This window comes from Ceratotherium simum, chromosome 11 (assembly GCF_057802395.1).
Source record: "Ceratotherium simum simum isolate JZ-2026a chromosome 11, ASM5780239v1, whole genome shotgun sequence".
NCBI classification, from domain to species: Eukaryota; Metazoa; Chordata; class Mammalia; order Perissodactyla; family Rhinocerotidae; genus Ceratotherium; species Ceratotherium simum.
Genome location: NC_141910.1, coordinates 21,321,699 through 21,393,787, shown reverse-complemented (window position 1 = coordinate 21,393,787; position 72,089 = coordinate 21,321,699). Strand labels below are relative to the sequence as shown.

The 72,089-nt window shown below is 37.5% G+C and overlaps 1 protein-coding gene across 2 annotated transcripts; it reads right to left on the bottom strand.

Annotated features, from left to right (window-relative positions):
• Window positions 1–14,983: 14,983 nt before the first annotated feature.
• PELI1 (pellino E3 ubiquitin protein ligase 1) lies at window positions 14,984–70,396 on the bottom strand. 2 transcript variants are annotated; one of them, XM_087436661.1, is made up of 8 exons: window positions 70,072–70,396; window positions 66,533–66,623; window positions 28,628–28,767; window positions 25,750–25,879; window positions 22,644–22,745; window positions 18,259–18,456; window positions 17,975–18,163; window positions 14,984–17,403 (listed from the first exon to the last, which is right to left on the bottom strand). In XM_087436661.1, the coding sequence occupies exons 3-8, from the start codon at window positions 28,696–28,698 to the stop codon at window positions 16,837–16,839; spliced, it is 1,257 nt and encodes a 418-aa protein (XP_087292787.1). In that variant the 5' UTR covers window positions 28,699–28,767; window positions 66,533–66,623; window positions 70,072–70,396; the 3' UTR covers window positions 14,984–16,836. The 2 variants fall into 2 exon arrangements, with proteins under 2 accessions (XP_087292787.1, XP_004435682.1); XM_004435625.3 differs by lacking the exon at window positions 66,533–66,623.
• Window positions 70,397–72,089: the final 1,693 nt, after the last annotated feature.

Genomic DNA, 72,089 nt, shown 5'->3' with positions numbered 1-72,089 from the left:
GGTCCTGAAGAGCAGACAGATTAAATGTGGGGTGTGAAGAAAAGAGAGGAATCCATAATGACTTTGGTTTGCACCTGACTAATTGGGTGTATAGTGGTAGAATCAATAGTTCAGTTTTAAATATGTTCACTTTGAGGACCATGAAGTTTTCACATGAAGTGGGTATACCCATGTCACAAGGTGAAAACGTAGTAACATTTACCACACTGACATTGGCTTCCCCTCATCCTGCACTGAAAACCTTATATTGATGTAACGGAGATAACATTTGTGAGATATTCAACCAACATATTTGCCTTCATAGTAAACCGTCATCCCCCTGGTTCCACCACCCATTGAGTCAATGGCATGCTTTGGGTCACAGGGAGGAAAAACCCCAGCCAAGAATGGGTAAGTCATAATTTAACTTTGAATTTCAAAATAGAATTTAAAAAAATTCATAGCAAGACAATAGTTTGAAATCAAGTGCTTTTGATTAGCAAAAGCCAGACTTTGTTGAAAGAAAAAAATATATGTGTATACACCCATAAGACAGAGCTTGGAGGACTGCTCCTGAACAGATCATAGATAGTGCCAGGAACAACAGAGGATATGATGTCAGAGCTATTTTCTCATGACTATAAAGGAAGATAAAAGTTTAAGTGGCAGGCAGGAAGTTAGGAGATTCAGAGGGTATAAGAACAGAGTTGTCCCAGATGAGTGGTAGAGGAGTCCTCAAGCAGAGGAAGTGTGTACTCTGCTTTCCATTTGGAACTAGGCCAACTGCAGAGCAGTGGAAATACTATGGTTAGGGAATGAGAGGCCTTGAGACAGTGCTTCCGTTCCCAGGGGCCTGTGCGTGGTCTGTAGGAGATCCAGTGGGAGAATGACGAAGGCTGACAGGATGAAAGGGCTGGAAGAGGCCTGGCCTTGGGCCAAGAAGGTACAAGGCATGTGGCCTTTACCACTGAGGGCCATGGCAGGGACTGTGGCTGTCAACAGCTTGTATCAATGTAGGCCCCAAAGCCAGAGAGAACAATTTCCTCACCAAGGGAGGCTGGGAATGCCTGGAGGTTGGCAGACTTTCCCTGTACCTCCCCTGTGGCTTCCCCTCCACTTGGGTGACATTTTGGGAAAAGGAAAGGGGAAGGGAGAACCCCGGGATGAAGGAGAAATCCTGAAAGACTGAGTGATTTCCCAAGGGAGACTGTTTTAAACCTAAAGAGACTGAGATATCTTTAACCAGCAAGATCAAGTGTTTTCCACCTACATCAGGAATGGGGCTTCTTTTAGCAAGAAGTCATTATAGACAATAGAGTTTATATATATATATTTGTGTATGTGTGTGTGTGAGGAAGATCAGCCCTGAGCTAACATCCATGCCAATCCTCCTCTTTTTGCTGAGGAAGACTAGCCCTGGGCTAATATCCGTGCCCATCTTCCTCCACTTTATATGGGACGCGGCTACAGCATGGCCTAACTAGCGGTGCATCGGTGTGTGCCTGGAATCCGAACCCGGGCCACCAGCAGCAGAGCACGCGCACTTAACTGCTATGCCACGGGGCAGGCCCCGATTTTGTATATATGATTTTTTGGTGCGTACGTCAAGGCTGCTACATTAGGAAGGTCTGTATCGTTACTGAATGAAGAGAGCTCAGCTTGACGCACCTAAGCCTATAATGGAGAGAGGAGGCGGGAGGAGAGGGGAGCACAGGGATTCATTCTGTCAACATTGGTTGCCTCCAGAGAGTATAACTGGAGGACAGAGGAGAGAGAAAGACATATATTTTTTTTCATTTTATTTATTTATTTTTTTTCCCCCAAAGCCCCAGTAGATAGTTGTATGTCATAGCTGCAGTCCTTCTAGTTGCTATATGTGGGACGCGGCCTCTGCATGGCCGGAGAAGCAGTGCATTGGTGTGTGCCGGGGATCCGAACCTGGGCCGCCAGCAGCGGAGCGCGCTCACTTAACCGCTAAGCCATGGGTCCGGCCAAGAAAGACATATTTTTCACTGTATACCTTTGGTACCTTTTGCATTTATACCACGTGTAAGCATTAACTATTCAAAAAACAAATTAAAATTGGAAAAATAAAAGTTTTTGTAATGAAAAAGAATGCAGATGCACAGAATCTGATATTCAATGCTTGGCAATTAACATTAAACACTTTTCATCTCACCAGGAATCTTTGAACCACCTCTCCTCCTCAGTGCACTCTGTGTTTATTCCTTTCATTTGTGGTGATGTTGGGTTTTGTAAGCTGTCTTGCTTCTCCAGCTAGCCCATGACCACGACCATCTATGCTTTGTACCACACATCTTATAGGTCTTATACGTAGGCCATCCCTTCTATAGGGGAAAACAATCCTATGGACCCAGTCAGTCTTGCCTGCTGCCCTGGATTGAGGCGTGGAAAGGATTGATGAGGGGTATTTGTCCCCACTCTGGTTATGTCCACCCCTATGGCATGAAGTAGCAATTGGGAAGTAGTGGAAAGAACTTGGGCAATGGAGTCAGACTCACTAGGACTTACCTCTGCCAGCTACTAGCTTTGGGTCCTTGGGTGAGTCTTGAGTTTCTTCTTCTACACATTGGAGTTAATACAAACCTCATTGGGTTATCCTAGCACAACACTAGAACTGTTCTGATCGCCCCTAACCCTCAATCCAAGAAAACAGAGACTAATTTTTGTAAAATCTTGCATCCAGCCAAACTCAGCACATCTTTTCTCCCTGTTTTCCTTGGCTTCTACCCAAGACATAAGCCCCTCCATTCATCTATCACATCCTTCACTCTCATTTATATACTTCCTTATACTTTCACTCTCTTGACCCAACCTTCCTTTGCTTTCCTCTTTTATTAATGTGTTCATTTGCAAGTAACAGGCAGCTCAAGTCTAACTGGTTTAAACATTAAGGGCATTTATTGACTCAAGTAACTGAAAATTCAGCAGTGGCAAGGGCCTTGGGGTTGGTTGGAGTTCAGAGGTACCAAGGACTCTGTTTCTTTCTGTCTCTCCACTCTGCCACCCTCAATGTCAGCTTCATTCTGGAACTGGCACCCCTAGTGGTTCTAGGCTGTATGTCAGCAGCAATTGGGCCCATGTGCTTCCTCCTTATGTCCAGAGGGACTGAGAGAGAGTGAGTCTATAACCATCAAACAAAAATCTTGACTTCCATTAATTGGAACAGCACGAACCAATCATGGTGACTAGGAGATTGTTGTGTGCTAATTCACTCAGCTCTCAATTGTCCACCCTTGAGCCAATCACAGTGCAAAGGGAGATGGGACTACCATGATTAATTTAGACCAGTGGTTCTCAACTGTGAGAAGTAATGCCTCCTTAGGAGTATTTAGAAATGTTGTTATGACTAGAGGTGCCACTGGCATTTAGTGAGTGGGAGCTAGGAGCTTCTAATGTCTTGGAATGCACAGGACAGTTCTGTACAGTGAAGAATTGGTCTGCCTCAAATGTCAATAGTGCCCCTGCTAAGAAATACTTGCTTGGACCATCAGGGCACACACACCCCTGAAGCTGGGGGTTCACTTTCCCCTGAAGTACACAAGCCAGATAGATACCTGAACAAAAATGACTAGATCACTTAGCTCCTTCCTAATCTTTATTGGCTCGCTTCTGTCTTTACTTAAGTCCCACTTGAGAATAACATTTACTTCCTAGCCCCATTCTATTGTACCTACCCAGATAAACCTTATTGTGGCAGTGACTCTTAGTACCTCCCAAGGTCTGGGCGCAAAATTTTAATCTAGACTGTAACTAAACACATGGTCATCTATAATAAAGATTATATTTGTCAGCCTCCCTTGCAGCTAGATGTGCCATGGGACTAAGCTATGGTCAATGGATTTAAGCAATGGCATATGCCCTTCTCCTGGTTCTTCCTTCTTCCTGCTGACTAGAATACAAACAAAGTGGATGGAGCTGGTGAAACTGTACTGGACCATGACATGGAAGCCAAATTCTAAGGATAGCAAAGCAGGGAGATACAAAGAACCTTGATTCCTGGCACCTTGGTGCTCTATTCTGGCCTTATTAGTCTGCCTGGATTTTTATGTAAGAGAGCAATCAACTTCTTTCATGTTTAAGCAACTGTTATTTGGGCTCTTCAGTCACTTGCAACCAAATATAACTATATAACAATATTGGATAAATTTAACTGCTTCCCCACACCAATACTGGGGATTCTAAATGCTGATGTTCAAATTATGTGACTAAGCAGATCAATGCCAATATCTAGTACCTTCTCCAACCTTGTCTGGGCCCTCAGTGCTGCCCAGCAGTGTCTCCAATTCTCTCCAGTAGCCACTTCAAACCTCCTTCATGCCTCTCAAACTTTTCACTCTTTCTTCTCTCATTTTTCTCTCAGCAATTGACCTCTGCTTATTTCAGAGGGAAAATATAAGAAACCATTAGATAAGAACTTCTGCCCTAGGGCCGGCCCGGTGGCTTAGCGGTTAAGTGTGCGCGCTCCACTACTGGTGGCCCGGGTTCAGATCCCGGGTGTGCACCAACGCACCGCTTCTCTGACCATGCTGAGGCTGTGTCTCACATACAGCAACTAGAAGGATGTGCAACTGTGACATACAACTATCTACTGGGGCTTTGGGGAAGAAAAAAAGGAGCAGGATTGGCAATAGATGTTAGCTCAGAGCCGGTCTTCCTCAGCAAAAAGAGGAGGATTAGCATGGATGTTAGCTCTGGGCTGATCTCCCTCACAAAAAAAAAAAAAAAAAAGGAACTTCTGCCCTCAATTGCCCACCTCCAAAATTACTCAAATCCATGCCCACTGTTTTTTTTTTCCCTCCAGTTACACTAAATTTAGCTTGTCTAAGGCTACTTCCTCCCTTGTGCTATAGATCCAATCTCCTCCATCCTACTAGACACTACCCTCTATCCATTATCTTCCTCCCCTACTCCACTGGCTCCTTCCTTTCAGCTTTCAAACATCCTCAAGTAGCTCTAATCTGCAAAATAAACACACACAAAAACTTTCCTTCAACCTTGCATCCCTGTCCAGTTTTCGTCCTTCCCTTCCCTTTCCCTTCCCTCCCCTCCCCTCCTCTCCTCTTCCCTCTCTACTCACTTCCCTCCCTTCTCTCTGTTTCTTCTCCCTCTCCATCTCCTCCCTTCCATAGCCAAACTACTTGACTTTTCTGGGTCTCTACTTCTTCATCCCTCAGGATCTCAAACCTCCAGAGTATGGCTTCTGCTCCTATCACAGCACAACAATGCTGTTGTCCAGGTCACCAACACTTTCCTTATAGCTAAATCCAATGGATATTTCTCAGTCCTCAACTTAACTTTGCCCTTCAGTAATGTGACACTGTAGATCACCTCTCCTTAATGCATTGTCTTCCCTTGGCTTCCATGTCATTGATCTCTTCTGGTTTTCTTTTCTCCTCTGACAGTTCTTTCTCAATCTTTGTTATGGGTTTTTTTTCTTCCACTCAACTTCTTAAATATTAATGTTCCTATCTGTCTTCGTCACAGCTTCCTGGGAGATCTCATTCATTTGTAGGACCTCAGGCTGATGATCCCCAAATCCATATCTCCAAGGTGGATCTCATCTTGGGGCTTCAGACTCATACATTCAAGTGCCAACAGAACAGCATCATGGATGACTTATAGTGATCTCAAACTACATCCTTTCTCTGCTGCTAGTCTTGCACACCATTCTCCACAGTCCAGCCAGAGTGATCTTTCAAAAGTGCAGATCTGATCTCGTCATTCCCTGATTCCCTATGGCCATTAGCATAAAGTTCAACACCTTGGCTTTTCTTACAAAAGTCCTGTCTGATGAGTCTCCTGCCTGTGCCTTTGGCCTCTTCTCTTGGCACTCCCCTCCTTTTACTCTCCATTCAGCCACATTCAATTTCAGTTCCTCAAATATGTGCTACTCTCTATTGGCTCTGAGCCTCTGCACAAACTAAGCTGCTCCCTCTGCTGGGAGTCCTTTTCCCACTGACTCCACCTGCCACCCTCCCCCAACCTTGGCTATCTCCCTCTTCCTTCAGGTCCCTGATTGATATTACTTCTTCCATCTAAAGAGCCTTCTCTGACCTCCAAGTCTGGTTCAACGCCCCTATGTGCTCTCAAAGGATCTTTATTTCTGTCATACCACTTAAACATCAAATTGTAATTGCTTATTTACCTGCTTCCTTCTAGATTTTCATCATTGTGAGGGTAGGGACTATTTCTATTTTATTCATCTTTATATCTCCAGTGCCTCTCACTTAATAGATGCTCAATATATTTTTATTGAATAAATGAACCCAAAGTAGGTATTTGGTATTCAATACATGCTTCTCTTTCCCATTCTATAAACATGTCTGACTAGTCAGGCAATTAAGAGATATTCAGTGGAACAACCATTCTCATGGTGAGTGAAAAGAAAGACTCCCTCTCTCCAGACATCTTTATTTAATATTTTTTTAAAAAATCACTAAGTTTAACAGAGCACTGTAAATTGTGATGCTTTCGTAGAGAAAAAGATCAAATTAAAATCAGCTCGCACTTTCCAATTTAAGTTGTCAACAGGCTTTCTTCTTTGAGGTTTCCCCAGGAGTCCCACAGGGCAGGGAGAGAGAGAAAGGTGTATCACAACTGTCAGCCAAGACTCTCATGACTTTCCTACTCCACTCAAAAGTGGAGTTCCTCTCCCCTATCTTGTGATCTCAAGGTTCCTAGAAAATTAAAAATAGCTCTTCATCCTTCATGAAGGATCTAGTTCTGCTCAAATATTCAATGAATATTTAACTGAAGGCTGACTATATACGACATCCTCTTATTTTTTACAATCTCATCAGGTTTTATGAAGGATCAAACCTTTGTCTCCTGCAAGTATTCTGTTCTCTCGCATAGACCTCCCTTACTCTATTGCGAAAGGCCCCTTAGTCTTTAAGAAGCAGAATGAAATCAGACAGGAAATAGTTTCAGTTCCAGCTATACAGGTCAGATCACATTGCTGACTTAAGATACCAAAAAAAATTTTGCTCTGAGCTGTTTTTCTGATCATATTAATCATGATGCATTGCACTATACTTTTATCCAGTCATTCCAGTGTATATCAGCCTCTGGTACATGTTTGCTGGTCATAGAATGGTTTTTCTCCATGAGAAAATGATTGGTCCAGAGAGGGGATCAAATTTTAGATTTATTAACAAGCCAATTCTACTATCTCCAACCTCACATAGAGAACTGATCTCCTGGAATTCCACAAAAACATGGCATTACCTTGTTAGCAACCATGTAAGTTTAGTTTGCTTAGACAAAACACCAGGAAACAAAAAGCAAGTGCTGGCATTTCAGAAATGCTATGTTAGCTGGAAATGAACCATGTAAACAGAAGCAAATGAAAGAGGGCCTTAAAAGTCAATGTGTTCTTGCCAGCCAGGAAAACGACAGTCACTGCATTAGATTCCATTTTGCTGAATTATACCAAGTTTTCCAAATAAATAAAGACTTCTATCACCTTTTCACATAAAGACAAACTTTAAAGAAACAAAGTCACAAAATAGATTTTCTGGAAATGTTCTCACTTAATGAGATGTGAGCTTCTTGTTCGCATGTAAATCTTCTCTAGCGAAGCTGGGTCCTGTGGTTACAGGTGTACTTATAAATCAGACCAACGGTATTTGGGAATCCAGAAGGTTAATTGGTCACTCAAAGTGTCAGCCACAATGAGCACCAATAATGACAAAACTCAAATTAATGTAATATTCTCAGAGTAAAAATTTAAACTACTACGTGTTATATCAGTTCTTTCACGTCTTTTCCATTTTGTAGTATATTTCATGGGTAAGCAGGCTTCATTCATCATAATGAAGGAAAGTATGAAAAAGTTAAGATCAACCTTCTATTTGAATTCCTAATAAAACCAAGCATTTTGCAGATCAAAAAGATGTTCAAACTGATGTCACAGGTCAACATATAATTAAATTCCAAAAGAGGCTAATAGAGACAGTTCCTTGGAATTTGTTTTGAGGGAATTTGATATGTTGGGTCATTGCTCTGAACTCTGTCCCCCAAAGTATACCCTTTCAGATGTGTTTCGACTATGAATAATTTGGAATATCCTTTCCATTAGCCAATGAATTATTAAAAATGTCCTTAGACTGAAGATAACCTTATAATTCATTTAAGATTCTCAGACTTTGTTGTATTTCAAAGAGGCTACTGAGCTCCCCAACTGAAGAGGCCATAAATTTAATAGTCTGGGGCCATCTGCTCTTACAAGCCCAGTCCCACACATAGCACCAAAGTCCTAAGGAACTATGATGAGGTAGAATGAGTATTAACTCACTGATGCCAAAGGGTTGGATTATGTTGTTCCCATAAGATATCAAGTAATGAGATTCATGATCATGGATAGAGCCAAGGAGTTAAACATAAAAGTATGTTACAAAATTACAGGAAATGCTGGTTTCGGTATAACTGGACCCTCTCCGAAGGGGCAATGCTTATCTTGATATTTTCTAACTCCCCTCACTCACTCAGTTTCTAGTTTATTTACAGTGAATAACTCCCCATTGCTACCTACTCTGACAAAGGAACATCTAAGGCCTAGTATCTGAGGCCAGACTGAATTAAGGCTTGGACTCTCCTTGTCTGAAGAATTCCTTGTGTTTGTGAAATTCCACCCAGACATTTTCAATGGTCCTTTTGTATTTAAACAGGAATTAAAACACTTTGGTAAATAAATATGGCCATATTTGAAGTCAGTAGCAATAACGAAACCATAAAAGCACCTTCAAACAAACTCTTTTTTTTTTTTTTTTTATAATTTTTATTTATTTATTTTTTTTCCCCCAAAGCCCCAGTAGATAGTTGTATGTCATAGTTGCACATCCTTCTAGTTGCTGTATGTGGGACGCGGCCTCAGCATGGCCGGAGAAGCGGTGCGTCGGTGCGCGCCCGGGATCTGAACCCGGGCCACCAGCAGCCAAGCGCACGCACTTAACCACTAAGCCACCGGGCCGGCCCCAAAACAAACTCTTGATTGTTAACTTTCAAACTTTAAAAATCCTATGCATAAACCAAAGCAATAAATGTTCTTTTAGTGCTTCTCTGCAAAAGGCCACATCCCAAGAGCAGTATCTTTGATTTTCATTTCATCACATCACAAGTATCACTTCACAGTTATATTATGTTACCTCTGCAACTAGATACCAACTTCGCATAGTATACCTGATACAGGGATTCTTGCCACAGTTAAGTTCCTTATAATATATAATAATAATATATATATAATATATATAAGTTCCTTGATAAAATCAAACAAAATATAATTAACATTTGCATTCATGCAGTGTGACTAAGATAGAAATTACACTAACAAACTTTTTAGAATTTACACACTCAAGTGAACACTGTTTCCTTCAAAAAGTCATCTTGAGAAGCTATACTTATTCTGAAATTGGGAGCAGCTGTTTGGGTGGGGGGGTTGGTGGTGAGAGAGAGAGAGAGAGACATAGAGGAAACAGAGTGACAGAGAGCGTGCTCCAAGAAACTGCCTGCCTCTTAATGTTATGATTTGTTCCTATAATTTCCACACCAGAACATTTGGATAATTACTATGGTGTCTCTGATGGGGGCCACAATAAATTCTCTAACACCCCACTTCCACCCCCAATCCTATTGCAAACTCAACTTTGGAAGTAATTACTTTAGGTATCCTAACATGTTACCAAGACCCACAGTGGGGAACTCCTCACATTACCCCTCCTCAGCTGCCACCTGAGCCCATCCCTGCTTTGGGGGCTCCTACCTTCTACAGATCTCTGACAGCTATTCTGTGGGAAATTCCTTCTCTTGTCCCTAAACACCCAGCCCAATTCAATTCCTGTCTCCACCTAGGGATCTGCCCCTCACAATGCAAGATTGAGACAACTTTATGGGCACTTTGGGTTCCAGTAACTATTATTAAATTATATTGTGGATTAAGAAAGATTTAGAGTTGCTTGGCAATATAGTAATTTTAACATTTTAATGAGACCTTACAATCACCATTTCAAAAAACTCATTTTCCAAAGGTCTTTTGACAAAGAAACCAAGTGAAAGTGAAGAGTATCTCAATGTGTTGCATTCCTGCAGAGGCGTGGTATGCAAACAACTGTGCTAACTTCACAATAAATAGAAAAGTAAAATAAGAGCCTTGTCTTGATTCTCTCTTCCTACTCCTGTCTTTCATTTCCAAACAAGGCAGCCTTTTTTTTTTTTTAAATAATTTTATTTATTTATTTTTTCCCCCCAAAGCCCCAGTAGATAGTTGTATGTCATAGTTGCACATCCTTCTAGTTGCTATACGTGGGACGTGGCCTCAGCATGGCCGGAGAAGCAGTGTGTCAGTGCGCGCCTGGAATCCGAACCCGGGCCGCCAGCAGCGGAGCGCTCGCACTTAACCGCTAAGCCACGGGGCAGGTCCCGAGGCAGCCTTTTAGTTAAAAGAATTCTGAAGCAGACCATCCCCTACATTTGGTAACCATTGTTTATATGACAATGAGAGTTGACGTTTTGACTCTGCTGACACTTTTAATTTAAAAATAAAAACTATGGGGGCTGGCCTGGTGGCATAGCGGTTAAGTTCAGCGCGCTCCGCTTCGGCAGCCTGAGGTTTGCAGGTTCGGATCCCTGGTGCGGACCTACGCACCACTTATCAGGCCATGCTGTGGCAGCGTCCCACATATAGAGTAGAGGAAAATGGGCCCGGACGTTAGCCCAGGGCCAGTCTTCCTCAGCGAAAAGAGGAAGATTGGCAACAGATGTTAGCTCAGGGCTAATCTTCCTCACCAAACAAAACAAAACAAAACAAAACAAAAAAACTATTAAAGTGCAATGTACTTATCTCTGCTTCAACAAAAAAAACATGGGACTATAACTGAATCTTGGTGACTCAAGTTCATGATAATCAAGAATATTAGGATAGACATAGGTGACCGAGGTTCTAGTACCAGATTTATCAATCAGTAGCCACTTTACCTGACTAGGCCTTGGTTTCTCATCTATAACTTGATTGCCAAGATCCCTTCTAGTTTATATTCTATATTTTTATTAGTAATTATACAGTAATATGATATAGTACAACTTCAGGAAATTATAAGGGTGGTAGATCTTAGTTTTCCCTTTCAATCTTGGCTGCCTTCTGTGCCTTTTCTTAACGATAATAGGCTCTCAAAAACTTGAATGTCTGGATGCCATACTTTTTGGTTATAATTGATATTTATTCTTTTTTCTTCAGAATAATCCTTTTTCTTCTCTTCTGGCACCATCCATGGGTTTTCTCCTTGTTGCCCTGTCAACCTCCTAGATATTGTCACTTTTTCCAGTATCTGTACCTTTTCCATTTTTGTCTTTTCAACCAATGAAAACACATTTTCTGAACAAATAAATAGCTTCTGTAACCTTCATTCTTTTGACTGTTTCTGTTAATGCTGCTACTCAGAGACAATTTTGGTAGCTTAACGGTTCAGAATTCTAAGAGTTTTCCACAACTATCTAAGCAAGAGTTTTTGAGCATCTACCATGTGCCAGGCACCATGATAGTCCTTTAACAACTTGGGAAAGAATGCCTTCAATGTCTTGCATCATTAAAGTGGGGCAGCAGCAGATACGACATCAAAAGCACAGGCAACAAAAACAAAAATTAACAAGTAGGAATACATTAAACTAAAAAGCTTCTGCACAGCAAAGGAAACAGTCAACAGAAAGAAAAGGCAACCCACGAAATGGGAGAAAATATTTTGCAAACCATGTATCTGACAAGGGATTAAGCTCTAAAATATATAAGAAATTCCTATAACTCAATAGTAAAAAAAAAACCAATAACTTGATTAATAAATGGGCTAAGGACTTGAATAGCCATTTCTCTAAAGACATACAAATGGCCAAGTACATGAAAAAATGCTTAATGCCACTAATCATCAGGGAAATGCAAATCAAAACCACAATACCAGTTCACACCTGTCAGGTTGGCTATTATCAAAAAAGTATTGGCGAGGATGTAGAGAAATCGGAACCCAGATGTAGAGAAATCGGAACCCTTGTACGCTATTGGTAGGAAAGCAAAAATGGTGCAGTCACTAAGGAAAACAGTATGGAGGTTCCTCAAAAAATTAAATATAGAACTACCACATGATCCAGCAATCCCATTTCTGGGTATTTATCCAAAAGAATTGAAATCAGGATTTTGAAGAGATATTAGCACCCCCATGTTCACTGCAGCACTATTCACAAGAGCCAAGATGTGGAAACAACCTAAATGTCCCAAAGTTGAAAGGATAAAGAAACTATGGTATATTCATAAACTGGATACTATTCAGCCTTAAAAAGGAAGGAAATTCTGCAATACGCAACAACATGGATGAACCTTGAGGACACTACACTAAGTGAAATAAACCAGTCACAGAAAGACAAATACTGCGTGAATTCACTCTTATACAAAGGAACGGCACTACTTCCTGGATGTGAATTTCTCTGGTTGCAGGACCCGAAATGATTATAAGTTCCTACAGCAGTGGATTTCTTGCTACCTTCCAGGCAGCTGCATGGATCTTGTAACTGATCATGCTCCCCTTATTGAATAATCTCCTAAACACCTTTGCACTAAATTCATTTGACTCACCTTTAGCAAATTTACAGGCCTTCATTAAATCCATTCGTGTACTCATGCAACTTCTGATTCTCTGATTTTGTTATACTACCAAACTTTTTCTTTTGTTCTTTTAAAAACTTTTGCTACTGATGTGTCATCAGTATAATCAGCAAAATTATGCCTTACATAATTTTTGTAAGGCATCTGAAATCACTTTTTAAAAATTGTGATATATAGACTTCAAATTCCAAAGGAAAAAAAAAAAAAAAGGAAGCAGCAAAATGTGGTGCCTGTGTACACAGCTATGGAGCAAGACTTCCAAGGTTCAAATCCTTACTCCTCTAGTTATGAGCTATGTGAACCTTGGGCAAGTTACTAGACATTGCTGTGCTTGGTTTCGACAGTAAAATGAAGACAATAATTCCTATCTCATAGGGTTGTTTTAAGTTTTAAATAATATAGTAATATACTTAGAATGGTGCATTTAGAACAGTGCTTGAACACTCAAATGTTGCCCATGAGAAATTTATTTTATGCTGTGGTTTAACTTTAACATACATAGCTGGATTTACAATCCAACGTCAACCTAAACAAACCAGCATTCCCATCATATCCTCTAACAGAATGTTTGAACGTGATACTTTACAACTAGGAAAACTCTTTTGATCTTATTTACTCAATTTTCTGCTGACAAAAATTATCAAATACAGGCATATTTCCTTAAGGGAAGCTGGATATTAAAATCTGGACTTATAAAATAAGTTCAAGAATTCTTTGTTTTCCATAAACATTTGAATGTTTAAAAAAAATTTTTAAAACAAAACACAACTTGTGCTCTGCCACTGCCAGAAAGGATTTGAAGCAGCAAAATATTAAGATACAATAAAACTGAGGACGTTTTTTTAAAAAAGGCAAAAGCCAAGGAAAAAGGTGTACATGAGTGAGGGACAAAAAACTATATCAGAACACATTGGCTAAAGGAAGTTAACTACAGTTGAAAACAGAACTTCATTTCCTCAGAGGGCAGCCAAAGCAAAGAGAGAAACATGAGAGGTGTCCCAACTCTATTTCAATGAAAGGAAGTTCACCATTAGTCAGGAGGAATACTTTTGTTTCTAAGCTTGCATAGGCTGTATGGAGAACACTGATCATAGTGGTTAAGAACTTTGACAGCAGTTAAAAAAAAAAGTGGAGACAGTTTACCTTTGGCAAATATCTCATCTAATAGGAGTCTCAATCTAACGTCCAAGACTAAGTTCCTGATTCCACAACCAGTGCACCCTCCCCCCAAACTGTTCTTCTCCTAATCATCTCCACTTCAATAGACGGCAATTCTGCCCTTCCAGCTGCTGCGGCTAATTGAGCCAAGTCATCCATGACTCCTCTTTCTTCTTTCATACCCATATCTGATCTGCCTGCAGATATCATCAGCTCTGCCTTCTAAACATATCCAGATTCTGGTCACTTTTCAAACCAGCTCCACTGCCACCACTTGAACCAAGTCACCATCATTTCTCTCCAGGATTCCTGCAATGGTCTCCTGCCTGGTCCCCCTCCTCCCACTTCAGTCTATTTGCATCCTACTAAAATATAAATGGGATCATTTTACTCCCCTGCTTCAAATCCTCCAATGGCCCCCATCTCACTCAGAATAAAAGCCAGGTCTCGGGCGGCCCTCCACTTAACCTGTGTTGCTTTACCTACTCCTCTTCCCCTTTCCATGCCACAGCCACACTGGCCTCTTTGCTACTACAGAAATATTCCTGGCACACTTCTACTTGAGGACCCTTGCATCTGCTGTTCCCTCTGCCTCAATGCTCTTCTCCTAAGTAGCTACTCCCTTCAGCTCCTTCAGATGTTTACCCAGATACCAGCTTTCCAGTGGGGCTTTCCCTTGCCCTCTCCTCTTTAGTGCAAACCCTCCACACATGAGCATCACACGTGACATTGTTTCTCCCCTTTCTGCTTTGTGTGTCCCTTCAGCAGCGTTCACTATCATACTGTATCTTTTTTCCTGTTCATTTCTATCTTCCCCACTAGAATACAAACCCCACGAAGGCAGGGATTCAGACACTTTGGGAAGAACATGAACCTTTTATGGTCTCACGGGCACTACTTAAACAGTCTATGTATGCAACTTACAAAGAGCCAACTCTCTAGCAGGGCTTAACTTAGAAAAAGGCCTCAATTATTCAACCACTAAACAAAGTTCCTTTATTAATAAGTAAGAGATGCTTTCCCAAGAGAGCTAGAGATTTAAAGTGTTACATTAAATGCAAACTCATCTATTTCAAGTGAATATTTTTGGAGTGTAGGGTAGATTTGTCCACAAGTTTTCACTTCTGGTTTCTCATTCTCAGTTATGCAAAAACGAACTCACAGAGACAAATTCAAATATCTATTTTGAAAAGTATTTACTTAGTTTGAATAAATTAATTGCAAATAAAAATTAACTACAATATATAGCCTGAATAGAAATGACTAGAACAAATACAATACAGGACTTGGTTTCCTTGCATTAGTCACAAAGCATGTGACAATCTAGAAAACTTCAAAATCAATTATATTTCTTTGAAAAAGGGCTAACAGCAGTTACTGATACATCACAACTAGTAAACTTATAACACAAGTTTCCTGACATGCATTTCCTGAGTGAACCCAAATGATCATTTTTAAAAACAAGGAAATTTTGACAAGTTTAAGTAAAATGAAATAGTTCATGGCTTCTAAGCAACAGGTTTTGTTTTTTTTTTAACCAAAAGAAAATTCAGAACAGCGTTGTAATAGGATAAATTAAAGCTATGCTACCACATATAAAAATCTGCTAGTCAATTAAGTATTATACAACTTTTCGAACTAAAGGAAAACAAATCAAGAGATTTAAAAAAGGATTCTGTCTAATCTAAAAGTGTATTGATTTCTACAAGTGTCACAAAGGGTTTCATGTAGTGCAACTGTCTATACTTTCCTTGTGGTGCATTAAAAAAAAGGTGGGGGGAAGGGAGGAAGAAGAAACTTTCTCTTGCTTCTGAGAGCAAAAGATTTTATTAGAATTAGAGAATGAACAGACCATACAAATATGTCCCTCCACTCTGCTGTCACTGGTGCTATCTGCCAACCAAACATTTCCTTGAGTCACACTGTGGCAACTCTCTTTAGGATTCAAGCCCACAGTTAAGTCTGGTCTGCTAGGTTAAAAAAAGGGGGCACTATTGTCATTCAACCCTTTATATCTCTCTGGATTTCTTAAAGCCTGGATAAGGCCAAATATAGAACAGTTAATTAATTAAGCATTTCTTTTTCTAAAAGCAAATCAAGTCACTTTCCTTTCTTGTTAATTTACGCTTCTTCTCATGGAAATGATTTTTTTCTAGAAACAGTGAACAGATGAACCACAGTTTATATCTAAAAAATAAACTTGCCAAATGTTGCTGATACTAAAAACAGATTAGTTATCATGGGAGAAAAATAGATAATCTAGATTAAATTGCATATTTAAAGGTGCATATAAAATGTTTCTTAGCATTAAGTTTTTGTTATAGTACTACACTCAAGAGAAACATTAAGGAAAAAAACCTTTCCTGATTATCTTCAATGTGGTTAAAAACAAACACCTCTTACACAATGGTAATTAATATGAATTTGGTTTTATAAAGTATTCTAATTTACCAAATTCCATAATTAGATGGGGGTGGGGAGAGAGGCTCTCTTGTCCTTCTTTCTAACCTTGCAAATCCTTGAGCTATGCTTGCTAAACTACCACTCACACCAGGAGTGTGACACCATCGTTACCATGCTACTCGATCAAGAACATTCTAAGATATTTTCTATAATAAAGATAAATAGAAAAAAAGTTAATATACATGTTGCTGTATTTTACAATGTTTGCAACAAACTGTAAACTTACATAGTTTGAACCAACAGTACCCTCAGTTATACAAAACAATTTTTCAACACTGAGGATGGGTGATTCAAAAACACTAAAATGAAGGCATCATCAAATCAGACTACGTCTTTTTCTCCTCAAAATATATTTTCAGAATTCAGAAGTCTGGTACTTTTGGAAATTCCTTTGCTTGCGTCTCCCAGATTTTTGCTGAGAAATTGCTACTATTTATTATAAATGTTTAAAAAAATTCTTCATCTTAATGCAAACGACCAGAGCAGAGAAACTGACGTGGACAACAGGTTGGAAAATCAACTCACTTAGCTTATAAATTTATAACACAGTCCTGGAGGACGACTGTTTATTAGTCTAGAGGTCCTTGGAAAATAAGTCTGATGTAGCCTTGTTCACCAGCCAACTGATGTGCACAGAAGGGACAGGCTGCATGAAAAGTATGAGTACCATGAGGAAGTGGGATCTGGGACCAATAGGCAGTTGTCTTTTCTGAACACACATGCCCACATGGGCTAAATGCATGGGTTGGAGGGCCAGCGTCCACATAAAATCCAGCTTCACATCCAAGCCACAGAGGGACATAGGGACCAACGGACCTACACATAGGACATTCACGATCTTTTCCATCACGTTCTTCTTTGTTTCCCCAGTTATGATAGCCATGCACATGGCCACAGTTTAGGTATACCCAGGGTTGTTTTTCATCGACAACATCTTTCCTCTTCATACTAGGAAATGCTAGTGTGTTGAACCCTACAGGACACTGAGGTCGTGCTGCATTGATTTCCTGTCTTAAAGCTTCTAAATGTTTCACTGTAGGAGTGTGGGAAAGGCCTTCTGCAGTACGCCACAGCAATGTTGCACCACAGAGGTCAATTAATGAGCCATCTTGTAACTGATTGGTTTCCATTTCCACCTAGAGGAAACAAGAATCAAAAAATACATTCATCACTATGTTTAGAATTTTTACATGAGTTTTTTTCTTATGTGCTCCTTACTCAAGAATTGAGTTTCCTATGTTTGTTACTAAATATTTAAGAAACTCCAATGACAGTTATGAAAACGTAAATTTGAAAATCAAGGATAAAATAGTGAGCAGTAACATATTTCTTTTCAGGCTTATAGTAAAGACAATTTATGATTAAAACATCTGGTTAGTAAGTAAGTCTATTATTTCCAATAAATATCATGGTCAAAGATATACAGATATGAGTAGAAAAGACACAGAGTACTGTTTAATTTAGGAAAGCTTAGGTTTTAAAATACATTAACATAATATGAAAAAATAAAATTTTTAGTGTCCTAATAGAAAGATTAAAGTATTATCCTCTAGTTTAGTATTTAATAGTCAGTGTTTGATAGTCAGACTTAGTAGTACTCTGTGTTAGCAAGAGATTTAAGAGTTTTGGGGAATATGTAATGCATTCAGTCCAAATCACCCTAAGTGTTTATTGTAGCTAAATAACAAGATACATCTCAGTACTTACCATTTTTCCTCTCTGCTGAGCTGATCTGGTTTCACGCAGGCTGAATACATTTCCACACACTGATATTTCTCTCCAGATTCCAGGCTTGGAGTCTTCTGTGAACCCATTGCGCGGATGCATAACAAGAACGCCATTAGTGGTCAAGCCATCCATCTGCCCATCTGATGTCTTCCATTTGGCAGCCTTCTCCTAGTAGGAATAAGAATAGTGAGCTTCCATTTATTTGTAATTTGGAAATAGAAGTGGTTATGAAAACTGCATCATTTAGGAAAAAAGCTTTTTACCCCAAGAAAGATGTTTTTTGATGAGTCAAATCCTGCAGCATAAATCCGTGCTGTAAAGGGTGGATTCCGTTCACATATGATTCTACAGGCAAATCTTGATATAGTGCTTTGCACTGACTGTGTATCAGAATTACTTTGACTTCCAGGAACTGTGTCAGTTACTACAAAATCAATGGGACTTTCAGTCGACCGACCAATCTAAGGGAAAAAGAAATATCTATAAACCCATTCAAAGGAACACAGTGGAAAATCCATTCAAGAAAGGCACAATAAGGTGAAATCATTAAGCTTCTGAAATTTCTAAACCTTAAACTTACCACACTTAACTCTGGGGGCATCTATACCCCTGAAAACTAATCTGTCAGATTTGCTCTGATGTAATAATCACTAAGAGCACAGAATTAAGTGGGAATTTATGACCCAGAATATATGAAACCCTCAGGGAATGACGAGTTTAGGATGGCTGAGATTTCTAGATGGCTGTGGATTTTATTTTTAACTCCTTTGGATGGAAATATGTCTACCATGTATTACTACTACCTTCTTTCACAGAATATAGTGAATATATAAGTAAATCTTTTATGATGACTCCAGGACATTACACTATGAATTCCATTTACATTAAGCTGAAAGGCAGTGATGTCTTCACATGCTATAAAGGTGTACAAGAACACTAATCCTTATGTTAAGGGCTTACATAGCCTTGCTTTGAGGTCTTATGTATTCTTCATAGATTTTCTTGTGTCTTTTCTGTCAGGTTGTCAGCCATCATTTCTAGCTGTTGGGCATACTTTCTCTAGCCGCATACCCCTCCTCTAACCAGCTACTCTTACTCTACTATGGGTTGACAAATTAAATAACCAAACTTCAAAGAACAGTATTTCAACAGGGTCTTGGTGAGAGCCTAAGGGATTCTCCAGGGAGCAGAGAAAAGGAATTTCAGTGCATGCACAGCCTACGTGGCATTTATTTTCTATGCTTAGATTTAATTTTCTATGCCTTTTTATTTTCTTGCTGGTTCTTGGCCATATTTCAGAGACAAGGTTCCCATGTAAGAGTTCTAGTGGGTGAGGTGTCAATGAATTAAAAATATCTTCAAAGGTGCCAGCTAGTAAATAAATTAATTTCATTTTGAAAGATGAAAGTTGAAAAGAAAAAAGGAAATCAGTGGAACAGGTGACAGAACTGACAAGTGTCACAGGGTTTTGAAGTAAACATTTAAAAATGATCGGTTTATTAATGTATTTGTTATAAAGTAATATCATAAAATTGAAGAATGTGGGTACCGAGAAAAAATAATGACTCTCTACAAAGATGATGACTCTTAAAAGTCATTCTTTGCATAGTTGAACCTCAAAAATTCCCCTTATCAGCACACTTTTGGATAAAACTCTTCAGAGTTTTTGTCCTGTCATCAAGTATAAAGTCTTTATTTAGTTTGGATAGTTTTAGGGGGAAATTGGTTGGTTAACAAATGTAATACTGGATGTCCCTTTTCCTTATTTTTAAGATAATGATATCCAGGGGCCGGCCCTGTGGCTTGGTGGTTAAGTGCGCGCGCTGCAATGCTGGTGGCCCGGGTTCGGATCCCGGGTGCGCATCGAGGCACCACTTCTCCGTTCATCCTGAGGCCGAGTCCCACATACAGCAACTAGAAGGATGTGCAGCTACGACACACAACTATCCACTGGGGCTTTGGGGGGGAAAATAAAATAAATAAAATCTTAAAAAAAAAAAAAAAAAAAGATAATGATATCCAAAGAAAATGGTCTCAGACCTTTGAAACTAAAAATATTTCCAAAAATAAAAGGCTCTTTTAGAGCCAAAAGGTATAAGCCAGGGATTGGATTGAGGATTGATATTCAGAATCAAGGTATTCAGAAGCAGAACTTATTTGGGAAGAGAGATGGTTCCAGAAGAGCTGATATCTGATCTGGGCCTCGAAGGAGAAAATTTAAGATATCAAAGCAATATTGGTAATGACAGGTAAGAAGGAAGAAATCTTAAGTATCTATAAAGAGAAAAAAATCTACATGATTGTGATCAGATGTGTGTCATTAGGATATAATATAATTGTTTGTTAGGATAAATTTTAGTAATTCCTCTTCTTTCTTATTGCTACTATTAGCTTTAAAAATACAGATCTTATCATGTCATTCTCTCTCACCCCCATTAAAAACCTATCCAAACTTGTTAGTTTCTTATTTCTGATAATAATTAGAAACTGATTTCACAACTGGAGTCCGTCTACCAATCCAGCCTAACTTCCTGTTATTTCTGTTCACACAAAAAGTATTTTTTAGCGACAAGTAGCTTATTCATCAATCTTCTACCACACTGTGTACCTCTTTGCCACCTCTTTTGTCAAAACGCCTTTCTACTAGTTGGACTGGCAAAATTCTACTCAACTTGATAAAGAAAGGACCAGATAAAAAGGCACTACCCTTCTTCAACCCATTCAGAAGCCTGTACTTCACATTTAGACCATCAGTGTAGCACCTATGTGTGTAATCAACTTGTAATGTCTCCTTTATTTACTTCGTAGTGTCAAGCAATGCACAGAGTTGGAATCTGAATATCTGATGGATCGAATAATAAATGTTCTTGTTCAGTTTAGAAGGTAGGCAATCTTAGAATGCTTATGAAACCAGTTCCTCAAAGACTGGCTAATTTACCAGGGTAGTTTGTGATATAGCTCAGGTTTTTTTAAATGTAGAAATGTTTGGATTTTCCATAGGTATAATGCTTGTAGAAAGGGTATAATCAGTTTACTATATTGGGAAAAACTCTCTATTCCCATATGAAAAGAAGAAAACAAAAAGTGTTACAACTTATGTAAGGACCTTCATAAGAGGGTGAAGACACTATTCCATAATGCAGGATGCCTGGTTTAATCCCAATTTTGCCCCCAACTAATTCTGTAATCTTTAACTCACAAGATTTCAGTAACTTTATTGACAAAAGATAAGGGATAAACAAATAAATACAAGGTACTTTCTGAAACTAAAATTCCAGTCTATGATCAAATATCTAGGCAGCAACTTGATTTTTAAAAAAGCTAATTAAGCACATTCATTTGAACTGGTTGTCAGTAAAATAAAATGTGAAAAATCATCCTAAAGCTTGTGTTAGGTTCTCATTAAGATCCAAAACTTCATCTTCATTAAGGACGTTATTTACTTTTAATTTTTTGGTAAAAGCAAAGAGGACATAAATAAATATCCACATTCTAATATTAACTATAGAGACTATTCTAAAAAATTCAGTACAGTCAAGCGTCATTTAACAACGAAGATACATTCTGAGAAATGTGTCCTTAGGCGATTTTGTCGTTGTGTGAACATCATAGAGTGTGTGTACACAAACCTAGATGGTATAGCCTATTGTACACCTAGGTTCTATGGTACTAATCTCACGGGACCACTGTCATATACACAGTCCGTCATTGACTGAAATGTTATGCAGCACATGACTGTATTCCATCAAACGTGCTGGGAGGGAGCAAATGACTTCAAAGAAATATTTTGCTATTTGTTGTAATTACTCCAGGCCTTTTCACATTCATTTAATCTTGTAAAATAAAGAAAAACTGAAAAGTAATTGGGATAATAACTGTAACAACAACATTATCAGGTACTTTATGTCCTATTTAAGTTTGTTTTAAAAAAGCTGAGGGCTTTACCAAACCCAATATTAAGGGAAAAGATATCATGAATTTTGTTTACATCTTTGGGTTTGGCTGTTCTATCATCTATCAGTTTATCAAAACATCAGCACTGGATTAGTACAAAGAATGAGAGGAAAAAAAACTTGTACTGCACCAGTAGCTTAGACCAAATAAATATGTGCTGAGAAGCAAGTTTGATTTCACATATATGATATGAACAGTTGGAAATTGCCTGTATTTTGTTGCCTAGAGAGGAAGATGACAAATAGTGGCAAAAAAAGTCATAAATGTGTGCAGAATATTCCTTAGTTCCTTTTTTGGATAACAATAGCTAACAGAGCTATTATCATAGCTATTGTTATTATTAACGGCTAAGTGTTTACCAGCTACCTGGCACAGCTCAGAACACTTTACATGTACTAACACTTTTAAGCCTCCTAACAGTCATATGAGGGAAGTTCTGTTATCTGCACTTCACAGGAAGAAAAAAACAGAGGCACAGAGTGCCTAAGTGGTGGTTTATCAGGAATTCTGATTTCGGAGCCTATCTGTTAATCATGCTATGCTGACTTCTATATATGAGGTTTAGAAATCAATATATATTTTAATGAAATACATTATTAAAATATGATAATCCTTAATCTGATGACAGCAAAAGTTACTGACAGGTTTTTAATTTTTTTGTTTTTCAAGAAAAAAAATTCAGATGTTATAATACCTGAAACATATCAGTGTTGCTGTCATAAGTATATTCAACCACCACCGTCTGGGCCCGAGATAAGGTATATGATATGCTATGCTGGTCCTTGTTGCTTATTGCCTAAGAAAGAAAAGATTAATAGCAAAAATTAGCTGGCAGGTCAATCAAATCAGATAATCTTTTCATTAAAAAAAAGAAAGGTAATCACATATCTGACATATTTTCCCCTTGAAATTTCTGGTAAAGATTAATAACTCTCACATAACCTCAGCTGTGACAGTAGTTTCTCAAGTTGACTGGGGTGTAGAAGAATAATTTGAAGCAGTTATAGAGTAAGAACACAATTTCATAGTATAAAAATACTATAAAATCTGGACCTCCCTTGTAAGTATTTTAAATTATAAAGTAATCAAAACCAAATCCCATGTAGAAACTGACAACAGTCCTCAGTACTGCTCTGATAAGGAGAAAATAAAAATTTTGCAGAATAAGAGGAATTTTATTTTTAAAGTAACTCGAAGAGTTACAGTTAACCAATAAGCAGAGTTAACTGCTTTCCTAACCATTCTGTGACTCTATAGATGACAAATATTTGCCACATGCTGGGCAAGATACATAAAAATTCATAGAATGATTAAACATTACCAAAGGAAATGGATATAATGCTTATGACTGTACTTCTGACCTATCCCAAACTAAAAATATTGCTAAAAAGAACTTTTCAGTTTTGTTTTCAGGCGTTTTCTATGTGCATGAGTTGAAGATAATATCAGAGGGGGGAAAAACCTACAGAAAGGAAGTGGAAATAGGTTGCGTAAAAGGAAAACAGATACAAAAACACAAAAGAATGACTGTACATAGTAAAGAGGCTAAATGAAAAAACAGCTTCTTAATTAGAACTTTGACATTATAAAATGTTACTTGCTTTCAATTTGTAGCTAACCTGTAATAGATAAAGCCTTAAAACAACAACTTTAAGACTGTGAAATTTTCAAATATATGAAGAGAATAAACAAGCATGTGGGCATTATCTAAACTAACTACCCGGCATTATCAAAGCTTAAAAATGCCATTTTTGCTCCTGATTTTTCAAAAGTTGTTAAACTCTACAGATACAAGCAAGGCTGCTTACATGTCCCTCCCTACTCTTCTTTCTTCATAGAGGTATCCAACCTCAAGAATGCAGTCTAGATGACTCCCATGTTTTCCTACACATTCATGTATTCCAACATTATATAATTGTTTTATAGGTTTTATAACCTACAATTGCTTTAACTCAGCACTAAGCAACTGATTTTTCAATCAAATAATTGCTCAGTATTTTGGAAGTTAATTCTTAATGGCTAAAGAGATTTAAAAACAGTTTTTTGTGTACTTGGAGATTGTAATCCCTGTTTTTTCGCTCTTAAAACCTACTCTTAGATTGAGAATAAGAACTATGTCAAGTTAAGTTCCCACTGGACTGGAAGGCAGGGATTAACCACTCATCCCAAATGACTGCCAGACTAAACAATGAGTTTTCTTCATGACCTCACTACCACAGTCCTCCAAAACTGAAAGAGGAAAGGGTCAATCTTTGATCCCTAAGATTCTTGTTGCCTAGTAAAGATGAAAAGGAGCTAACAATAAAAACATTAGGAGCATGACAGTAAAAATGCGAGGTACAGAGTAGGACATTATAAAGGTAGAGATTAGAAATATTTTCCCTATGACAGTGGTTCTCAACTAGAGGTAGTATTAGCTGTCTAAGGGGCATTTAGAAATATGTAGTGCGTTTTTTGGCTGTCATAATGATTTGAGGGCTTAAATGGCATTTAGTGGGTGGAGACAAGAATATTAAACATCCTGCAATATATGGGACAGTCCTGCACAAAGAAAGCTGGCACCCCCAAAATGCCAAGAGCACTCCTGTGGGGAGATACTGGAAAGAAGCTCCTACGACTGGATCCATAAGCAGTTCACTTCCACCAACTGCTTAGCACATCCCGTCTCTGAAAAGGAGTTAAAAGATACACCTAAAAAAAATCATCCCTTTTCTACATTCACTGGCTTTCAAATAATAATAGAGGAGGCCTAGTCAAGGTGTGAGGACTCTGTTTTAGATACCACCCTCAAAGCCAAAAATGCAATTAACTTCAGGGAGTGGAGCTGTGACCTAAAACAAGGCATCATATGCCAATTTCTCTGTCTCTCGTTTATTTAACTTACAAAGCTATACCTCAGATGGTATAATATTAATACACATCTTAGGGCTGCTTAGCTAAAGATACAGGTACTTCCAGAAGTCAAGGAACTCGCTGTAATTTTTATTCACTCATCACATATCAAATTCAGTCTGTGTTATAAAATTAAAAGTAGAGGGATTTATGAGAAATGCAAAGATCTGAAATTCCGCCTAATTGTCTATCACTTTGGGAAAAGCCCAAGTGTCCTGAAATGGTGGCCTGGCTTCTGGAGATTTTGGTAGGGAAAGGAAAAGGGGCTAGAAGCATTATATAGGCCAGGAGATTGAGAAGTTATATTGTAGATACAATTGAGTATTTGCTTTCATAGCTTTGATTCAATTTAATAATTATTGAGGTCTACTTTGTTCAAGCTATGCTAAAAGCTGAGTCATAAAACAAACAAAAAATAAATAAAAACAAGAACATCCATAGAATCTTTGATAAAGACCCTTAGTTAAAAAAATGACCTCATCCAAACATGCTTCTAGGACCAGAATACACTTATTATTATATAATACTGCATTCCTTGCCCAGCCCAGGTGAGGTCCCTCCAGTAACAGTGAGAACTCCCTACTTCTCAGGGCAGACAGCCGCACACTTCTTAATACCAGGTAAAGCCCTGGCCCCACTCCCACCTTTTTTTAATAAGAAAAGGGAATGTTTCCTTCTAATTTCCACCCACTGATCTTGGTTTGTCATAAAACAAAAGTCTGAGGCCCTTCTTTCTATATGGCAGCCCTTCAAACATCATGTCTCCAAAGTATCTTCTCCCACCCAAACAAAAAGGAAACTTCTGGTATACAATGTGAAGGGAATGCTAGAGAATATACACAACATGTACAAGGCTTCCAATTTCTCCAAGTTAATTTATTTAGCTTTTTTTTTTTTTTTTTTTTTACCTTTGCAGCCTGAGGAGTACAAGCAATATGCACAGTGCTGGGCTTCACCCCATTTGCCTTAGGTCTTTTAAATAAAGCAAACCTACTTTTCCTCCTTCCTCTATCGCCATTTGGGAGAGACCCATTATACCTGATGGGGGAAAAAAAGTTTAGGTGATCTCTTGTAAGAACCACACAATTCTAAAAACAAATGCTTTACTTTGCTTTATAATATCAACTCCCGATTACTTATCTATTAGCACATTATAAGTATCTCAAATTCCTTTGAGCAATCACTGACCCCCAGTGCAGCTGCTGAGTGTGAAACAAAATAAGATTCTTTTTGGCTACATTCCAAGTCACAGAAAAGTACCTTCTGGATTATACATAGCTTTGAGTTATCTATATTTTTCTTCCCTCTTTTATTCAAGATACTCAAGAGCTGATTAATAGCATATCTGACTCCTTATGACTCATTCAATTTTTTTTAAAGGTGAATGTTTGCATGTGCTAATACAATCTTTAAAAGTATGGTATGAATTGTTTAAAATGGAATCTCCTTTAATTGTGAACCAAACATCTTAAATAGCTGCACTTTCGAAATAGAATGTTTTAGACTTGTTAAGTCTCAGCTATCTTAAATGTACACATACACATTCACATTATGTTGGCAAAACTTGTCCAACTGAGATGCCTGCTAAGTAGTAGTTAAACATACTTTTGTTGTTGAGACGTTATGACCATTTCTCTATGATAACATATATACATGTCCTGAAGGTAAGCAACTGAACTAATAGGAAAACAGTTCAAAACAGAACATTTGGGTGTTTACTATGTACTAGGCACTATTGGGTTCTATCCCATATATTATCTCACTTAATCCATCCTCATAAAAACTCTTTGAGATTGGCATCACTCTCCACCTTTACAGGTTAGGAATTAAGTTATTCCTCAGAGGAATTAAGTTATTTTCTGAAGGTCACACAAGTGACACTGGCAAAGGCAGAATTTGAATCCAGGTGTTTGTCATGTTTTTTTTCATTCTTTACTGCTTCATTATGGCATGAGCAGTAGCTTAATAATAATCTCTCCTTATTCACAGACCCCCAGCATCCCTAACACCCAGAAAAAATCTTTGGTTTGATGGTCTCTTACATATAGTTGGTCAACCTGGGGGAAAATGAAGCAGGGAACAGGGACAATTTTGAGGCTGGAGGAGAATGTGATTGTAAAATGGCCTACATTAATGGCTGACAAGGAATAGAAGGGAGTTTACTCAAAGACTACCATTTATAGAAATTATACTGATCCTTTATAAAAAAATAAAACACTCATTTCTACTGGAGAAAGCCCTTGCTAATCTTGCAAACCTTGCTAAAAGTTCAGAGCAGTGCCCCTCAGCTAATACATTAATTTTGTTATTCTAGGCTGTGTGGCCACTAGTCTCACTGTGGGGTTCCTCACTGCCCCTCACTACTGCCCCCCACTACTGTCCAGAAGAGTCACATGACTTGTTTCTCTTCTGGAGATATGCTCTCTATTCCCACATTGTGTTCCTGTAGCTCAAAGCTCTTTTGTAAGTAGCAACAGCACGAAACTGACAACCGTATCCAGCTTCACTTCTCCTTCTAGAGGGGTGGGAAGAAGCATTATTTGCATTTTAAGACATCAAGTGCCAGATACAGAGACAACTCTATTGCTAAGGATTAACTGAGAAACTGCTGGGCTAGGAGAGGCAGTTTAAACCATATACTAAATTTGAAATTCTAGTCTTCAAATGACTCGAATTTCCTGCTAGAGGAATTTAACTTGCAATAGTTTTTGGTAGTTAAAAACTGTTTGTCATTAATACATTAAAATCTATGTGATTTGAAGTTGTAATATTGTAGTTACTATATTAAGTTTACGATCTTCTAAATTCTGTGTTTGGAAAAAAAATTTTTTAAGTCTTAAAGGACCTTAGATGATCTTATCTAATTGTCATTTTACAGAGGAGGAAACTAAGGCCCAGACTGGTTAAGTGACTTGCCCAAGGTCATACAGTGAGCAGTATTGGAATAAGCGCTGGAATCCAGGATTCCTGACTTCCAGTCAAGCTCAATAACTCCACATTACCTCCCCAATTTCTCTTACTCTCTCATCTGAAATAACGGATACATTCTCACTTAAACAAGAACTTGTCCCGGCCTGATTCTGTAATGTTTAGAGCTGCTTTTTTGCAAATTTTGCAATTTCTAGTTTCTGAGATCTCTAGTTAGACTAATATTGTGCTTCTGTTTTGACAGTTATGGCAAGTTTAGATTGAAGAATAGATGATTCCATTATTTCAATTTATTTAATCTTTAGATTGTGTCTGTGTGAGCTGTATGGATAGATGACTCTTGAAGCAAACAAGCAGCGAGGTCCTGGGCTTCAGAGTCATGTATCCTTATGCCTGTACAACTCGTTTCACAAAGTACAGGACTATACGCACAAAACAACAACCGCTTCAGAGGGGCAAAGGAACAAATAAATGCTAACCCAGAAGAAATGACCTAAAGGGGAAGGGGATTTTTGGTAAAGTCAGCTGAGGCAAATTTTTCTAAAAGATGGCATAGGGAAGACAAATGAAATGATTATGTGACTTTCAGACAAATACATTTTTCATTTCATCCTTAAGAAGCTTTGTCCTTTCAGGGGGTGAGGGTGAGGCAAAGTTTATGCGGTATTTGAGCACCTGACAAGATGGCATAAAAATGAGAATTAAAAGAGTTTCTTGATTTGGTAATATTACCCTGCAGCTTTAAATCCTTTTCAGAAATAGGTAGGATACAAATGCTAAAAAAAATACTTTTAACCAAGATGTCAAAGTTACTATATATTATTAAATTTTACGTGTCATCAGATGGAGAAACCTTACCCTAAGACAATGAGTTCACCATATTTTACTGGTGCTTTGGATGGATGATTTTCTTGATCAGGAGAAAACATGAGCTTGGCTGTCTTTCTCAAATCTTTGTTCACTGGTCAGGAGCCTTGGGACACCTTTTGCATTATTTCCTAGAGGGGAAAAGTTTTCATTAATAATGTGAACAATGAATTTCAGTTTAAATAAAGATCTTATTTTCTAGCAGTCCTCAAGAGCACAATATTATGCAAAGCATCACATAATATACACAGTATGTGACATTTTCCCCAGTAATGGTTATATATTTGGTACGACTGTCTAAACAGATTAAAAATGTAAATTTGGGGACTCCCACTTCCAGGAAGATGGAGTAGATGTATTTTCCCCTATTATTTCCACTAAGTACAACTAAAAACTCCGGACATTATATATAAAACATAAGAAGAATCTGAAAAGCAGAGATAAGGCAGACCACTTAGGGACCTCAGGGCCCAATTTTTGCCTAAGATATCCCAGATTTGGAGCTGAAGAATCCAGCAACCTGGAAATGCCAACTGGCAGAGACAAAAAAAAAAAAAACAAAAAAAACAACAAAAGCTTGCTCTCTCTAGTCAAAGGAACAAGAAAGGGGCAGCCTAAGCAGGACAGAAAACTTCTGACAATAACTACTCTACTGCAGCCAAACACCACAGAAAATACTGTGGCCCCACCCCCACCCACATCAGCAAGAGCCGGGTGGGGAACCTAGACTTCCACCTCATGAGGGCATAATGAGGAGGCCCAACCCCCCAACCAGGGTAGTGTCAGGCAGGCCAAGAAGGGAAACAGGACTTCTACCCTGCTGGCTGATAACATGCCCCCACCTCTACTCTAGCGGTATCAGTGGAGACCACATGGGGAGCCTGCACTTCCACCCTCACCTGGCAGTAAAGAAGGATCTCCTTCCCCTGGATGTCAATGGAGGCTGAGTAGGGAATCTGGACTTCTATGTCCTCCAGGCAGTAACAAGGAGGCACCCCCAATCCCCCTGCCAAAACAGTGTCATCAAAACCAGTGGGAACAGAAGGTTTAGATAATATCCAGAGTCTCAGAACATAATGCAAAAATGTCCAGGTTTCAACAGAAAACCACTCATCTTATCAAGAACTAGAAAGATTTAAAACAATCCAAAAAGATAATCAACAGATGCCAAAACTGAGATGACAGAAATGAGAGAATTATCTGATAAAGATTTTAAACCAGCCATAACAAAAATGCTTCAACAAGCAATTACAAACATGTTTGGGACAGAGGAAAAAGAAAACAGAGTCTTGGCAAAGAACAAGAAGGTATAAAAATCTCACTGGATGGGCTTAACAGCAGAATGAAAAGAACATAGTAAAGAATCAGTGAACTGAAAGATAGAAATTACCCAATCTGAACAAAGAGAGAAAATGGACTGGTGGGGGGTAGGGCGGGGAAGAACAGAGCCTCGTGGCATGGACCTAGGGCACTACAGTAAGAGAGCTAACATTTGTATCACTAGAACCCAGAAAGAGTGGAGAGAGAAAGCAGAGCTGAAAAAGTACTCAAACAAATAGTGGCTGAAAACTTAACCAAATTTGGAAAGAGCAACAAGAGCACAGACTCAAGAAGCTGAACAAATCCCACACAGGATAAACCTGAAGAAACCCATGCCAGACACATCATAATTAAACTTCTGAAAACTAAATGCAAAGAAAATATCTTGAAAGCAGTCAGAGAGAAAGTATACCTTACCTTTGAAAGGAAAAGCAATTAGAATGATAGTGGACTTCTTACCAGAAACTACAGAAGCCAGAAGGAAGTGGCATTTTTTTTTTTCACTGAAAAAAAAGAACTGTCAACCCAGAATCCTATACCCAGCAAAAATGGAGGGGAATAAGACATTCTCAGAAGAAGGAAAATTAAGAAAATTTGTCACCATCCGATCTACTGATAGAATGGCTAGAGGAAATTCTCTAAGCAGAAAAGAAATGATAAAAGAAAAGAATCTTGGAACATCGGAAAGGAAGAAAGAACACAGCAAGTAAAAATACAGATAAACACAATACACTTTCTTTTTCTTGAATGTTCTACATTATGTCTGAAGGTCAAAGTGAAAATTATAACACTATCTGATGTGGTTCCAAATGCACGTGAAGGAAATATTTAAGACAATTACATATTGCACTCCTGGGCATTTATCCTAGAGAAATGAAGACTTATGTTCATATAAAACCTGTACACAAATGCTTATAGCAGCTTTATTTGTAATAGCCCCACACTAGAAACGACCCAGATGTCTTGACTGAGTGAATGATTCAACTGTGGTACATCCACACTGTGGCAGAGCCCTCAGCAAGAAGAAGGAACAAATTGCTGGTACATGCATGAAACAACATGGATGAATCTCCAAAGAATTATACTGAGTAGAAAAAGCTAACCTCAAAAGGTTACATAAATGGTTCCATTTCTATAACATTCCTGAAATGACATATTATAGAAATGGAAAACAGATTAGTGGTTGCCAGGGGTTAACGAGGGGATCGGAGTAGGAGGGAAGTAGGTGTGGTTTTAAAATGACAACAGGAAGGACCCCTGTGGTGATGAAAATGTTCTGTATCTTTATCAATGTCAATATTCTGGTTGTGATATTTTACAGCAGTTTTGCAGGATATTACCACTGGGGGAAACTGAGTAAAGGGCAGGCTGGATCTCTCTCTGTATTATTTCTTACAATTGCATGTGAATCAACAGTTATCTCAAAATAAAAAGTTTAATTACAAGATATAAATTTGACACAAGCATGAAAAACAAAAGACTAACACTTCTGATAAGCCAGAAAAATCACTACAATAAACAATCCCCACAATACTATGATGTCTATTCATCAGCAGTTTAATGGGACCAGGTATTTCCTACATCTAGTCTCTCCCTGGTCTTCCTGTTAGACCCGTTACAAAGGTTTCATAACAAAACTCTTACTAGCTAATCCATAAAAGTCTCCTGGTTTTACACTTTCACCAGTAGGTTTCATAGGAAACTCCAGAACGAAAAATCCTACTTGTCTTTTTCTACAGTACAATGAAATACAGCCTGTATAGAGGCACTTTTCGAGAGAAGGTAACACAAGATTTGTAGCCCAACGAATCAAAACAAGTAAAGGGAGAAGGCTTAGCCATTTTGACCCCTTTTTCTCCCTTGTAACTGACATACACATTTAGACCAGCAATTGAGACAAACACACTAACTTTTATTGTTGGTAAATTTAAAAAAAAGCTTATTAAATTATTTTAAAGAAATGAAACATGCTTAAGAACTATTTTAAGAAAAACATTTCCTACATTCAAATACACTATAAAATCCTCTCATCTCCCCAGATGAAATTTGCTTTTGATGACCAGATTTTAATTCATCAGATTGTTCAAAGGTTACAGAAACCAATATATAGGTATGTCACGATAATTGTGAGACATTAGGCTTGTGCAGAAATGCTTTACTTAAGTAAAATAAACTATACTGATCAAATATCCCAATTAGAAAAAGAAACAGACGTGAAGCTAAAACTTCCAATGTAAAAATTTAAGAATTTTAAGAAAAATTAAATTAACCAAAGAACAATTTTGGTTCCATGTAACAAGATCTTCTGATCTACATTAAATCATACTGTAATATATAAATATGTATCTATGGCCTCTCATTTCTCCTCTAAGGAAGCATCCCATTTTAAAAAGCTAAGCAGAAGCTTAATTAGAGGCTTTAACTGTGCTTTTCTTATTAGACAATTAAGGTACTGCCATCAAACGTGAAAACATTGCTTTGACACATTTCTGACCAAGAATAGCAAGAATTAAAAACTTAATAGCAAGAATTAATTAAATTTAAATTTTAAATTAAATTTTAATAACATTGCTTTGTCTTGATTTGGATTCCTATTTAGAGCTACTTTCTATTTTTAGGCAGTGACAGTTTTCCATTTATAGTAGCAAAAAATTTCCTTTAAAAAAACTTATTTAAAGAAGTAAGTCAAATAGTATTAGTAAGTACACAGATATGGCAAAAATCTGAAAGTGATATGTGAATGCCCATATTTGGCTGACACTAGTATATAGCATGGTTAGCAAGTATCAGTCCATGTTCTAGTTCTAGCTCTCTTTGAACAAAGCTGTCTATTTCCTCATCTTTAAAAATCAAGGAACTAAAGCAGAATGAAGAGAATTTTAGAGCTGGAAAAAAATGTAAGAGACCATCTGGTCCTAACATAAGAATTTATAAGTAATGTGCATATAGCCCTATACATTTAGTCCTATTGCCTCTATAGCAAAAGCAACAATTTTTAGCTTTGACAAGGAATTAGAGAAGCGTTGGCACCTACCCACCATTCTATACTTTCTAGAGCCCCTGGCCAAATTAGCCAAGAAAAACAATATATTTCCAATTATACTTATTCTTACTCTACGTAGGTCCCTTAGAAGGCCTGATCTTGGGATGTTTTATCACTGATATCAAAGTTACAATCACAGAAACACACTCAAACTTAGCTTCTATTTCTGTATTTAATAATCTAAAACCATATAATAAAACCCTTTAGTAGTATTGGTTATTTATACATTTAAATGATGCAAGATAAACAGTTTTCTTAAATTTAAAATGGCATATCATCAATAGATATATAACTGGCATTCTTAAACTATGAATAAAGTGTGCCATGATAGCTACTTCTCCTGAAACCTTTCATTGCAATTCTAATACATGTATGATAGGTGATTGTTGGAATCTTGATGTGTTCTGAACAAAGATTCATGATCTTTACAATAGGTTAGAATCTTTCACAAAAGCCCAGTTAGCTAGATAGTGCTCTCATGCTCAATTTCTCTCTCTATTCTCTATATTTTAAAATCTGAATAAGATATAGAATTCTTCAAAATCAATTCCTGAAGTCATGCACTTGAGAACGTGAAATGGGTATGTACCTAAAGTATATTTGAATGCCTCAATTACTGGCCCCACTTGTTGGTATTCAATTAAGTTAGCTGGTCTGACTCCACATATTCAGCCCTACCCCAATGTGATCTAGCACAAAGAACATGAAACAGCACCATTAATTCTAGAGAAAATCTGCTAGGATAATAAAGCTGTTTTCTATAATATCTATTACTTTGAAGCTCTGCTTGATACTTGAAAATTAAGCATGTTGTTCTCATCAGCAGGGACCTTCCCAAGTTAAACAAATTTTCTTAAAGAAATATATTCTAGAATAGTGTTATTTTCTGTGTGGGCTGGGAAAACATGAAAAATCAGCCATAAAATATATATTTCTTAGAAATAGTCTCATTAATTTGACTGACACAACATTCTAATCATTTATTCTTTAAAGGTCAATGAAGTACAATTGTTTTCATATCAAGTCTTCCCAAAGGACTTTCTATAATACATAATTGTTAGTTTCACCTAAAGAAGGAAAACTGGGAAATCAATCTTTGTCCAAATTTCTCCCTCAACATAACACATTTTTTCTTTTATTATTTACATTGCACACAGCCTTTTGCTTACTACCTACTAAACACAAGTACAAAATTCCTGCCCTGAAAAATAAAAAGAAGCAAAACAAATACCAAGCAAGGGACAAAACAGATCTTCATAGATGTTTACATAACCTTTTGAACACTTCTATTTTGGCAAGCAAGTGAGTAGGCACAAAGGGGTGCTGAGAAAAAAAGGGAAAATGTTTTAAAACATGAAAATGTTATGATGCTTCTTTATGGTGAAAAATATAATGTGGACTGCATATATTATCTCTGATAAAACAGATTTCCATCTACACTAGAGCTTCCCTGTGGTTGATTTCAAAAGGATGACTCAAACAGAAAAAACTGTTTTGGTATATTTGTGGTAGAGCCATTTTATGAAACCAAGTTAGCTAGCTGATGACTGAAGGGAGGTCCATTTATAGCAGTTTCTTGATAAGAGTGAAAATTTAATCATCTTCTTCCTTCTTTCATCATCAGCAGGATTAATAAGCAGCATTTTTCCAGAAAAGGAGAGAAGGGATAGGAGAAACAATGGTGCAGCAGTAGCAGTATGAGGTTACTACTTTGTCAGTGACTTTTAGCTTCTCAATAAGGCAGTGGAGGAAGTGAAGTCCATGTTCCCCTTCCCAAGATAGAGAGCACCCCCTGGGCAAACTCCCAGCCTCCCCTTGAGGGTAGCCAAATGACATGCTGATATTCTATCACCCACAGGGATAACATATTTCAGACCGATGAGAAAGCAATGAACATCTTTCCCAGGGACAGTATTTGTTCCTCTAAACTAGGGTTTCTCAACCTTGGCACTACTGACATTTTGACATTGCGGGGTGGGTGGCCAGTGTATTGTAGGAGGCTCCGCAGCACTCTTGGCCTTAACACCCCCCCTAGATGCCAGTAGCACCTCTAGTTGTGATGATCAAAAATGTCTCACCTTCCCACCCCCTAACCCCCTTCCCACCCTCACCCTATGAGAAACACTGCTCTAATCTCAAATTGGGGATGACAATTTGTTTTTAGGAGGAGAATTTCCTCTATTTTTGGCATAGTGCTTGGCACATAGTAAAGTATTTAACAAATGTCTGCTTACTAACATCATCATACTGATGTCTTAAAGGGTTATTATCACTAAGCCTTGTGTTAGTGAAGGCAATGGCTGGGAGTGAGAAAGGGAGAACTATCATCTTACCTTGATGGTGATTAATTATTGGTATTTCTGTGCATTTAAAATATTGTAATATTGTAGCAACCTCTCTCAAGTGGTTGAAGGAGAGACTGGAGCTGGGGTGGCCATAGAAGTAGCTATAAGGCCAGTGCTGGGTAGCCTGATGTTTAGAGAAAGGCTAATCTGTGGAAGCCAGATAAAGAAAGATCTTCTTGACCAAGGGGACCCATACCTAGAAAAATTAAAAGCACACTTTGGAAAGCATGGGGGAATCCTTTTAAATCAAAAGAGGTGTCAGGGGCCGGCCCCGTGGCTTAGCGGTTAAGTGCGCACGCTCTGCTACTGGTGGCCTGGGTTCGGATCCCAGGTGCGCACCAACGCACTGCTTCTCCGGCCATGCTGAGGCCACGTCCCACATACAGCAACTAGAAGGATGTGCAGCTATGACATACAACTATCTAGTGGGGCTTTGGGGAGAAAAAGGGAAAAAAAAAAGGAGGATTGGCAATAGATGTTAGCTCAGAGCCGGTCTTCCTCAGCAAAAAGAGGAGGATTAGCATGGATGTTAGCTCAGGGCTGATCTTCCTCACAAAAAAAAAAAAAAAAAAAAAGAGGTGTCAATTTGAATCAACCTTGGATTAAGGTCTATTTTGTGCTTGCATAGAATGTTAATTAGCAAAGTGCTTTCACACAAGATTATTTTATTTGACCCTCACAAAAGCCCTGTGAATGTGGTAAGAAAGTCTTATTAACTCCATTTTCCAAATAAGGGAACTGAGTGTGTCAGTAAGAAAGGCCAGTGACCGGTTCAAGCCAAAAGGTAGTATCTGGCAGAGCTAGAACTGAAATCCATATACTAACTCGACATACATTAACGCATTTAATTTCTATCACAACTATATCAAGTATAATCATTTATCCCCATTTTATAAATGGGGAAACTGAGGCTCCTAGAAGTTAAGTAGTCCAGGTTTTCTGATACCACTAATCACGCATCAGACAAAGCTGGGTGGGGCTGATTCCTAAATAAGAATGAGAGATCCTATTATAGGACTATTTAGGAGAGAGACTAGAAAATATACCTGTGTAAAAATAAACTCTAAACAAGTTATATTCAAGCATAGACTAGCGACAACTACGCAACTATGACTAGTGTTTTATGAGATTATTTGAAGCTCTGTCACTTCCTCAATGCTCAATGTATTTGTCAACCCTGTTTCCTGGTAGTGGCCAACAACAAAATCTTCAGTAAATGAAGTGGACTTTGCATACTTGTTTAAAAAATGGGGAGGGGAGAAAGGAAGCCAAGCGGAAAGCAGGGTGTTACACTAAGGCAAATTCCTGCTATCATCAGGAAGAAAACCATGTATTAGAGGTGAATCCAGATGCCTAGGGATAGAAGGCTTCATGTACTCCCTGAAAAGTGACAGCCAAGAGAAAACTGCAGGGCAGTATTCCTAATTGGGGAAGAGAGTTTAAATACAACCTCGCCACCAACCCCAAAATGGTCACTTAATGGCCCACATCTAGAAAATGTATTTTAAAATACACAACTAAAGACTCAAACATTTTTACTGTCCCTGCCCATGCTTGGCCTGTATTCAACTCTTTTAGATTACCAAAGTTCCTAAAATGATAATAAGACTAGAAATTACCCTAGGTTTAACCACTCAAGTCCCAAACAAAATTCTTTTCTGCAGGAAGCAGCAAATTCAGTGGGATTACATTGCTATTCGGAACAAAAACATCAGATAGAAGTATATTCATGGGAAATTCTATCATTTTCTAAAGTCAGCATCCAACACTGGCAGTCAATTCATGCTTAGGTTACCCTTTTTCCATAGTGGCTAACACTTCCTTGGTTCTGTCTCTGTGCCAAGCACTGTTCTAAGCATTTTATATGTATTAACTGATTTAATCCCTAGAACAACCTCATGAGGTACTTTATAGATAAGAAAACTAACATTACAACTCAAATGTAGAAACAGTTGAGTTTAAAAAAAAGTACATGGGGGGCGAGGTGGAGAGAACTACATTGGGAAACTAAATTAAACAACAAACAAGACAATCCTCCAACTCTTCTCCTATTATAAAGTATTAAAGAGTGAGAGTTTACATAAATACTACTGCCCTAACATGTGAATAAACTTCTATAATATTGACTAACTATTTAAATTTTCTCAGTAATTCAATCAATTGTTTAAAGCTGAGTGGACAAGTCCCTTGGATAAAATTTAAACTTGGAAAAAATGAATAAAATAGATGTTTCCCAACCACTTTAAATCTAGGTGCCAACCTGTGAAATAAAAAAATGGAAGACTGAGTCCATGGTCATCTTTTTATATTCTGGGAGTAAACCATAATAATCTTATGTAGCTGAAAGGCCCTTCCAAAAAAAGTATTGTGTAATGATTATTCTGGACAGTTAAATTACTCCTGGAAATAGAATAATCTGAGTTTTCTCTAGTCTTCATTTTTACTAAACCACTGACCAAGTTATACATGCATTTAAAAAAAGGCAAGAACAATAGTCTCAAAGTATCTCCCCCAAGATATTTATTAATCATATGGCGGAAAATAGTAACTTTATGGTGGGAGAAACCTGGAAGATCTTAACCAACTGATTGAGGTTAACATTATCTGTAATAAGACATTTTGATGTCATGGATCCCCTGATTATGATGCACTGAGGACACATCATTTCTGTAGTATGTTGGCAAAAAATACATAACCTCAATCTAATCAAGAGAAAACATCAGATCAACCCAAATTGACAGATATTATACAAAATAACCATCACTACTCAATAAAAGTGCCAAAGTCATGCAAGGAAGGTTGAGAAACTCCTAGATTAGGGGAGATTAAGGAGATGTAACAACTACATGGAATATAGGATCATGAATTGGATCCTGGAACAGAAAAAGGACTGGTTAAATTTGAATATGGTCTGCAGTTTAGTTAATACTGTAGTATTGCACCAACTTTAATTTCTGGGTTTTGATAAATATACACTGGTTATATAGACTGTTAACAGTAGAGGAAGTGGAGTAAAGGGTATATGCTAACTCACTGCATTATTTTTCCAATTTTTCTCTAATGCTAAAGTTTCAAAATAAAAAGTAAAAAACAACAACAAAAAAGACAATAAAAATAGAAAACAAACAAGCCCTTTATATTTAATAAAAGGCATTGAAGAATGAATTAAAGATTCAAAGTTTGCCTCCTTTCAGCCTTCTCAGAACCTAAAGGTGCAGGATTTCCAAGTTGTGCTTGTCCTGTCAAATCACAGTGCCTGCCAGGTCTTATGTTCTTTCTCTGACGTGAAACTGCCCATCTACAGCTCCTCTGGTCAGCAAAGTTGTTACTACACAAGTGTGGCCACTCACTGGACTGAGCGATACCTGCACCAGTGATCCATCTACACACTGACCAGAATTTGCAGAACCATGCTTCGTGGGTTTTTCTTTAAAAAGAAAAAAAAGTTATGATGTATAAGGGCAATTTTAGTATTGAATGCTCTAGGTGGTTTTATCAGAAAACACTTTGTATATGCAATTACATCACAGCTTCTAAATTAACGCTGCACAGTGAAATCTTTAACAGTATTTGAATTTATTTGAGTTCTGTGCATCTACACCCATGAATTCTGGTCTTAAAGAGTTTATGAAAGGGAACACAAAGGGGAGCTGAGAGGAAGAAAGAAGAGTTAGGAAGCAGCAGCCCTGGGTAACTTTGATACATTTCATTAAAAAAAAACCTTGGAAAGCCAGAAAGTCAAATACTTTCTTGAATTATTCACTAATTATTTTATTATGATAGTGTTCTTCAAACTAGAAGAGATACTTGTGAAGACTAAGCTACGACTAGTGCCTACGGCCAACCCTGAGAACTCTGGCCTTTGCCAGTCATGAGGGCAATATCCAGGTCCTTCATGAATTCTCAAATCCACAAAACCTGTTCTGTAGCACACGATTTTCTCATCCTATAAAATGGTGACAATATTTTCCACATCTCATAGGATTTGTCACCAGGACTGAATGAGAACAACAAAGCTGCACTGAGATTTGGATGTTGGGCCATCTGCTTGGTTCACTCACTAGATACACAAGTCTTAGACTTTTGGGTCTCTTAAAATTATTCAAACTGTGAGAGTTAAACCAGTTATTTGCAAGGACCTAATGTAATATAAAAAAAAAAAATCAAGTATTTGTTAAATATGTAATATGTATTTAGTTAGGCATACAAAGTAGGTCTTAATAATACTTGGTTAATTTATGGTCATGCTGCCCCATCACTTAAGACTTAATTATTTTCTCAGAGATTCATCTTTATTTCTTAGTATTTAAACAAATGTTTATAATCTGTTCTTTGTAGATAACTTTGATACCAGGTAGAAAGCTCCAGTTTTCTACTGCTTGTAATATATAACAGGCCCTGAAATATAATCAAAGGCCTCAAAAATCACTGCAATTAGTTTCAAGGTTGAATGCTATATAAATGTTTGATTCTCAGTAAGTGAAAAAGCAATACATTTAAATCAAATAAGATTTCGTGTATGTATTCCCTGCTGTTACACAGAAATTAACTTTAATTCTTTTATAGTTTCAAAATTCCATTATAGGCTCTATTAAAAAGCAATGGGAAAAGAATAATGTAGTTCAAAATTCAAATTATGAATGAATCTCCAGTATTGTTTCTAACAGTAAAGCCTAAAGAGAGAAATCCTTATTAAAAGATGACAACTATTACTAATCTCACTAATGAACAAAAGTTTCATCTTATAAGTTTTAGTTTTCTCTTTGGTTCATGAAAAGTTCTCAAAAGCAGCAGCTGATCTTTCTTTGACCAAATCATAATGTTTTCCCCATAAATTTTTATAGCAGTAATTTAGAGACATTGTGTGTGGGAGTCTAAGAACATCTATTTTTTAGCAGAGTGAATATTTTAAATCAGTCAGTATGGTATTCCTATTTAACTCTTTTCATTAGGAAAACCATATATACATATAGCTGGATTGTTTGTACAAATTTCCTCTCTCCACTCTGATTATTGGTATATTATCACATTACAAATATGTATTATTATGATAAATTTTTCCTGATTTGCAACTTTTCTCTTAACTTCCAGGTTATACATACACAAAGTGAATACTTCCTCCTCACAAATAGATTAGAAAATATGGTAAAAAATGAACACACATTACTGGGCAGCATGTCAGTACTCTAGCAAATAGATTCAGTTTTTCATGAATTTCCTATAAAAAGAAAAAAATCTTAATTATACCTTTACTTTTAATGACAATAAAATGCTTCAGAAAAGAACATTGCTGGGAACTTACAACTGTTCATTTTTTAGCAGAAAAGCCGCCCCTGCCCCCCTCAATCATCAGATCTAAAATTATTAAATCTCTTTCTACCATATCAGAGGAAGAATAACATTACTTAACATCCTTATAGAGCAAGACTCTCAATATTAAAATAAAATTCTTTATAATTTTTCTCTACCTTGTGAAAATATTTAAATAGTAAATTGTAGTTATCTCAAAGGCCTAGATCTCTTTGAGAGGACCTCAGGAGAAGATTTATGGTCAAAAAACTAGAGTCTGAATAAGCTGTCAACAGCTAACCAAAGTACAATGACAGCATCATCATTCTGGCTACCAAACAATTTCCTTCAGAGAACAACATAATTCTCAAATTTAATAATTCAAAAGAAAACAGTGGACAACATTAAGTTCTAAAGCATGTAAAAAACTAAATATTGCAGCTTGGATTGGAAAAATATTACAAATAAAGAGTTTTCAGTTTTCTGTTGCCCAACAGTCAACAGGCAATAAATACCTGTAGTTATTTTTCTTATGCTTTAAGACTGATGGGAGATGAGAGTTACAGTGTGAAGCCTCTCTAAAAACACAAAAGCCTTGGAGCTTGAGATTTATTCCACCCTTTCCCTAAGATGGATGGAAATGTAATTCATACATAACACACTTCTAAAGCTGAATGTGAAAAAATTAAATATAAACAATTTGATTAATTATAACTCAAAGCATTCCTTTTACAACCCTACCTTTACCCTGAAGCACTGACAATGTGACACTTAAAATTAAGCCACAGAACACCTACCTCTTTATTCCATCGCTATCACAAGCTAGATAAACAATCTTCTCGCCAGAGGATAAATTCCAGATAGTATTAAAGCATCTCCCACTTACGCTTGGAATCACACACCGAATAGCTGTCTGCTCAGTGTTCTTTCACTGAAGCACCTCATAACGTGTGTGGGTGGGCCTGTGTTACGCAAAATAGGTAAACACTATATAATTCTAGATTCTATTGGCTGAAGTGAGAATTCACTTCTCCCTCACCTCCTCCCTAAGGAAGTCTGTGGCCCAAAAGGGAAGAAACAGAAGTAAGAGGGAAGCACAGAACAGTTTTTAACACAGGCTTAATTTCAAGTTATGGAACAAGGTACTTCAAAAGGGAGTATGCTATTTCTTAAAAGTCTGAACGAATTAACTAGATAAATGCTCTATAAATGTCAGAAGTATAACTAAGATACTGAACTACCTTTTCATGATGTGTAATAGCCTATTTTAACAGATTTAGTATAATTCTCAATCTGTTAAGAAACACTCCATTTGAAAAAACAGAAGAAATACAATTCATATGTAAAGAAAGAGGGCCCTTTTGGCACTATCAAATGAATCAGTTTTTTGTCTGATTATATAAAACACTGTATTATCCTACGCATAAGAATAGGTGAACATTCAGTCATATTTTCAATTGATCATGCTTGTTTATTTCCAGCTTTATACTTTAAAATAAAATAAATTATATTCATCTGGTGCTCATGAATGGAGAAACGATCGCAGTACCCAGAGGTGAGTTGGGACTGTACAAGCTCCATCAAGTAGCTACTGAAGGCACCCTACTTACTGACTTTAGCTGCTCTGAGATTGTCCTGCTTGTAAGCTTCATTTGAGGAGTTACTGCCTGCTACTCCATAGTCCCCCATACCTTTTCTTATGAAAAGAAATGTTTTTTCATATGGTGAAGGGTTGCGCATGGAACTAGTCTATTCCTCTACACAGCCAAAGGTGAACCTGCTTTGTGCTTAACTATATTTAATATTTTTCTTTTTTTTAATTATATTGAGGTCATAATAGTTTATAACATTGTGAAATTTCAGGTGTACATTATTATTTATCAGTCACCATATATATATGTGCCCCTTTACCCCTTTTGCCACTCCCAACCCCCTTTCCCTCGGTAACCACTAATCTGTTCTCTTCATCCATGTGTTTGCTTTATCTTCCACATATGAGTGAAATCATGCAGTGTTTGTCTTTCTTTGTCTGGCTTATTTTGTTTAAAAGATGTTTTTAATCATGCTACATTAAGTCACAAGAGTAAATGCTGGTTCATATCTTTTCATTAAGTTACATATACAAACGATCTATACTCTCCACCCATTAAACTGTTGTTCAACTTGAATCTAGGGGCTGATATTCTCTTATATAAAAATACTTTTAGTGGCCCTAAGTCTAATACCTTGTCACCTAATATCTTGGCACGAAATGAACCCCCCTCTATCTTAATAGCTGCGAGTTTACTTCTGTTGCTTCCCAGCATTCCATAACTGTGTCATATCCCTTGAAGATGTTCTTTAGTAAATTTGCATAATGTTTCTTTTGCTCATTCTGCTGGCAGCAGGCCCACTAAGGTTACTGTTAAGTAAATGTGCTCAGGTATTCTGCTTTTGTCCAGTGTATACACATGTCCAGTCCAGGAAATATATCTGTAAAAATGATCTAGGCATGTTCTAAGATTTTGCTGTTTGGTGATCCTGCCTTGTCATGTGAGTCTAGGCTGATGAAATTGCTCAAGAAGCCCAACATGACAAGTCCAATACTCACACTAAACAGAATGTAGTCGTGACTGACTATGCCTTAAACTTGACTTCACAACAAAACCTAAGGACCTGCCATTCTTTAGACCAACATATCGACTTCTCTTAATTTTGGAAGTGTATCTTTTGCTCAACTCCTAAGGCAACTGAGATATCAATAGCTCATATGCCATCATCATGAACTACCTTAATGATTAAAAATAGAGCATTAAGAGTATAAAAATTCCTTATGGGTCTGGTCCGGTGGCATAGTGGTTAAGCTGGTGTGCTCTGCTTTGGCGGCCCAAGGTTCGCAGGTTCGGATTCCGGGTGCGGACCTACGCACCCGTTATCAAGCCATGCTGTGGCAGGAGTCCCACATATAAAGTAGAGGAAGACTGGCAACGGATGTTAGGTCAGGGCTAATCTTCCTCACACACACACACACAAAATTCCTTACGTATTTCAAGCTGTGTTTATACCAAATAATCTCCTGAGGGAATATATTTTTCTTAAAGAGCTCTAAGAAGACACTGACGACAAAACTTCCATATTTTCTAAGTGAGTATGATGAGCTATTTTTATAATGGGACAAAGACCCATCTTTATAACGGAGAGAAGGGCTAGAATTAAATTTCTAAGCTTTTCTTTCCCAATCTGGATTCTGACTATGTACTTTTTTTTTTTTTAACTTTCTTTCTTTTTGCTTTTCACATGTGCTTTATTTACAATGATGCCTGATTAATAACATCATGGAGGCCAGTCAAATACAAAAACAAAATTTTAAGTAGCTTTCTTGGCTGGTGGGAATCAAAGTTACCAAACTTTGGCAAATGGACCTGAATCTCAATGATCTTTCCCTAACACTCTTCTTCCATATCTGGCTTGGCTTACAGGTGTCTTAAACTTCCTTGTCTTCATCTACTATGTCTGAACTTACGGCAATTATCTCAGTTGAGCTCAGGGACCAATGACAGTTTCAGTATCCTGAAAATTTTTAAAAATCATTCCAGAAAAAACTAAACAAAACAAAATGCACTTACCTCACAATTTCTAGGCCTTTTCAGATGCTTCTTTTCTTATGGCCCTATTTTTCTTCTTATTAGTTGTAGTCTAGGTTTTGATTTCACCTTTGGACACAACTGACCTCTGAGAGCTTGCTTATTCTCTAATGATCTCTGCATACTTCCAAGGATGCAATCAAGGACTCATTCCTCACAGTCCCTTTACCTCTAGCCACACCCACAGCAGGTGTGTAAATTACTTCATTCTTTAGTTCCACCTCATTGGTGACGCTTAGCTTAGTTCATCTTCCTTTAACCCATAAGGAATTTCACATAGATGGCATTGGCTATTCAACAATAAGTCTTTACTGAATACATACATGTGCCCAATTTTTTACTTGCCAAATCCATCTAACTCCAATCCTTTTGAGGAAAAGGTACATTGGGGCCTAAGATTTTTCAACAAGGCATAATTCTTCCTTGTTAGGGGCAGGAAGAAGAAAAAAGTCACTGGTATTACTGTAGCATATAATTACATTTTAAAGCTGGAAAGAACCTTAAAGAATATCCTATTCAACTTGCTCAATTTTCCTTCTGATTCCCTCATTATATAGATGAGAAAAATCTATCTCCAGAGAGAGTAAGTTATTTGATAAAGTCATAGAGCTAAGTAGTGGAGCTAACTAACAGATCTTTTGACTTCTATGTTAGACTTTGTTTCATTAGTTTTGGAGGCAATATCATAAGCACTAAAGAACAGAGTAGTCAGCCAACAAGTTAACTCATACCTTGTATTATGTGAGTATTATCACATCAGATGGTCAAGTATTTCCCTTGAGCTCTATTCTTTGCTGTGTTGTCATAATTTTATACCATAAAGAGAAAGCTGAAAATTAGACAAATAAAAGTTTGATGATAGGCATACCAGGGAGATTTGTTTCTTTTTGTTCACAAGACGGGCCATGCCTCCTTGAATTGGCTATTCACACTCCCACATTGTGGGCTTTGCAAACCTGGAAGTCTCCTTAAACAAACCAAAGAAATCTAGATAACAAAAGAACTGCCATAGATAACCCACAGAATGAAAAAAAACTGCAAATCACATATCTGATGTAAATATATCTATATCTAGATATATAAATATCAAATATCTATATATCTAGGTATAGATATATAAATAGATATATAAAGAATAGATATAGATATATAAAGAATTCTTGCAATTAAATAGTAAAAATATAAATAATCCAAGTAGAAATTGGTAAAGGATCTGAATAGACATTTCTCCAAAGAAGATAAACAAATGCCCAATAAGTACATGAAAAAATATTCAACATAATTAGCCATCAGGGAAACATAAATCAAAACCACAATAAGATACCACTTCACATCCAAGAGGATGGCTATAATCAAAAAGACAGATAATGACAAATATCGGCAAAGATGTGGAAAAGTTGGAATCCTCAATCACTGCTGGTAGGAAAGTAAAATGGTGCAGTCACTTTGGAAAACTGTCTGGCAGTTCCTCAAAAGATTAAACATAAAGTTATCATATGACCCAGAAATTCCACTCCTAGGTATATACCCAAGAGAAATGAAATCATATGTCCACACAAAGACTTGTGCATGAATGTTCATAGTAGCATTGTATTCATAATAGCCAAAAAGTGGAAACAACCCAGGTGTCTATCAACTGAAGAATGGATAAACAAAATATGGTATATCCATAAAATGGAATGTTATTCGGCAAGAAAAAGGAATAAAGTACTTATACATGCTACAACATGGATAAACTTTGAAAACATTATGCTAAGTGAAAGAAGCCAGTTACAAAGAACTACATATTGTGTGATTCCATTTATATGAAATGTCCAGACTAGGCAAATCCAGGGATAGAAAGTAAGATTAGTGGTTGCCTGGGGTTGGGGTGGAGGGTGGGGAATGGGGGATCGAGGGGAGGGTGATGGCTAAAGGCTATGGGGTTTCTTTTTCAGGTGATGAATTGTTCTAAGACTGATTGTGATGATGGTTGCACGACTCTCTGACTATACTAAAAACCATTGAAGTATACACTCCAAGTGGGCACACTATGGTATATAAACTATATCTTAATAAAGCTGTTATAATAAATAACAAAGCATTACCACGTTAAAAAAAAAACTGCCATAGACTCAAGATCACTGAATGCTGGCATACATCTGGAATTCAAATACTGACCCTTTGAAGAACAAAAGATCAGAAGAACTTATTCAACTTTAGAACTTGCATAAGTTTAAAAATTCTGGCTATTCTAACTCTTTCTTCTTCTTGAACCAGAGAAACTGAGGGAAATAATCATTTGAACATTCTACAAGATACATGTTTTAAAAAACAGAGCTGAAGACCTTCCCGAACCAACTGCTTTTTGTACCAGAATTTATGAAATTCACAATTAGGCTTGGAATTTCTAATCTCATATTCTGTTTCAATCTAGCTTTAACTGTAGACCTGGATTTTTGGATTATGTTTTGCTGACATCTTATATTGCCTTCAATGAACGCAAACTGAGGGATATTTCAATTCATCAATTCAATTCAATTAATCAATTCTCCAATGCCAACTGGGTGTCCAACAATTCAATTCAATTCTGACACTCCCTACCTGAGTCAGCTCAGATCCTACAAGTTAAAGAGCTCAGTCCTACAAGGTTGCCCCACTTCACATACCAGTTCAAAGTCCCAGGCTACCCTTACTTCTGACCAACAGGCTATAAATTGGGGGTTCCCATGGCCCCCTCCTCATGTTCCATAATTTACTAGTATGGCTCACACAACTCAGGAAAACACTTTACTTATGTTTACCAGTTTATTATAAAGGGAAATATTAGCTAGAAATATTAGTTTACCATCCTATTTGGCTAAATAGCTAAACATAGTTAAAAAACTAACATTTCTAGGTTAGCAGATGATGATATCTCTCAACAACAGGATTATAAAGAGCCACTTTTCTTCCAATATTCTAGACTAGTACTTTCTATTAAATGCTTATTAATGATTTTTCTACTAACAATAGCAAATTGTGGGCTTCCCTAAGTTTAATTAACTTAGATGTTTGAGCAGTTTTCAAACTGTGGTCTCCCTACTTGTAATTTTGTGCATCTAGAGTCACTAGCAATGCAATTACTAATCCAACAAATATCACTGAGCATTCACTGCAATGCCAGAAGCTTTGGGAGTATTCAAACTAATGCAAGAGGTATGATTACCCATACCAGCACTTATTTACTTATAGTTATGAAAAAAAGGTATAAATCAATCAGCCCAATCCAAATCAGTATAGGACAGGTACCATATTAAAGTAAAAGACCAAAGGTACTGTAAGACTTCAAAGTAAAGTGTTACCACTTTGGTGGAAGAGGATCCAAGGAAAGCTTCATAGAAGGAGAGGTATTTGAGTTGGACCTTGGAAGACAGACTAGATTTTGATAAGTGGAGAAACGCCATTTCATGTGAAAGAACATGCATCAAGATAAAAAAGGTAAGGGGAAAAAACTGTACTATGTGCTCGGGAAAGGGTGAGTTAGCAGGTTCCCTGGAGTGAAGGGTTTGGTTAGGAGACCCATAAATAGTTAAGTCTGTGGATATCAAGGACTATGTCTCTATAAGCTCAGTGAGCACCGAATACATGTTTAATAACTGAATGAGATGTAGCTAAAAGACAAAGAAGGGCGATATCATGGGCCTTAAGAGTCACGGTAAAGACACTGAACTTTACTCTGGAGTTAATCAAAAGCCTTTAAGCAAGGTTTCAAAAAGGGGAAGAAAAATATGCATATCTACTACGTAGCAGGTACCAATTACTTTACATTTGTTAAACTCAATCTTTACAACTGTCTTATGACAGAAGAGGAAATCAGGCTAAATAATTTGCCATTTAGAAACTAAGTGGCAGAAGTTGGGATCTGAATTTAGGCCCGTGTCCTTTCTACCATTCTACACAGCAAAAAACAATCAGGCAAACCAGGGTCAGACGATGTCTGGCAATGTCTAGGATAAAAATAATGTATTATGTCAAAGTTAAATTTTTAGTCTGTTCATTACTGCATTACGGTAAAATGTGTTTTTGCCAAATTCAGGTGGAATGCTGGGATAGTCTGATCCAAAATACAGGCTGTGGTAGACACAAAAAGTTCACTTCGGGCATTTTTTTTTTTTTTTGGAGGAAGACTGGCCCTGTGTTAACATCTGTTGCCAATATTCCTCTTTTTCTTTTTTCTCCCCAAAGCCCCAGTACATAGTTGTGTATCACAGTTGTAGAGTTGTAGCTCTTCTATGTGGGACACCGCCTCAGCATGGCCTGATGAGCGGTGAGAGGGTCCGCACCCAGGATCCAAACTGGTGAACCCTGGGCCGCCAAAGTGGAACGTGTGAACTTAACTGCTATACCACCGGGCCGGCCCCAACTTTGGGCATTCTTGGGAAGTCATCTCCAAGAAAGAGTTATCTTTCCAAATAGATTAAACTGATGTAAGAGAAGCTAATCTGAAGATGGAGAGGAAAATATATGCCAAATGCATTAAGACGAAATGGATGTAAACCAAAGAAAGCCATAAAAGACAGACAGCATGGTTCCTTTTTCTAGTTACTAATTCACAATGTCTTGGTAATTTTTTAGTGTTTATCTATGAAAATCTCTATTGATGAATACAGAAGGCTGGTGTGGGCTCCCTCAGCATTTGTGAATGTTATTGTTAAATTTCTCCCAGAGGGAAGGCTCTTTCCCTAAGGAAGGGTGGAGACCCTTGGGGTCACCAGGCAGAAATGGGTTTGTATCTCTCCTTTTTCTCAGGTTGAATGGATCAAGAATGGACCAATAATGTGGCTCTCTCTTTGAGTGAGATCGGTTGCATACATATTTCTGGAAGGCAAGTATGTGAAAGAAATAAGCAACTGTATATAAAGCTGAAGGATGCTTATTAAATAAACTATTTAAAACTAGCCAGAATAAAACTGGTCAAAGGAATCTGTTTGATGTTGATATGGTTTTCATATTTTTAAGTAGTGAGAATCAGGACAAATTTGACTAAGGATGAGTTTACCAATAGGGATGAGGAGCTGGGTGGGGTGAGTTGGAAGAAAACTAAAGAAATCACTCATTAGTTATGACTTTCAATATTTGTACACCAAAATATAAAACCTCACTTAAAAAAATTCAGTTCAGTATAAATGAAAAGTATGAGAACAATTACTGATTCTCCCTTGTATCTTGACAATAGAGAAAATCTCTTTATACTATATTTTTTCAACAATGGATAGACTACCAAGACTAGAAAAAACATTCCTTTAAAGCATATTAATTTGCAAAAGCCCAGGCTGTTACATAACCCTTTTGCTGATATTTATTAAACAACCGCAATAAAACAAGAGAGAATGAAAACACAAAACCCATTAAATTCCAAGCCATTGAGAGTTGATTTAAAAATTTTTCAAACAGGCATGATTCTGTATAAACTTGTTGGGAGACTATGCTTTAGTAGATTATGACATCACAGCAATGTTTCCTAAATAATGGTAAGTGACTCAGGTTTTTAACACTGATGAATATGGCTTGAATTGGAAGTGGATGCCTTCTGGAACTTTGTTGTGTTCAAAATATATTCATTTAATGCTGTTTTAACCTTTTTTCTCCAACTCCATTTCCAGTGAGAGCTTAACTGCAACAACTGCAGTTTTGTTAACCATCATTCTTTTCCTCATTGTCAAAAGATTACTGTACCTGAAACTGGAACTAACCTGGAAAATCTAGGTTTTTGCCTCGTTAACATTTGAAAGTCAGAATTTAGCTTCCCTCTAACTACATTTGTTAGGACTGACCACTAGACAGGTAAAGATCCTTTTCTCAAACGAGTTCCCACCTTAGTTTATTGACTTTTTTCCAATCAATCATTTCAGATAAAAACAGACTCTTCCCATTCATATCATTTAGAATCTATATTCTATACTCCAGATATCTGAAAAGAAGGAATGCTGTTAAATCCAGTTCCCTTTTAAGTAAAGTCAGCTCAGGCTAATATTGGGTAGATGAAAAATATCAACTGGCCTTCTTCACACTCAAACCTGAGAATCTGTTTGTATCAAAATTGAGATACAAAGGTGTGTGTGTGGGGGGGAGGGTAGTTTTTAAAACCCAGAAAACGAATACCATCTTATCCTGAAATTTTTAAAATTGAGGTTAGTTCAGTAAACAGTTATGGAGTGCCTACTACAGATCAGGTTCTGTGCTAGGAGTTACAGATACAAAGATTAAAAGAGAAATATTCCTATCTTAAAGGAGCTATTAAAATTAGGAAAAATACTTTTCTTTCCTAGAATTTTTCTGAGATTTCCTATTTTTAATAATTTAATAATCTTATAAGCAAATAAAGTTATACTCAATACACTTCTAACGCTTTTAAAACTAAGCTATCTGATGTGCATATTTACTTTTGAAAAGTACTGTATACATTTTAACTGTCACCAACATTTCTTTCTTTTTTTCCTCTCCCACTGAAGAAAAAAATTTTTTTTTTAACAGGACCTCAAAAATTTCCTAAAATTTTACATTTTAACCAGAGTTACAGACTGAGTTGAACTAAGGTAACATCTATAAAAAGTTTTTTTTTTTTTTTAAGTCTTCATTTTCTTCTGTTGTTATCTTTAATCATTTGTCCCAATTATGCCTCCTGCCTTTACTGGAGTTTTATCGTAGAGTATATGATAGTTATGTTCAAATTTCTACACATATCTTTGCATTTCATACAGCTTAAAATTCTCAGCAAGGATCTCATCTATTAATATTTTTACATATTAACATTTGTCAAAGCATTGGGTTTTATGTAAGCTAACATATGATTATTTTTCATAATAGTAATAGACAAGATTATAACTAACATATTGTTCTTCCTCTTCAAAAGTTCTGACATAGACATAAAATTGCTGATATCTGGATCTATAAGTTTGGTGTCTTTTTTTTTTTTTTTACCTTTGACTATAGAGTATTTGGTCTGTCACTGTGTTTACTGAGCCAAGTATCTACAAGCACAAATAGCAAAGCTTCCTATTCATTCCAGCTAAATCAATTAGGTTATTCACACATTTATTGAACACTTGCCAAAAGCCCTTTTTTTTGGTATCAATAAAAAGCAATCTTATAATAAAGGTTTATTTTGTTTTGATAAAAAGCCAGGGTTCTCAAATTCACTGTGTTACTTTGCAACTCTTGCTTCACTTGCCTTCAACATTGTGTAGGTGGAGGAAAGAAACCAAGACATTCAGAACAAAATGTGAAGTCAAGAGAAATTTTTAGACAGCAATGAATTGTGAAAATGACTTAACTTACTGTCAGAACAATCTTTTGTAGAGAAACATAAATGTAGGCACTTTAGTATACCCCTGACATTCAATGAAAAAATACTAGGCTCAGGATACCATAAATTCAGATCTTATTTGTTTAAACTAATTTGGGGTCTTTTTCAAATAACTCAATAAACTGCAATGAAATCATATTCAAATAGGTTTTATCTAATTACTCTTCTAATACTTTTTAAAAAAGACAAATTCTTAACTCATAAAATATATTACTTCCTTTTTTGTGATTATGAAAATGTTCTTCAATAAATACTTAGACTAGTTATAAATTTTCTAAGACCACTCATTTAAAGTCACACTGTATTTTCAAAAGTCTACTTTTTTTTTTTTTTTGAGGAAGATTGGCCCTAACATCTGTTGCCAATCTTCCTCTTTTTCTTTTTTCTCTACAAAGCCCAGTACACAGTTGTATATCCTAGTTGTAGGTCCTTCTAGTTCTTCTGTGTGGGATGCCGCCTCAGCATGGCTTAATGAGCGGTGAGTAGGTCTGTGCACAGGATCCAAACCGGCGAATCCCGGGCCACCACAGCGGAACATGAGAACTTCACTACACCACCAGGCCTGCCCTGGAAAGTCCACTTCAAATGAACCGTCCTATATTTGTAAAACATACTAATACCTATATAAAAACCCAGCAAATAAATACATTGCTGATTCTAGAAGACGTAGAATACAGTCTACAATTGCTAATACTGCTGATCCATATACAGTCACAGGAATTTCTTTAGTGACTCAAAGTTGCAAGATTAATCTAGCATCTTCTAAGGCAACATACGTACTATTAAGTTTTTATTCAAATCATTGATTATCTCCCAAGAAACAACGTAATTCTTGTTAGAAATTATTCTCAACTCATATTTATACTAGGAAGAAGTACGCAGTGGCTGAAACAGAAAGCTCCCCATTTGATGTGTCCAATGTGCTCCACTACTTTTGATTTTTAAGTTTTAAACCATGTGTCTTTTGGATCCACCATAATTCAAATTCTTTCCAAATTTTCCCCAAATTTAAAGTGACATGGCTATCCCTCTCTATATCACATATATCACACATTTTTGACAAAAATGAAACTGAATACATCGTAAATGCTCAGTAAACAATAATTGTTTTAATGTTACCACTAATTACCTGTAAAAACTACTGATAATGTTTCAAGACCCATTTGATATGTCTTTCCAATCAGGAAGTCTTTCCTTATCCCTAAACTCATCCTTGTATCCAGCTTTGCACTACAGTTATGTATGACCTTGTGCTCCTATTAAAGCTGAAAACTCCTCCAAAGGAAAAACTGTTTTGCTCACTTTCAGCCCTTAATAATGAAAGAAAAGAAGATGTTAAATACAGACTTAAGTTAGATCTTATGGAGTCTACATTTTAATTTGGTAGATAAAGCACAAATATTTCGATGGTGTCAAGAAATTTAAAAGAGAAAAACTAAAACTTCCTAAAGACTACAGAATGTTAAAGCCTTATGGGGATAGATGTACTCATTCATGTATATATTAACGTAACATAAGAAACAGAAGGAGCTATCTAAATGATTATATTAGAGACTGAAATGTAAATATCATTTTCCACTTCATTTCATATTTTTGGTGTTAAATAGGAATAGTAAGGGGCCGGCCCGGTGGCATGGTGGTGAAGTTCAGGTGCTCCGCTTCAGTGGCCCAGGGTTCCGATGCTGGGTGCAGACCTACAGACCACTCATCAAGCTATGCTATGGCGGCGTCCCACATACAAAATAGAGTAAGACTGGTGCAGATGTTAGCTCAGGGACAATCTTCCTCACCCCAAACCCCACAAAAAAGGAACAGCAATCCTACAATGGATATCTCATTTTCCTTTTCAGTAAGAATCGAGTTTTCATTTTCAGACTACAATCAGTCATAGAAATCAATACATAAAGCCTTCGTTAGTGGCCCTTATCACCCCTTACTCCTCTCCTCCTCTCCCCAAGGCCCTGAGTGCCTAGGAGACAACCTTAGATTTTACGGTTCTTGATGAATTTCTTGGTCCAAAAGCCCAGTCTCCTTTAAGATATTAAAGAAGTGATAACCTAGAAAAACATGTTAATACATAAAGACACTGCCCTATATCACAAGAACAGCTATCAACAAATTAGATTACTACAGCTAATAGAAAATTAATAATATGATATTTGTTAAAGTAGCACCAAATTTTAAACTTTGATACATTCTCAAAGCTCTTCAGAGGTGAAAAGTCCTAGCAATTTCCATTTATATATTACTTAAAACAGTAATTTGGAAGTGAAATCATACAAATTTCAAATTAGCACTAAATATTAAATTTAAAAAAAAACAATCAAACTGATCTTCCCTAGTTGAGCGCTAACTCTTAAAATGGAAAAGGTACTATCAAGTGTTACGGACCTCTACTTTCTGCTGCCCAGCAAACATTCACCCTTCCTGTGGTATAATCCTTCCTTTCTGGAAATACATAGTTTATGTGTAACTGGTAGAGTTGACTATGCCCTCAAACTCGATAGCTAGGCATATGGCTCGGTCCCAGATAATATGAGCTTCACAGTCCCCTGCCCACAACAGGAGTGGACCAGTACCAGCCAATGAGATGCAGTGAGACTTCTGCTGGGGCTTCCAGGAAAAAGATGGACACTCTTTCCAGATACACATGACACTCTGAGGATTCAGGGGCTGAAGGGACTGAAGTTATCTTTTGCTCACGTGGTGCTGGAGAATAAAGCCAACACCGAGTGCTAAGAAATGTACAGAAATTGAGTCTTGATGACATTATTTGAGCTTTGGGTGGAGCCATTCTTGAAGCCACATCTATCCTGGACCAGTTTCATAAACCAATAAATCTTTTCCCCCCTTAAGCCAGTTTGAGTGGAGTTTTGTGTCACATAGAAAGAGTCTTAACTGATATAACAACTATTTTAAGTGTGTTTGTTTCCTCAAGAGTAAATACACTAAGTCATAGAATTCAGTTCCAAAAACAGGTAAAAAGAGACTCTTCCTCATGGATGATTCTAGTTTTTCCAAGTCTACTCTCCTTCTCAAGACTCCCTCTCTGCTAAGTTCAAAGGCTACAAAAGACTTTAGATCTCTGCCTTTATACTGTCTTAATACAAAGGAAAAAATTTTTTTCTTGCCACAAAGGAATAAGAATAAAAAACCAACAACAGAAAAAAGAATAACAAGTAATGGAGGGAGAGCCAATCATCTATACTATAGAAACTATAAATAATAACCAGATGTACCTTTTTTTTTTTTACTAAAGGCCTAAATGAGAGTCAGAGCTTATAAAATAAAACTTAAAAAATTAAGCAGCTTCAACTACTTCAGAATCTAATACAAAGACATCAAAATACTTAAAGTTTCTATTCAAAAAGCAGCTGATAAAATAAAAATGAAAATGAAAACTCCTTGGCAAATTGAAACGACTCAGACTTTTAAAAATAGGCAAATCACTACATGATTTCAAAAGAAGCAATAGTTAATCATAAAATTATTGATTTTAAGCACACTATGTGGATATGACATGCTATTGAGCCCTCAAGTCATTCTGAAATGTTTAGCGAAAGAAGATTTAACAGATTAAGTAAAGCACAACAACTAAAGTCACTTAAGAATAATGTAAAACTAGTGCTTCCACTTTCTAGGGATTTTGGTGACTTGACTAACAAGAAAGGGAGAGAAACAAGCAATGCACGTGGAATAAAAAGAATTAAGGCTACATTCTTGTGCTTCTCAGATCACACTGAAGTGATTTTTTCATCTGCATATTTTAGATCTTCTACAGTTTAAACATCAGGTGTGGGCACTGGAATAAATTACAATACTCATATGAGACCACTAATATGGAGTCTGTGTGCAAGAGGATGAGATAAATTATTATTAATTGAGATGAAGTAAAACGGAGTGATTAAGGGAGTTCTGGAGTCAGACTGTCTATGGTGACTCCTGGTACTGTCATTTAATAGCTATGAGACTTGGACCAACTTCACTGAGGCTCAGTTTCCTCATCTGTAAACCTAAGATAATAACAACTAATAATATTAACATGAATGCAGTGCTTCTCATAGCAAGTACCAGTACTCATTTTTCAAAGAGCTTTACATATTAATTCTTTAATTCCTAATAATGTTCTTAGGAGATAAATAATAATATCATCTCTCTTTAGAGATGAGGAAACTGAGGCCCAGATCAGTAAATTACCTGAGGTCATACAGCTAATAAGTGGTAGGGCTGGCATCTGCGATGGGAACCTGAGAAGTCTTGGTTAAGAGTCTATACTTATAAATATTACAGTCTATTACCTTTCAACAATATAATATTACCTACCTCAAAGGGTTATTATAAGAACTAAACAAAGTGCCTAGCACATAGCAGTAGCTCAATAAAGGTTTACTGTTACAGTTCTTCTGACAGTTAAATTCTATTTACTTGAATATTTATATTGCCAATTATTTAAAAATGATTACTTTAGTATGGAAACTATTTCCTGCTAAAGAGAATTTTGGGGGGAAGGGGACAATGCCGGCAAATAATTTTCATGAAGGGTAATAAATCACTCTTCAAAAACTTCTGTAGTCTGGTACTCTTGAAGCTTCCATGAGTTTGACCTTAAGCATGGAAATTTGAGGTACCTTTGAGAAATCCATGGGGAGAGTTAGAAATAATTATATATATAAGTCTGGAGCTTGGACTGGAAATATAAACCTGGAAATCTTCAACACACAGATGAAATTTCCTAGGGAAAGAGTACAGAGTAAAAGAAAAGAGCCTAAGACCAAGCCTTGAGGAATTACAAATTTAGGAATCTGAAAGAATAGCAGCAGCTCCTGAAGGAGATAAAAAATCAACAGCATCAAGGTGTTAGTGTATGGTGTCCTGAAAGTGAAGAAGAATGTTTCAAAAAGTCGGAAGTGGTCAACAATGTCAAATGCTGCTGAGAGGTCAGGTAAGATGAATACTAAAAAAGTGTCACTGGATTTAGCAATATGGAGATGATAAATGATCTCCACAGCTATTTCAAAGGAATAATGGGATTTTATTTTATTTTGAGCATACTTCTATATCTTTTTATCAAGAATATTAAGCAAGCATTTGAGATATGTTGATACTTATATTGGATCTCCCTTCTTCCTACCTCCAGCCACCATAATGCCCACTACCCACCGAGGGCTCTACTGGGGAGTTATTCCACAATGAAACTATGGTTTAATGGAATTTTCCTGATTGCAGGTTAAGTACTGTATTAGGCACTAGGGAGACAAGGGAAACCAAGACTCGGTTCCTGTCCTTACGAAACTTGTGTAAAACAATTTAATGTCAACATAAAATGGTAAAAGTAGTGTCTGCACCCCATGGAAGCCAAGAACACTCATCTCAGTGCAGGGGGTAGGGTTAGACTGCTTATGTAAGAACAATATCCACTCAGTCATTTTCTGAGCAGCTCCTATGTGCCCTGTACGTTAGTTAGATCCTGGGAACACAAAAACAATAAGCTTAGACCTCTGCACCCATGTAGCTCATGGTTTAGTGAAATGTGTCTAGATACGTTAAAAGGCAATTCTAATACAATGTGATAAGTGCTATAACAGAGTTTATTAACCAAATGACAGTAAAAAGGTCTCATTAACCAAATGACAGTAAAAAAGGCCTGAGACCCTAACCCAAACATGGAGAAGTTAGAGAAGATTCTACAGAAGAATAATATTCAAGATGGGCTTTGAAGGATGAAAAGGCCTCAGCCAGAGATGTTTATTCCAGGCAAAGGGAATAAAATATGCAAAAGTTCAAAACTGTTTTGAGAAAAGTAAGAATTTTGTTATGGCTTAAGCAAAGTAATGAAGGGACACTGAGGGAGAAGCTAGAGAGGTAGGTTAGGGTCAACTATTTAAGGACTTTATAAGCCAAGACAGAATTTGGAACAGATCTTACAAGAAATGAGTAACCAGAGAGGGGATTGATATAACTATATTTAGTTTTTTCAGATTCTCAAACTTGACAAACTAAACTCATGATTCTACCTTCTGCTCCAACCTGTCCTATCCCTAATGTTTCTGCTTCAGTAAATGGCAGCACTATTAACCCAGAATTGCTCATCCTAGAAACCTGGAAGTCCTTAATAACTACTTCTCTGTCATCCTCCATATCCTGTCCATCACCACGTCCTATCACTTCATTTCTAAAACATACTCAACTCCTCACCTCAGGGTCTTTGGTCATGCCATACCCTCAGGCTGGAACAATACTGTCCGGCTCTTTGCCTAGCTGGCTCCTTCTCATTCTTGAGATAGCAGCTTAAGTGTTAATCCCTTAGAAAGCTTTCTCTGACCACCCAACATAACACAGGTTCCCTTCTGTTATTCTCTCTCATAGCACCTTGTTCTGTACGTACTTGTTGTTAGTATCTCTCTCCCTCCCCAGTCTGTGATTTTCGTTAGGAAGGAACTGTCTCAATTTTGTTCTCACCGTATACTCAATGCCTGCACAGTGCCTTCTATGTGGTAGGCATTCAAGAAACATTGGTTTAAAAAAAAGAATTTTTAGGAAAATAACTTTGAAAGCAGTATGGAGGATGCGTGAAGAGGAGGAGGATGTGAGAAACATGAGCCTAGAACCAGCGAGATCAGATAAAAACAGCCCAGGTGCAAGAGGTTGAAGAGTTTACCTAAGATGGTGGAACTGAGGACAGAGAAAAGCCATACTTGAGAAACGAAGGCAGAACCGACAGGCTCCTGGCTGGGGCGTGTAGAGAGTGAAACATTAACTTCCACCAGGACTGAAGGAGGCAGAACAGATATGGAAAGAAAAATAGAGAGATCTGTTTGACTATGCTAAGTCTGAAGAATTTGGATTAATATGTCTAGTAGGCAGTTGAAAATTTAAATGTAGCACACAGGAGGGAGGTCCTGGGCTGAGGACAGATGTTTCCCTCTCTTTTTTCTCCTCTACAAAACCGAATCAGGATGCCAATAAGAATAATGAAAACAGCTTCCAATTCTGAGCAGCTACATCACGCCTGACACTGTGCTGAGGGCTTTATACATTATTTCTATTCAGCCCTACTAGGAAAGTACTCAAAGCTCTGAGAGGTTAAGTAAACTGAGGCAACGACCCAAGGCAGCAGAGCTGCTAATCAGCGGGAGATCTGCTAATCTGAATCCAGTTTTCTTCAAATCAATGCCTCTTTCTACTATACTACCTTACCTCTAACTTGAACGACCACCTACGAAGTTGGTTTTGGAAAGGGAAAAACAGCAAAATGAAAGGAGGTGTCAGACTGAGAAAACAGGGAATGAGTCTAGGAAAAACAGGCTTCAAAAAGAACAAGTTTAATGAAACTTGTGAAAGAGCTGGAGAGAAAGAAGTGGAGTTAAGATTTAAAGACCCAGCCAGAAGGAGCCTCACACCATTACATACTTTTATAAAGTAAAGAGTAGTCCACGGCACACAGCAGTAGCACATCTGGGAGCTTGTTAAAAATGCAGAATCTCAAGGCCCACCCAGACTTACTGAATCAGAATATGCATCTTAATATGACTCCGAGATAATTCACATAATACATTAATGTTTAAGAAGCATTGATCTGATACCTTTACATAGACAAAGACACTAAACAGGTTAAAACTAGTTTGCGGAGCTAGACTCAGGCCTCTTGTCTCTCAGTCTAGTACTCATTCTGCTTCATTATGGGCCCACCAAATAGACATCACTTTGAACTTCTCTAACCTAAAGGTTTTGCCATAGAAACATTTAGGAGTTGAAATGAGTTTAAATCAAGTTATCACTGACCATTTTGATTTGTTTTCACTCCCTTTGAAATTTTAAGTGTCCTCATGAATTTTCTCCAATCATTTGTTTTTAACATCACAACATGTCTTAGTCCATCCAGGCTGCTATAAGACTGGATGGCTTATGAACAACAGAGATTTATTTCTCACACTTTTGGAGACTGCGAAGTCCAAGATCAAGGCATTGGCAGATTTGGTGTTAGATGAGGGCCTGCTTCCTGGTTCACGGACGGCCATCTTTCTGCTGTGTCCTCATACGACAGACAGAGCGAGGGATCTCTGTGGTCTTTTATAAGATCACTAATCTCATTCACGAGGGCTCTGCTCTCATGACCTAATCATCTCCCAAAGGCCCTTCCTCCAATACCATCATATTGGCGATTAGGTTTCAACATATGAATTTCGGGGGGACACAAACATTCGGTCTACAGTATTATATGAAACATAAACATGCTACCCCTGACTAGAAAGAAATCTTAAATTTACACAGTAAGTTTCAACCTTGAATGCTCAATGTGAAGAGACAATTTGTTGTTGTTAGTGCCCTGGAGTCGATTCCGACTCCTCATGACCCTGTGTACAGCAGAGCGGAACCCTGCCTGGTCTTTTTGCGCCATCCTGTCACCTTCTGGCACTGTATCGGACAATGTTCCACTGTTATCCACAGGGTTTTCATGGCCAATTTTTTGGAAAGTGGGTGGCCATGTCCTTCTGAAGAGAGAGCAAAGACTCAGAAAGAAGAGAGAGAACTTCTACAGGCAAATCATTCCAAGTCAAAGAAACGTGGAGTGGGAAGAGACCTTATAAGGTTAAGATGACAGATAGATTTCATCTAGAATGCCAACCATATAACTGCTGACAATGCTGTATCAAAAAGTAGTCTGAAGCTGGTTTGGGGTCAGCTATTAGCTATACCTGCCATGGGTTGGTTCCAAAGAGGGCTATCACAGAGTTGCTGACCTTCTTGTGAAGATAAGGAAACTAAGGCCCAGAGAGGTTAAGTGAAATATATGAGGCACATACTAAATAAATGGACCAGAACTCAAGGTCTCTTGACTTCTGGCATAGTGTTTTTTATCCTGACTCATACTGCTTCTCCTCTCTGATACATTTATTCAATAAAAAAATATAAAATCTTTTTCATGTAATAGAAAATAAAAATCAAATCAATTAAAAATTTAACTGGAAATAAACAAGTCCTCAAAATTTATAAGTTCTAAAGACTTACATGTAAGTACATTCAAAGATTTAAATGAAGCCCACAACCTCTAGGTTGTATCATTGTGATCAATGAATGATCTCTGACTCAGATTGTTTTCTGACAATTTTATTTCATGGTGAGTTTTTCCATGTGACAATTCTTTATAGAGTTTAGCCATGATGACTCAGGGCACCTAGATGCTATGAAGTAGCTTTCAATTTAAGAAGTAGGAGGAGATGAGGGGGCATATTGAATCATTAACTGCCTACTCAGTTCTGAAACCTAGCAAATCCTTTTAGGAAGCCATTTTAAAAACAGCTTCAGGAGGTAAATTCTGGCTAAAGCCTTAGAAGACTGGTCTTTAAGAGCTGAATTATATGCAAGTAAACTGGAATGCCATGTCTAAAAAAGACACAAGCAAGAAGCTTTAGCAAAATGTGATTTTCTTTTGGTTGAATAAGTGTCAGTGATGAATTGACAAAAAGGTCTGGTATCACTGAAATCACAGATCTGCTCTATGTTGAACAGTTTAGGAGCCCACCTCAAAATTCACTGTTCCTTTGGTGAACTCACAGGACTAGTTCAGACTGAATCATCTAATTTTAAATAAAAATTACGGTAAAGCAATAAGTAAATTTAAAAAGCTTTCAGATACACGAAGTCTGTCTGTAAGACCATAGTTTCTAATTAGAAGCAGCCAGTACTTTACAAGACACACATTTAACACATTTTCTCATGAATGATACACTTAACTAGTTTTATAATTTGGATGTTTTGGTCCTTTAGTAAATTTTAAGTATGGTAGTGAGAAAAAATTCGAGGAAAAATCCATTATGTTAACTGTAGTCTAAAATTAAAGAAAATCAGCTTTTAGTGCTTCCAGTATATGGAGTTCATTAAATCTAGAGTAAACCCAGAGGAACATGAAGTACTGTGGATAGTATCTGCCAAGAACCAGGAATATAACAATAAGATTTTGAAGAACCAACAAAGCACCTCCAATTGTTTTCACTTGTGGTTAAAAAATAAAACTCAATTTCATTGTGCCTTCTAAAGACTAAGCCAATTGATATGTTGAACACCTCAATGAGCATCTACCAACTAGCTAAAAATTAGGACCAAACACTTAAAATTCATTCCATTGAAGGAAGGAGAAGTTATAAACTTCTTCACCACATTGCTGATCTTTTCATCCTTTCCTCTTATTGTCAAAAAGAAGCTCAACAGTGGGCCACACTGGTGGCGCAAGCGGTTAAGTGCGCGCGCTCCACTGTGGCGGCCCGGGGTTCGCCGGTTCAGATCCCGGGCGCACACCGACGCACCGCTTGGCAAGCCATGCTGTGGCAGCGTGCCATATAAAGTAGAGGAAGATGGGCACAGATGTTAGCCCAGGGCCAGTCTTCCGCAGCAAAAAAAGAGGAGGATTGGCAGATGTTAGCTCAGGGCTGATCTTCCTCACACACACACACAAAAAAGAAGCTCAACAGAAGTCTAGACACAGTTTTTCCCCAAGACCATTTACGATTAATTATTATTACAGTGATGATTCCCTGACAGTTTGACATTTTCGGAAAAGACAACAACATAAACCAAAAACTGAAAACAGCTTTTGAAATTCCAAAGGCTGTTAATTCTACTACCAAATTTTGCTAGTTTAGGTATAGGTTCTGGATGAATGCAGGATTAACTCACGAGACAAGCTTTCAAATCAATGAGTTTATTACTGTTTCCTACATTATTCACTTCAAAAACTATTGCACCCTATAGGTCACAGTTATCGCCTAGTGTCTAGCTGATGGAATACACCATCTTTCCACCAGAACACACACCAAAAGAAGGGCAAGAAAGGATAAAAAGCAGCCAAGTAGGTAAGACACAAACAGGAAAAGCGTAATACTTGCCAGCCACATGTTACTTCTTTAAGGCCCTTAATTCATTCCAAGCCCACCCTATAAGTATAGAAATCGGCAGACAAATGTAGAAAACACAGTGGAGGAGCAATGGGCACTAACTAAAGCTGGCAAAAAAAGACAAACAGAGCCAGTGGCAGCGGGATGAAGACAAAGTGAGAGAGATGAGGTGAGAGAGGCAAGGTTGTGGAATACAAGAATCTTGCCAGGCAAAAACTGAAAAGAATAACGTGGAACCTGATGCTGTAAAAATCTACAGAGCTTAAGCAATAGACTGAATTTTCAAATAATTCTTAATTAGTATTAATCATCATCCTTATTAATTCCAAAATTAAGTATAGGCTTTATCATGGTCATAATGTTTAAGTCAACATGTAAGATCTTCCTGTTGCAAAGCAACTTCTTTTCTTGAAGTGAAAGCTGCATTATTAGTAGTATTCTCTACTTAATTTATAAATTTGAGTCTTAGCTCATTAGGTCATGGACATTTAAGTAGATGCAAGTTACAAGAATTATCTATGGTCACGTTTACTATTTTGTGAGAGCCAACTTTTTCTTTCCTTCCTTCTCTTGCTCCCTTCCCTCCCCCGCTTTCTCTTCCTCCTCCATCTCAAGTTATTTATTTAGTTCACAAAAGTGGAAATGAAAAACAGATTCATAATCTTACCACTAAATCAAAAGACTGAAAGCTATTTCTAAAATGAGCCACACATCAGTATGGTCACCATTATAGAATTTCAAAGTCCTTTAAGAAAAACTACTGCCCTTTTTATTTTACAGATAAATCAAAGATAGCTTGCTAAAGACTTTCAGAGTCAATGGAAAGCCCAGGAATTAAACATGGGCTCTGTATTCCATGCTAATAGGTTAGTGTTTAAAACACATTAAATAATCCAGTCTAGCACTCAATCCTGATAATATGTGCAGTATATGAGGAAAGGGTCTGGCTATCTATCTATACATACAAACATACATATACACACCAAAGGGAAAAAAATTGAGTGAATTAAAGAACTAGATTCCTAACAATTTTCTGAAAAATGTTTAAAATAGCAAGCTTTGTTAAAGTATTCCTTATACAGTTACATACTTATATTCGTAGTAGTCACTTTATGCAACTTATTATATAATAAAAGTTCACAAATTCTACTTAATTCCATTACATTCTACATATTATTGGTTAAAAATAAAAAAGAAAACATTGTACTCTCCCATTATGCATAATTAACTAGAAAAAGAATGGTTTTCTTTATTTAATGTTAGCAGTAGAATACAAATCACTGAAATTAGTTTCTCAGGTTGGAAAACTTTTTCCTATAAAAAATGAACTAGTATAAAATCATTCAAAACTAGTAATCTCTACATGTATATCATTCTATGAGCAGAAGATTTTAAAAATCCACGTTTATGGAGGGTTTGGGGGCAGGGTTCAAACATTTGGATGATAAGATCCAATTTTTCTACAATTTTAATAACAAAGATTTAAAAACAGTCCTTTATGGGAAATCATCATATTCTTGAAACTACTACTAATCTGAGAATTAAAGCATGAATACAAGAAGACCTGACAGCCAGATTCATCTCTAACACTACACTAAACATGTGCTAGTCTTTCAGTTCTCCAAGCATATGCCATAGCAACAAGTTATACAATTTCATTACCTTAAAAATGCCATCTCTTCAGTCTTGAAAGCATGACACAAATGAAACTTATCTGCAATGACTGCCTTCAGTACTTAAGTGTTAAGAAATGTGCACAGTCTTGTGTGTATGTGTATGTTTTAATCTATCAAACAGAACTTAAATATCCAAACAAGTATAGTCTTTTTCATATTAGTCACTCTCAGAGGTTATATCCTTATTCCAAATGATGCTACAATTGTCCAGAACATTATTAAGACTCCTGTTTAGTCTATGGGTGGATCTGATTTTTAGAAACGTAAGGCCTCCCCAGAGTGGATCTGATTTTTAGAAATAGCCTGAAGTTATTTCCTATTTTCTTTCTGTCAAAATCTTTTCTGAGTCATATCTGATAAAAAAAAAAAAAAATGAGATATCATGTGGCTAATTCGCCCTTTTTCCTTAAAAATAAGGAGCAAATAAAAAAGTAATGAGCTATTATTTTCATGTGTGGCTCTTAAACTGGCTTAGAAGGCAATTCAAAAAAAAAGTTCCAAAAATATTTTGAGTAATGCTAGTATTGTTGAAATAAGTGTATAGCTTCCAGAGAGACTAAAGCAGAATAAGTGTATAAAATAAACATCCTTACTTTAAAGCACGGATGGACAACCGGGCCATACACAATCTGATCTCCTCTACCCTCCCTTTATCTTTCTAACTTTACCTCCTGCTGCTCACTCTCATTCTAACCCAGCCACACTATTCTTGTAGTTTCTTGCATTATAGTTAAGCTCATATCTCAGGGCCATTGTACTTGCTGTTCCCTCTGCCTGGAATGTATTGCCCCAAGAGCAAGCCTGCAAGGCTTACTCCCTTACCTCCTTCAGGTCTTGACTCAAATATCTATCACCTTCTCAGTGAGGTCTTTTCCACATTCTCCTCCCATCCCATACTCACATCCCACATATTCCCTCTTCCCCTTCTCTGCTTTATTTTCATATGTGTGTGTGCATGCGTGCATGCATGTGTGCATGTAAACTGTTCACTATGGAAATTTTCAAACACACACAAAAGTAGAGAGAATATAAGAAATCTCATGTATCCATTATCTACTTTCAACAATTTTCAATATATGGCCAATCTCGTTTCATCTATGTTCCTCTCCCCTCCAAATTATTTTAAAGCAAAAATCCAGACATCATATTTTAATTTATAAATACATTATATCCTAAAAGGTCAGCACTCTTGTTTAAAAAACATAATACATTATCACACCTAAAAAAAATTATAATTCCTTTTCATCAAACATCCAATGTCCAAATTTCCCCAATTTTTCTTAAACTGTCTTTTTACAGTTAGTCTGCTTAAAGCAGGATCTAACTCAGGTTCATACATTGCATTTGGTGGATATGCCTCTTAAGTCTCTTTTAATCTTATAGTTCTCCCTCCCTCTCTTACTTCTTGCTATTTACTTCTTGAAGAAACCAGGTCACTTGTCCTTAAAACATGAAATATTTTACTTATTTATTTTACTGTCTTTGTCTTGTTATTAGAAAGTAAACACCATAAGGCAGAGATTTTAGTCTGTGTGATATCAGCATCTAGACCAGTGCCTGCCACGTAAAAGACATCCAATAAATTGAATATTTGGCAATCATGCCAAAGTCCAATGCCACCTAATAGCAGAAATTGCTAATCATAGCACTCTTTCCTGATGAATCTGAACTAGGACTCCCAGTTTTCTAAACATAACACTCCAGGCAGCCACCACCAAGCAATCAGATATGGGACCCAAGGTGAAATCCATCTGCTATCCTTGCTTTAGCCCCCTTCAAAATAAGGGTACTTCTATCTCCTAAACAGATTCAACACACCTTGTACGCTGAAATTTAGCTGAAGTAAAGCATAATAAATTACTGACTATATTTCTTGTCAAATATATTTAAACATTTCTTAGCTTATTTTAGACAATTTAGGGGAAAAAGCAGATTGTAGCCAAAAAACAGACAAAGAAACTGCATAAGATGGTGGGGAACTGGGGGTATACATATTTTTAGAATTAGCAACATCCCAAGAGGTTCACTATAAAATAAAAATTAGCAATAAATTCTTTGAAAAGGAAGTAAATTACATGTGTATTGAATTAGAAAATTTTTTTTTTAACTACACGAATGGTCAAGATTAACTGGGGGATGACAAACATTAGGATTTTCCAATTTACAGGCACCAGCAACATATTCTGTTTTTCTGAAAATGGTATTTTGAGGTGTATAAATGTATTACAAGGGTGATACAAGGAGTACTATGTAGAATTCTATTTCTCTGAAATGGAGTTTATTGTGGCAAAAAAAAAAAAAATCTAAATATCTTGTACAACATTCTGAAAAAATAATCAGGTCTTCTTAGACTCATTTACAATTCATTTTACTTAAATTACCTGATGAAGCTCTTTTCCTCTAAGTTTATTTCTGAAGGAAGCTATGCTAATTGAAAGGCTCCAATCAGATGTTTCGATTACTTATGTCTATCTAAAAAGAAAAAAAAAAAATCAGAAATTCCCTGATATTCACTCAAGAAATCTTGTGCTTTCTCTTTATTACTTGCAAATTCATTCAGTAACAACAACAAAAATTACGAAGGACCTACTAAGTGTTAATATGTTAGGCAATTATTTTCAACCTTTGGAAGGAAAAATCATTAGAAGTGGTCTTGCAAGATAACATAAAAAAAACAAAACTAGTGGTATAACGTGAAATTATATCTAGTTCTTTCAATGAACAATATTTCTTGTTCGGAGGTTCCCACACATTAGTCTGGGAAAAATTTTCTGTGGCAGAGGTCAAACTTAAACAAAGAAAACAATAAACCCCCACTACCACACGTGTAAAAAAATCTCCAACAAACCAAATCCCCTGAAAGAATGATTTCTATTTACTTTTCCTGTGTGATATATTTAGATGGAATCTGGAAAAGATGGCTAGAAATCTATAAACAGAAAGTGCTAAGTGGAATTCACTGTTTATAGATTTTAGCTAGAATTCTGTCCCTTGTATAATGTTGCCAGAATCTTTAACATTGTACTCTTTAAAAACATCTTTATCAGGTTTCCTTCATTCTGTTGATTTTCTTCCTTCTTTCCACTGGCTGTTAAATTTGTTTTATTCTCCTCAATTAAAAGACATAAATGTAACTTTTGGAATAGCATGAGTTTACCAAAGAAACCCCTAGGACTATCTCAGTGCCATCATATCCTTGTCATTATGAAATTTTAATATACAGTATTATATACACAAAGTATATGTAATAAAATAATCCATACAAGCCTTTCTGATATAATAAATACTCGGATAGGTCTATATTGATGTGCCATGGTAAGATGTATGTATGTGAGAACTTTAGAAAGATAGTTTTCAATTCTAAGTCTTTTGGCTTAAAATCTTTATCAGCTACAGAAGCTTCTGTCTGAAAATAGTTGTTCACGAACCAGGACTACTGTGTAGTACTTATCACCTGACCTACTGGACAACCCACAACAAGGCATATTCTGAAATGAAAAAACTCAATACATAAGTGACATTTTGACAACCTGAAAGGAAGCTGAAACCAAGTCAAATGGAAACACACTTAGGCTTCCCCTTGAAACTTGCCTCAGAAGCATTCGGCAGCTCTGGACTCAGCTCCCTGCCCTGTACTTTTCAGTCATTTGCTTTTCCCCAAGAAATTAGGAAACCTGCAATGCCAGCCTTCACCAGTCAACACTAACTTCTGCCTTTGGACTCCAGTGATTAAGCAAAGGCAGAAGTTGTTAGTAGCATTGTTAGTAGCCTCCTTCAAGTACAAATGCCTCTGGTAAACCTGGTTTCTAAATGCTACAGAAAAAGTTCAACAGAACCAACTGTAAGGTGACTTAAGCTGACAATTTTAAGGAGAGCAGAGATTCTGCTCCCTCCCCTTCAAATCTGCCACTAAGGTTCAATTTTCAACTCACTTTTTTCAAGTCAGTAAATACTACTATTATTACATTACAGCACTCCTCTAACACTAATAAAAACCTAGGTGACAGTTTTCTCTTTGAAAGTTGTAAATTTATTAGATGAGGCATTACAACCACTTCACTACATGCAACTTTCCATACACTTAACTGTTCTATCTTCCAAATGTTTGCTTTAAACTCAAGATCTCTTTTAACATACTACAGAAAGGGGACAGGTTAGAGGATTGGGGGGAAAATATCAAAATACCAGATGTCTCACTTTCCTTTTCTGATGGAACCACCAGAATCTAAAATCTGGGGGCAACTATATAATATAAAATTCAAGAGAATTTAGGATAAGTGAAAGTACTCACTGTTACTACAGTTCTGATCATTATTCACCTCAGGAAATAACTAGTAGAAATAATGCTTGATTTAAATTTTTAGTGCCTTCCAGTTTGGTTCAACTACCAAAATAAATAAACTTGTCCTCAGAGTTAAGTATTTTCCACCAGAAGAGGTTGCTAGTGTGAATAAAAAACGTCAGGAATTCATACAATGTATTTGTACAATATAAGGACAATGTTTTGAGAGATGTAAAACTGATCACTCTGAAAAAACATTTTCTCTGTTATAAAGAAAACATCACAAACTGAAACGGAAGAACTGAAGAAACAACGTTCTTTACAATTCAAAAATTTAAAATCACACTATTATGCAAACTAAATTAAAAAAAAAAACCTCACGTTTTGCCTCAATTATACAAGTAATACATATTCAATGTAGAAAAAGACAAAGCCAGTTCTTAAACAAAAGATCAGCTGCTATGAAAACAAAACAACATTTTGCAAAGAAAAGTATACAGCCTTTGAACCAAAACAAACTGATGATCTTATCATACACTTAAAGCTTCAGTCCTTAGCACAACCTGCACCTTATGGATAAAGTGCTCACTCAATTATTTGATGAGTCAACAATGGGAAGGTTGTTGGTGCTATTAAAACCAAGACATATTTCCTCGCGTATAGTGATTAAAATCTGTTAAATCTACATTAAACAATCTCTGCCCTCCCACCTCCCATCATTGCTCTCTTGCCTCGTAAGGGACCTGCATGTACAAAAATAAAAGTAGATGTTGAGGTAAATTTATGATTTACAGTATTTTCCCCACTCAAAGCACTTTTCAAGAGTCTTTGAGGTTTAAAATTCAAACACTCTGTAAGAAGAATTAGTGTTTGAACTACCTAACCATTACTCCGACTTCTTTTAGACTTCAGTTAACCTGTAAGTAAAATGAGCATCTTTAACTTTTCCACGGGGCATTGGAAAACGAGTTCTTACTCATAAATGCTTTCAGGTCCTCAGACACCAGGCGCGGTGGCAGATCAAGCCTATCCATCAATTTGAGAGCTCTTCCGGACCTCAGTTTACCCACTTACGGAAACGGGCTATTAACTTGTTTCGTAGGGGCCTCGGAGGCGTAATTAATTAATGTTTTTAAACGCTCTAAGATCCAGAGACGAAAGGAAACGCGAGAGACGCGCAGAGATGATGACAATAATCACAACAATAAAAAGAATGACTAACTTGGAAGTCTGCGTTATGTAAGGAAGGAAGTTATCAGATTCGCACAAACAAAAGGAAAGCCCACCGTCCCCTTTCTTTCCCTTTCATTTCTCTCTTCTTCCCCGCCCCCGCGGAGCTCCCCTCCCGCAGCGGGCGGCCGGGCGAGGGGCTCCGACTTGGCCGCCGCGAGCCCCGCTCCCCGGCGGAGGGGGAGGGCTCGCCCGGCCGGCTCCTGACAAAGGCGCTTCCTCCTGCGAGGGCGCGGGATGCAGGCGCCGCAAACTCCGCTCCCGGCCGCCTCCGGCGCGGGGGCGCGCAGGCGGGCGGGGAGAGCCGGCTGGCCGCCCCGGGAAGCTGCCGAGGAAGTTGCGCGCACGCCCTGCCCGCACCCCTCGCCCACCCCGCCGCGATCCCTCCCGCGCCGCGGCCACACTCACCGGACAACTGCTGGTGGCCGGAATCCCAGCACGGCCCCCAAGACGCGGAGCGAGGGGGTGAAGCGTGCGTGCGCGGGGAGCGCGAGCAGACAGCCCGGCGTACCGCCGCCGCCTGCCTCGCCAGCCGGCCAAGCCCGGCGAGGGGAAGTTGGCCGCGGAGCCGAGCGCTGAGGAGCCGGGGGCGGAGGGAGAGGCGCAGGGCCCGCTTTGTGGTGCGCTCCCGGAGGGCTCGAGGCAAATCTGATCGCGCGGCACGGCTGGTGCTGCTGGTGGAGGCGGCGGCGGCGGCGGCGCCCCCCGACGGTCCCTCCGCCTCACACCGCCTCTGGGTCACTGACACACAGTCGGAGGGAGAGGAGGGGACTAGCTGGAGGGCGGGGCCTGAGGGAGGGAACAGGGCAGGGCCACAGAGGGAGGCGGCGACGCGGCACCGAGTGGTCTCTTGGGAGTTGTAGTTCTCCGACTGAAGAAAAAAGGATACATTGTTGTTGAGGATGCTTCCCGCTCGCTCTGCGTTGCGCATGCTCGGGGGGGGGGAGGTTTGGCTCCCTGCTGTTACTATGGTCACCGACACACTAAGGAAGGGGACGTGTTCAGCGCTGCCGCCGACTGAACAAGGCCCTTCTTGTATTATGGTGCTGTTAGGGATCCCGCCCTTAGCTAAATCCTTCTTACTTCGCTCCACCCCCAATTCCTAGCCTCACCACTCACAAGTGTCCAGTGAAATCTGACTTCCTCCCGATATTTCGGTTTTCCCTGCTGCTTAATTTTCTTCCACAAATCCTGAATCACAAATATCCATTTCCCACCCTTCCCTCAAGCGAATCCTCTCTGCCTTAAATTCAAGGGGTTTTTTTTTACCTAAGACTTGTAGAAATGTAGTTTCTTCCAGTAACTTAACAATTAGATTATAAAACTATTAGGAACATCGCCACTATTAGAATCCCATAGTTAATTTCTTCACTCAGTCATATCTAACTCTAAGGCCAGCAAAGGTAAAGTTCAGGATTAAGAGTGCTGTCTTTTACTTAATAAGTGTAAAATAATCCAGATTTGTTTATTTTAAAGCCTACAATTTTTTAAGATATACAAATTTCATGAAGTATAAGTTCAAAAGATAAGTGGAAAGTTGAAAACTGTTAACTGTATGTATGTTGGCAAACTTTCATTTGGCAATAAGAGAAGTCTGAACCAAGGTCTGAGTATGCTGTTGGGCTGGCCAGCTGAGTCTACACCCATACTGGGCACCCAGCTGTGAATAGGTGGTGGAGGAGGGTGGTGAAAGGCAGGACATGTTTACTGGACCTCCAGAGGACTAAAGGCAACCTGTCCCAAGCTCTTTTGTTTTCTTTCTCTACCTACCTGGAACCGCATACCCTGGAAGAAAAAGATTAATGCTTAGAAATCAGAAACACATTTAGAGCAGGAAAAGTTGAGGTTTTCAAACAGAGAGTTTCAAGATCAGCAATCCTTATGTTTGCACACCACATAATTATTCATTCAAAAAACATTTATTGAGTATGCTATGTCCCAGGCACTTTATTAGGTACCAGAAATAGAGATGCAAGAATGTAAAAGAAACATTCCTTGTTTTCCAAGTGCTTACTGTGCAGAGGAGACAAGTAAATAAACAGACTCAGTGTGATAAATACTATAATAGGAAAGTACACCAGGTGCTTTGATACACAGCTACCCCAAATTCAGGCAAGGTCAGGAAAAGCTTCCAAGAACATTTGAACTTGAAAATGACTAGGAGTTAGTGTGTTTGTGTGTTTTGGTGAAGGAAGGGGAAGAGAGAAGTGGGTGAGGGCATTGCGAGTGAGGTGGAGGATAGCAAGAGCAAAGTGCTAGAGGCTTGAGATTAAAGAGTATTTTGGTTCAGCAGAGTTCAGCATTGCTGATCAGAATGGGATTGTGGGCATTGGCAAGAGGAGACAGCTTATATCATGAAAAATCTTGTACAATATGCTAAGGAATGTGGACTCTTTTCTGGAAGCATTGGAAAGCCACGCCAGAAC

Coding starts and splice junctions, on each gene's coding strand:
- PELI1 (XM_087436661.1), bottom strand. CDS start 28,698: ATGTTTTCTCCTGATCAAGAAAATCATCCATCCAAAGCACCAGTAAAA. Junction 18,164..18,258: donor CAAAAAACATCTTTCTTGGG/GTAAAAAGCTTT, acceptor TATTCCTACTAG/GAGAAGGCTGCCAAATGGAA. Junction 17,404..17,974: donor CTCAGCAGAGAGGAAAAATG/GTAAGTACTGAG, acceptor TGTTTCCTCTAG/GTGGAAATGGAAACCAATCA.